We start from the raw sequence: 72,089 nt of genomic DNA, 5'->3' as shown, positions 1-72,089 counted from the left end.
GGGCCCCTTCAGTTGAGTGGGGGATGTGTGGGTTTGGAGGAAAGATCATGGCCTGAGCCACCAGCCGCAAATCTGGGTCTGCGTCTCTCATTCACTGGCCATCTCTGTCGGGGAGAGTCTCAGATTTTCATTGATTACAGTGATTTAAAAAATTTTTTTAATGTTTATTTTTGAGAGAGAGAGAGACAGATAGAGCACAAGCAGGGAGGGGCTCCTCCCCAGAGAGAGAAAGAAACAGAATCCGAAGCAGGCTCCAGGCTCCGAGCTGTCAGCACAGAGCCCCACACGGGGCTTGAACCCACGAACCGTGAGATCATGACCTGAGCCGAAGTCGGACACTTAACCGACTGAGCCACCCAGCCTCCCCAATTATAATGATTTGAAACATTAAAGGGAACTTGGACATAATTTAGTCTGCTCCTTCAATTTATGAATGAAGTGTTTGAGGCCCATCGGGTGGAGAGGCTGAGACGAGATCGCCGGCGAGCAGGCCTGGACGGGGTCCCCGGGTCTAGCTCCAGGTGCCTGCTGTCCTTCTTCCCTGCGTGGCTCAGCTCTACTGCCTTGTCTGTGAAAGGAGAATAGTACCACTGCCTGCCTTCCACACCGGTTGTTCGTGAAGTTAATAAGGTCATGTGCAGAAGCCTATCGAGAACTGGAATTTCTAGCCCCTGTGCAGGTGAAAGAGCAGAGGCCACGCTCCCGTCCTTCTATCCCTTTTGTGCCTTTTATCCCTCATTTATAATGGTAACTTACACGTTACGGTACGAATAGTGTCTCGGTTATTCAGAAGCTTTAGATTATGTACTTACTTCTTAAACAGCTGCTGGTGGCAAGTACTGTGCCTGGTACTTAGGACTCAAAGAAAGGGGTGGGGGCTAATACTTACTGAGTTTGTGTGTGTATTGCTTGTCACGTCCTCCCTGAAACCACCGGGGCTTAGGCGTTTTGATTGCTAACCCACTACTGAATAAGCTGAGAAGCTGCAGACAAAGCAATGTGACCCCACCTGTAGAGAGAGAAGTGGTCGGTGGCTGTGTGTGTGACCCGGTGACTCTGACTCCAGGGTCACGGCCCTTCCCGTGGTCGGCTGCCAACTCCTGCCCGCGAGCGGCTTCGTCCTGAAGTCCAGGGTCAAGCCGAGGTGCACGGTAGTAGGTAGCATTCACGGAGCGCTGGCTGCTGTGAGGTGCCCATCGAGGCCCCGGACAGACGTGCAGGTGCCACCGTGTCCCGTCCTCACCAGCATCCCAGTGAGGACCTACTGTGACCAAAATGGCTTCACAGATGAAGAACCATAGGTGTCGGGGTGGGTGGCCTGTCCAGCCTCACCTGGGGACGCGGAACTGGGCAGTTTGCAGAGGCCATGTTGTTCCTCCCACCGCGGCCACCCCGGGCTTCGTTCTGGCAAGAGAGAGGAATGTCTGTGGGTGTTCGTCACACAGTCAGAACTTATTTTTAATTTCCCGTCGCAGCCCAGTGTGTGTGCACTCATGCATGCATACACTTACACACCCATGCACATGCTCACACATGTACACACAGTGCAACCACACGCACACACATACACACACGTAACGACAGGACAAAAATTCGATGAGACGGTACTTGCCCTTATAGTGGTTCAGGGTTTCTCAGTCAGCGCTGTGGGCCTGAGGCTGGATCATTGTCCCATCGTGGGGCCGTCCTGTCGCTGTGACGTGTTTAGTGGCACCCAGGGCCTCCCTGTCTCCACACATCGCTAGCGCTCCCTGGAGGGAGGAAGACCCCTCTGGCGGAGAACTACTGATGTCGGTGACACGCTCTTATATTTTCCATACTATTCTGTTCTGTTTATTAAAGGAGAAAAGCTGGTTGCAAACTACGAAATTTATCTCCTGATTCACAAATAGGCCTTGGTTTGCCATTTGGAAATCGCTGCCATCGGACTGTGGGATTCGGGGGCGTTTTGTAAAGAGGGGGAGGTAGAAGACAGTGATTTCTAGAGGCAGTGTTGCGGGAATTCTGTAATTAACAAGATCGGTAGTAGACATTTGAAGATCCAAATATAGTATCCGGAAGGTCCTATTTAGGGGGACTGGGCCTTTCAGAATATGAAGACGGTAGGCTATTTGGGAGACACGGGAGATTGTTCGCAGATGACGTCTCCTCCGGAACGTCTGGGGAGGGATAAGACAGCCGGTAAGAATGTACTCAGTCCTCCCCAGGCCTCCCTGAAGAATCAGAACTCGGGTGCCGTCAGGATCTGGGAATGTAAAATGATAAAAGGGTTTTTTCCGTGAAGGATTTATTTGCAAATTCCACCCATAAACAAGACAAATGACTGTAAAGAAGTAAAACAAGTCAGTATAACCAGAAAAGCCTATGAACAGGAGGGTTTGGCTTCTACTTAAAGGGAGGGCAGAACTGTACACAATTTTATTACGGCTCCAAGTCCAAAAGCAAGCTCAGTGTCAGCAGTGAATTTGCGGGGCCTTCGTGAATGCTTCCGTGGTTTCGATGTCAGTGCGCGCTGAGCCCCGTCACGAGCATCCGAGGGTGGCAGGCGGGGAACTAGAATGATGGTTTGGAGTAATGCAGGTCTGAGTCGGAGCCCAGGTTCTATGCACTTGCTACAGGACCTCGGTCCAAATGCTTAGACCTCCAGTCTTCGTGTGTCTTGTCTTTAAAATAGGGATGCTAGTCTCTGTCTCAACTTTTAACTGGTGTGGGTATTGAAAGAAACAAGCCCTACTGTGCCTGACACAGAGTATATATTCAGTAAATGCCATACAGATAAAAATCACCATTATTTTCATGGGTCGCAGTGATGTTAAATACAATCCTGGGACGGTGGACCCTCTAGGTTGCTACAGGGAGAGGTGAGCTTCTGGAGGCCATGTTTTAAGTTGATGACCCCATGCGATTTGCCCAGAAACAGTAGCTGCTGAGCAGAACCCCTCTACACCTCCATGGCGAGAGGTGTCAGGCTTTCACGAAGCAGTCCCAGCGAAAGAACCTGGTGAATCACCACCGGGTCATGTTTGGGCAGCACCCTGTAGAGAAAGCACTTTTGTAAATGGGCTGTGAGTGCCTGCCGACTTAGCTACTCATCCACTTGAAGGGAAGTCGGGAGAGTTTGATTTTCGCATTGTTGGGTTAGTCATATATACTAGGTAGCCATTTGTATGAGGATGAATTCTGAATTTGCATCTTTTTTGGTGGTACCTGTGAAAAAGTCTGCCGTAAAAATTGGTGTCTGTCAAAACTAGCATCAAATTAGATGCATGTCCGGCGAAAGAAGCGTACTGGTGGAAGTCACAGTGGTAGCTGACCACTCGTGCATGCGTGCTCGCCCAACAAGGTTGCTTAGAAACACCATGTTATCAAAGGGAAACTCAGGTCAGGTTGGAGCAGTTCCCAGACAGCCGGTTAGTAAAGATAATTTGCAATGGGAAAAAGTCTAATATCTGTGCCAGTAATTTTTCTTTTCTCTTGCTATGACTTTTTCATACTTAAGGAGCTCATTTTGGATCAGGTAAGGTAGATGTGGTTGGTACTTCCTTCGATAAGATAAAAGGCTAGATGAGAGAATATCTATAGATACATTTTATAAGCTATAGAGCACTGTATAAATGTACAGTTTGTCAGAATGACTAAGTAGATATGGAAGGTCGGGGAGAAAATGGTAAAATTTGGTTATTAAAAAAATGATGCATTCTAGAAATTTCTGGCAAGCACAGGTAGGAAAGGGACCCCAAAGAGTGACAGTTGTGTCCTCCACCCCAGTGTTGACATAGGTCAGTGAGTTCCAAAATATTTTATTGCCACAGCAGTGGCTCTTCTGGATGCCAGCACTCAACACTAGTTTGGATTTTGCCTCTCAAGGGACATTGAGATGCTTTTGAAAATCCCATCCTTTGTGACGAATGGAGTCACAAGGCCCTCTTTTTTTGTTTTGTTTTGTTTTGTTTTGTTTTTTTGTTTTTAAGATGCATTAAGAAAGCCAAAAGAATATCTAGAGGAAACACTGAGAGAAGCCAGTAAGAGTGATTTAAGCTTAAAGGCTTACGAAGTCCCCTAGCCCGGTGGATGCCCAAACTCCCCCCACCCCCCAGTTTATTAGACCGTGAGACTTTTTTTGTGTGTGTGGTCCCCTGGAAAACTGTCGCGTAAAATAAGTAGGAGTATAGCTGCCGCAGGGGTGTTGGGGGCAGTGGACTCTCACACACGCTCCTTTCTCCCCAGGGTGCCTTTTGGCACCCAGTGCGACTCCCCGCCTTCACCCAGAGACCCCGGTGGGCAGGCCAGGTGCTCTGTGGAGGCCTGGGGCACCCTCGAGGGAGCTGAGGGGTGTCAGCCAGGGGCGTCCCAGTGCCCAAACAGCCCATTCTGTCCGAGACTGGTCTCATGGGAGTGAACATCCTGAAAGAGATGTTTTGTAGGATGCTTTCAGTGGAACTTGTGATCCACAAATATCCTCCTAGAATTTCCAGGCCACATTTTCAGCACATTTTTTTTTTTTTTCAAATCCAGTCCCTGGCCCATATGTGAAAATTTCCACATAATTATGAAACGCTCTGGTTGAATTCTAGTCAGCAGGAACTGAAGTCCTCTCCTCACCTATTGATTTACCTCGCTCTTCTTTTCTGGCACACGAGGTCAGCATCCCGCCCAGAATCCCGAGCTCTGCACTTCCATGTGAATATGTTCACAAGAAAAAGGGAAGCGCTATCAATAAAGATCCTTCGTGGGGTGCCTGGGTGGCATCCGACTTTGGCTCAGGTCATGATATCGAGGTCCGTGAGTTCGAGCCCCGCATCGGGCTCTGTGCTGACCGCTCAGAGCCTGGAGCCTGTTTCGGATTCTGTGTCTCCCTCCCTCTTAGCCCCTCTCCACTCACTCTCTCTCTCAAGAATAAATAAAACATACCGAGGAGGGCACCTGTCGGGATGAGCACTGGGTGTTGTATGGAAACCAATTTGACAATACATTTCATATTTAAAAACAAAAACAAAAACAAACAAAAAGAATAAATAAAACATGAAAAAAATTATTTGTGAGTTTAAGTGTACTGTGTGTATGTGCGTGTATATATATACACGTATATATATAGGTATATATGTATACCTATACGTGTATATATACAAGTATACACATATATACATATGTACATGTATAGGTATTCGTATATACATACATATATATATATATATATATATATAGACACACGTATATGTATATATGTATACATACATGATTTTTCTCTTTCACTACTGGCCACAGACAATTACAGTCTGGGGTCCCAACTGCTTTCAGAACTGATACTCAGGCTCTGTTGCAAATTCAAAAGGTTGTACAATATTTGGGAGTCCTGCATCTATCTGAATGAAGTTGCTCCTAGAAAGGCCAAGGCTCAGTGTCCTGATGTTTAGCTTCTGGAATAAAGTGGGGTTTCCCCCTTCATCAGCAAAGGAGTTTGACTCTCCAAAGGGCTAAGTGATTTCCACTTGCTCTCCACTCCTGCCTTCCTGTGTTCAACTTCTGAAGAGAGTAGACAGCTTTAGAAGACGCCAAAGGGAGGTGCTTCTTCCCGAACACACACAGGTATTTTCACGGCACCCTGCACACCTTTTAAAGTGATAGACTGTAATTGTTTAAAACCTGGCTGCCTCTCTTCCCTCAGTAAGAAGTCCAAGTCTGCCAATTTGAACTTTAATGGTCTCAGCTGTTTCGGAGTGGTGTAATCACACTGTTAGATTCATTTTGCAGCTGGACTGGTGAATTATATTCACTCAAATCCCGGCTTTACCTGGTTGACTCCGGGTTTTCGACATCTGCACCCACATGGGCATAGAGTTACCTCTGGCCTCTCCCCAGCCAAGGAAGTCTTTAATCCTGGAGGAAATTGTTATTGCTGTCATCCCAGTGTTCTGTTGCTGCCGCGCCTTCTCTCCGAGAGGGTCTCCAGCCAGACGGAGAGGGGGCTCAGACACAGGGAGAAAGTCATGTCTGTGCACTTCTTGGGGTTTCTATCTCTGGCAGATTTGTCAGGAGTTCTGACAACCAGCGAGGCCTGAAAACAGCTAGTCACGGTTACGGATCTCTCCTCAAGTTCACGGTCAGAACAGCTCCCCCCCCCCCCCCCCCCCCCCGGAAAGCCACGTCTGAGGGCTGCGCTGAATACAGTTTTCAGTCAGATAATGGCATTTCAGTCTGGGGCTCGGCAAATGTTGTGACATTCCCTCTGTCTAACCAGAGGTCTTTCCAGCTCTCAAATGCTGGCTGATTTGCCGAGCCGCCTTACGTATCCGTCTCTGATGGAGGATGCCTTCAACTTGCGTGTTGAAGTCTTTACAGCTGATCTGTGCAAAATGTTTTCGACCGGTACAAATACGGCCGCATATTAATGTATTTCTGAATTTCCCTGAATCAGGGATGGGCTCAGTCTTCTTTTGTCCTAGTCTACACATCCAAGTGAATTCACATAGGATGTGAGAAGCAGGAGCCCAGGGACGAGGAAGCGAACCCGCCACTGCTGAGCGGTGTTGGGAAAACCGAGGCCGGGGAGAACCTCTCGGTAGAACGGAAAGCCGGTCAGGCCTGCTGGAAGGGACCCTTGTGTGTAGCCCCTGGTTTGCCTGTCATCCCGGGTTCTGTGGGGGAGGCACAGTGGGGGGTATGCAGTAAATACTTCCTGGCTTCCTGGCACTTCTGCTCGTGTTGAGGGACAGCACGGACTCAGAGCCCCCGCCCCCAGCAGCTCATAGGCCCCGGGCACAGGCGGCCTCACTCCCGAGCCGGAACCTGGGAAGGCTCCAGGTGTGTATAACCTTCCAGCGGCACAGAGGGCAGTTTTTCCAGGGTTGGGGTGGAGACAGGAGGAGGTCGAGAAGTCCTGACAGACCGACAGAGGTTTGCAGGGGAGGGGAAGACGTTCTACCCGCGGGAACTCGGGGACAAAGGCCCAGAGACCTGGCACGCTGGGCCCAGGTGACTCAGGGAACTACATAGTTACTCTCTAAGCCTGGCTCATTGGTTTAGCCTTCTGGGCTTTGGTTTCCTCCTCTGTAGGTGGGAGATAACACCCATCTCTGGAAAAGTAGCTGAATCATAGACGTGGCATGAAAACATCCCGTTTTGCCTAAATCTTCTCAAAGGTATCTGGAGCAAAGATCTCACGAGGGAATTTGCTGGTTCCATGTCTCAACCCGGTTCCTTGCTGCCTTCTGTTCCAGGTTGGAAAGGAAATTATGGAAAAGCTACTCTTTTCCTTGTGGGGGCAAAGTGAACTAGATGTGATCTCATTCCATCCAGACCCCTCCTTTCAATAATTTGAAGACAAAAAGAATTGGGAGTCAGAAAATACAGGCCACAGACTTGCCACAGGCCGATAGAGAGGACACCATGAAACCGTGGGGACTTACAACCCAGATTTTGTTTTTCGTTAACATGAGTCTGGCCCCATGCCCTGGACCCGACTAGCAGCCCACAGCTGCTGCAAACTGATTTATCCTCCGATGATCGCTCGTGCCCACTGCCCATAACGTCAGAGAGATCCTGCTTTTCAGGCTGTTTTTGAAAGACACAATGAAATTTTCTTAGCTGTTTTCTGTTGTCTTTGTCATCTGGCGTTTGGGGGTGCTGTGCATGGTTAGCAACTATTGTTTTTTCAAGTAGCTTTTGTTTAGAGATGTTTGGAGATGTTTGGAGGAGTACCAGGCATGATACGTCACAGGATTACCATTAAACACCCCTGACACCTGCCACACTGGGTGCTCAGCTCGGTGTTTTCTTTGGAAAATGCCTTTTATGACTTCCTTTTTGTTGTTACTGTTCCTTACCCCTTCAACACGTGTTGAACTAGAACCGAGGAGAAATCTGCCCTGATTGAACTGATCTTCTTCCCTGCCCAGTTCAGAAACTGGTCAGCAGGTCTCAGAACTGAGCCAAGACGTGGAAACACCTCAAGCAGGGGGTCCCCACGGGAGGTCATCACGTGGCGCTCAGCCCGGTGCACAGCCTTGCAGGAAAGAACCCAGATGGGGCACAGGGGGAAGGACGGCACAGCCCGGTGGGAATAGTGCAGGCCTTGGGGTCCAGCAGACCTCGCTTGAACTCCCTTTTCATCATTTTCTAGCGCTTGAACGAGCCATTTCATGCTTTTGAATCACGGTACTTGGTTTACACAACAGGTACAGTATAAGCCACCTCCTAAGAGTTGCTGCGGGAATGAACTTAGATGGCATAACATCTACAAGACCTCCCCAACAGCGGCACATGGGAGATGCTCATGTGGCATCTATTACCGTGATTGTTTTTTTATCTGGGAGGGGACGTTGTTTATGTAAGAATCCTCTCTTCCGCTTGCCCCCTGCCCCTTGGGAGGGTGTTTCCCATCCCACGGATTTGCCAGCTCCATCTGCAATTCCGAGTTCGAGATTCCACTTGAAGGGGCTTCTAGAGCCTTCTGCTAAGGTTCACCCGGTCCGACTTTAGCTCTGAGAATGTTTACCTGCATGCCGCAGCTAAATTGCTCATGAGAGCAATTTGTCACATCACTGCCCAAGAGAGGTTACATCAGTAAAGAACGGGATAAAAGGGGACTGTCTGCAAGGGGTGGGATTCATGTAAATGTGAAAGTGTTATGTCTCCTGGGCCTGAGGGTTTGAGTGCTATGTAAGACCTGGTGCCCTGTGGCCCAGGAATCATCTCCGCGTGTACCTTGTATCGCATGGAACTACCCCTGCCTTCCAGCCCGGGTTAGAAAGTAGCACTAGCAATCCAGTCACCCATGTTGTGCATTGGCAACAGCACATTTCCATTTAAGAGCGTAAATTTGTGGGTGTGAATCATGCATGTTGTATAAATTCTGCTATGTGATGATTTATTTTCCTGACACTAAATAAATTACACTCAGTGAACTTGGCCTCCATTTACATCACCTTGTCTATGCATCCTGGGTTAACCTAAAGGGAATTGATGAGAATGACAACTAATTTAGTGGATGATGAGGACCCTACAATTTGGGCCCCATAGGCAAATTATTTGAAAGGAGTGAAGAGTCAAAATAGCTCTTATGAACCCAGGGTTTTATAATTCCTAGAGGTTTTTCCAGATTTAGAAGCTCACCTAACACGTGCAGTACAAAGTTGAGCCTCCCTGGTGGAAGCGAAGCCCCACGCCAGCCCACATTTGAAATCCTGGAAGAGGCACTGATTATACACAGCCCTCAGTGGCCTACTTACCAGGCCTACTTCTCCGCTGTCTGCACTAAGGAAGTACAGAGAAGGCAGATTTTAAAGCAGAATTCGATTTTGAAATTAACTTTGTTGTAATAACCTAAGCTACCACGGGCCCCTTTTTAGAACCACTGCTAATACCAATATCCCTTTAGGAAAAAGTCCTGTTGCGACCTGGAAACTTTGTACCGTGTTCCCGGGACCTGATGCCAGTTGCTGACAATTGACTTGCCTTCCCTTTCTTCCCGGAACAAGTCTTATTAGATTAGGTGTCTTGCAGTCACAGACCTGCAGGCAACCAAGGAGCCCCCCCCCCCCCCGCCACCCCCATGCTTCAACCTGAAACTGGACAAACCACGCCCACAGAGGGTTAGCGTTTTGTTCCGGGACACAGAGCACAACCGTGTATGGTTGCAACCACATGGAGCCCACAGACTCTCTGAAGACAGTATGGTTGGTTCTCTTCCCTTGCCCCCACCCATCACATCTCTGACCAGCTAGTCTAGGGACCAGCATCTTGACATCTTTCCAGAGTTGGTCATAAGTTCAAAATGTCAGGCTCCAGCCCAATTGGCTACCCCCTTGAAACTGGAAAAAAAAACCAAAACAGAACAGTGACACTAACTACTCATTTGTATCCTATTAAACTCTATGAAATGTTAGCCTTGATTATTTTTATCTCCACAGAATTAACTGAACCTACCCTCCCCCAACACACACACACACACACACACACACACACACACACACACTCCTGCTTCCATCTTGTCACACTTTTAATTGGCCACTAAATCACTAAATGCTTTGGGTGATGTTTTTAAATACCTCTGTGATGCCCCCTCTAATTGCTGCAATCTCCACCCCTAGCCCCCTGCCGCCAGGCTACCCCTCTTTGATGTCCCTCCCTGCTGACATCAGAGTGACTTTTATGAAACCCAGCCTAGTCATGTCCCTTCTCAAATTCCCCATGGATTCTTCTGGGGACTGAATTGTGTCCTATACTGAGGCCCTAACTCCCAATGTGATGGAATTTGGAGGTAGGGCCTTTGGGAGGTGAGAAGATTTAGCTGAGGTTATGAGAGTAGAGCCCCACGATAGGATAAGTACCCTTATGATACCAGAGAGCTTGCTCTCTCTCTCCACCTTGTGAGGACCAGTAAGAAGGTGGCTGTCTCCAAGCTAGGAAGAAGAATCTCACCAGAACCTGACCATACTGGCATCTTGATCTTGGACGTCTAGCCTCCAGAACTATGAGAAACAAAGGTCTGTGATTTAAGCCACCCAGGCTGCAGTGTTCTGTTATGGCAACCTGAACTAAGACAGGTTCCCTTTTGCCCAAAAGGGAAAGTGCCAACTCCTTGAGATGGCATGAGGATCAAACCCGATTTGGGTACCTTAGTGCTTAGTAGATGGTTTCTGACTGTGTGAATGAATTGAGCAGGGACATTTGTCTCAGAATTGATCTAAAGGTGGAAGTGGTGGGGGAGGAGGTAGAGCCTGTTCTGAGAGCCAAACTGGGGGTATTGGATTCCGTGCTGCTGCTTATCCCTGATGGTTAATTTTATGTCAGCTCGACTGGGCCCCAAGGTGCCCAGATATTTGGTCAAACATTATTTGGAGTGTGCCTGTGAGGGAGTTTCTGGATGAGATTAACAGCTGAATCAGTAGCCTGAGTACATCAGATGCCCTCCCTGTGTAGGGTGATCATCTGATTGGCTGAAGACTGTGCAGAAGCAGAAATCTAGCAGGAACTCCTGTCTGACTTCCCCACTGGGACCTTGGTCTTCTCTGACCTTTGCACTTGAACTGAAACACTGGTTCTTCTTGGGTTTTAAGTCTGCTGGCCTTCAGATGGGAATTACACCATCGGCTCTTCTGGTTCTCAGGCCAACAAACTTGGACTGGAGCTATGCCATCACTCTCCTGGGTCTCTAGCTTGGACTGGAGCTACACCATCACTCTCTTGGGTCTCCAGCTTGGACTGGAGCTACACCATCACTCTCCTGGGTCTCCAGCTTGGACTGGGGCTACACTATCACTCTCCTGGGTCTCCAGCTTGGACTGGGGCTATCCCATCACTCTCCTGGGTCTCCAGCTTGCCAGCTGCACATCTAGGGACTTCTTAGCCTCTGTAATCAGATGAGCCAGTTCCTTAGAATAAATCTGTCCTCTCTCTCTCTCTTTACGTATGCTTGTATACACCTGTGTATGTATGCACCACACACACACACACACACACACACACACACACACACACACAGTTCTGTTTCTCAGGAGAACCCTGATGAATGGTGTCTGTAAGACAGCAGAGCCATGGCAGTGGACTGCAGTCATGGGGACAGTCCTTCCTTCTCCTCCTCTTAGCCCAGCTTAGGAGAGTGCTTCAGCATCTGTGATCTCAGAAGAAAATCGAACATTCAAGATGGGAGTAGAACGTGGCCTCCCCCAGGGCAAGCTGGTGCTGTGTGAGGGGCATCTTTGTTCCTGCTCAGATGATAAGAGTGCTCAGATCATGTGTGTCATCGTCACCAGGTAGACCCTGAGGCCTGGCCATTGCCCTCCGCTACCGAGGCTCTCCAAGCTTCAGTGAGGCTGATGGGTGGAGGCAGGTAGCATATGGCCCAGGGCCCTGCATGCTTCCACTATAGAGGGGCAGCTGTAGAAAATTCCCGAGATTTTATTCCTTTACCTACTCTTGCTCAATCCAGATATTGGAGGTGAAAGCAGTAACCATCTAGAAAATGAGTTGCTGCAAAATCTGGACAGTAGTTAGTAACTCCTTGAACAATTTTACGTTCACCTGCAATAGTTTCTTTTCCATTTAGATTATAGTAAAATTGTGGTAAGTGGAATAATGGAGACCAGGGGAAGGTCCAGTTTTTGTGGCCTGAAGATTGTAGCAAAGGTGTTCGGTTCTTTTTAAGAAAAGGAATTGGGGCACCTGGGTGGCTCGGTCGGTTAAGTGTCTGACTTCAGCTCAGGTCATGATCTCATGGTTTGTGAATTCGAGCCCCTCATCGGGCTCTGTATTGACAGCTCAGAGCCTGTAGCCTGCTTCAGATTCTGTGTCTCCCTCTTTCTCTCTCCCTTCCTCGCTCTCTGTCTCTCTGTCTCTCTCTCTCAAAAATAAATAAACATTAAAAAATTAAAAGGAAAAGAATAAAAATGATAGACAAATACAAATGAAAGTGAACATTTATTTAGTATTCAAAAACAAATTTTAAGAAGCTGAAAAGTATCACAACTATCACAAAAATCTTGAAAAATAGCATAAGATTTTCACTAATTAACTACTTGACACTTCTCTAATACTTTTATTCCTACATCTTTGGCTGTACATCCTATGCATGCTTCTTCATTGGACAGCGGTTTATAATATTAGAGAAGAGTAACTCAGTCTTCTTAATATAGTTGTTTAACACTTATTTTAATTATTGATAGTTGGAATGCATAAAACATACAACTCCACACACAAATGGCCTTGCTGTTTATACTAAAGCTGCAGATTTGCATCTCACAAATAAGGGTATTGAGAAAGAGTATATTTCATTGGATTTTCAGCAGTAAATTCATGGTGCATTTTTAAGTGCATGGGCTGCATTATCGACTGAATTCTTCTAGGAGACAGTTTCCATTTCCAGTAGGTATTGACGAGAGCTGCCTCCTCAGTTTGCCACTCTACATGAATAATGGTTAGAAGAATTTTTCACACATTAGCTTCTGGTTCTAGACAGACCTTTCTACTCCAAGAACGTATTTCCAGTGCCAAATGTGGTATGATGCGTTTATAAGACTATATGATCTCTGGCCCTGGACTTTCATGTTGCTGTGCCGTAGGAGTTGCCACACTGGGCAGCTAGAATACTCCGGCAAAGTGTTCCTATACTGGGACAGACAACAAGAACTTTATTAAACATGAAAGGGACAGAATCATATAAATATACCCCAGGAAATCCAAGCTATGTGTATCTTCACTCAACTTCTAATCCAAAACACAAAAATGTATAAGCCATGCCAATAAAAATCTGAGAGAAATATGATGGGAGGAGTGGGAAGTACAAAGAGGTCTTAACTGATTGCAGTTAAAATGTCTTTGTTTGACAAGTTTTTCGAAACTATAAGTTTTTCAACCATATGGATGCATTGTAAGATCACCTCTCAAGAAACTCGTGGAAGACAACATTGCTACGACTTTAGCTTCTTGGTAAATCTACCTCTTACAGACACTTCAAAAATTACTGTACAGAAAAGTTAGGTTGGGTCTGTGTTTGTTCAGAAGTTTTCCTTAGGACAAAGGTAATATTGCAGGAAAATATATAAATTGCCTGGGCAAAACAAACTTTTAAGCTCTTTTAGGACTCCTGTTTGCATACCAAGAATTGCTATTCTAATTTCAACTTTTTCTCAGCCATTCTTTGGAGCAAGTCTCCCAAAGATTTCTTCATTTACCTAAAAATGAATGTGGACACATACCACAAAATGAAGGTTTATGTAAATAGAAACATAAAATGTTGCTATTGGGATGTCCCCTTTCATAGCTTTTTAACATTATACTATGAGGCCTGGTTAATTGAATAAAACAAGAAAAGTAAATAAAAGGTATACAGATTGGGAAGGAAGGTGTAAGACTATCTTTGTTCATAGATTTCATGGTTGTCTATGTAGAAAGTCTGAAAGGATCTACCAAAAAACTCCTGGAACTAATAAGCAATTATACCAAGGTTGCAGGATATGAGGTTAATATATAAAAGACATCATTTTCCTATATACCAATAATGAACATTAAATTTGAAATTAAAAACACAATATCATTTACATACCCTCAAAAATGAAATACTTAGGTACAAATCTAATGAAGTATGTACAAGATTTACATGAGGAAAACTAAAAAACTTCTGAGGTTGAGTGAAATCAAAGAAGAATGAAATAAATGGAGAGATAATCCATGTTCATGAATAGGGAGACTCAATATTGTCAAGATGTCAGTTTTTCCCAACTTGATCTATAGATTCAATGCAATCCTAATAAAAATATCAACAAGGTATCTTATTATATTACAGACTGAATCAAAGTTTATATGGAGAGGCAAAAAACTCAGAATATTCAACACAGTATTGAAGAAGAATAAAGTTGGAGGACTGATGCCCCCAACATCAAGACTTACTATAAATCTATAGTAATTGAGTAATCAAAGTGAGCAAGTAATATACTATAGATCAAGTATTCAAGTAATACCGTTATTGGTATTAGCAAAAGAATAGACAGGTAGATCAATGGAACAGAATAGAGAGCCCAGAAATAGACACATAAATAAATATAGTCAAGTGTTATTTCACAATGGAGCAAAGATAATCTCTTCAATAAATGGTGTTAGAACAACTGGGCATCTGCATGCAAAAAAGCAAAAATAATCTTAACACAAACCTTACATCCTTCACAAAAATTAACTCAAAGCAGATCATAGACCTGAATATTAAAAGCAAAAGTATAAAACTCCTGGGAGATCACATAGGCGAGAAACTAGATGATCTTGTGTATGGCTGCTTTTTTAAGTACAACACCAAGGGCACAATCCATGAGTGACTGATAAGCTGGATTGCACTAAACTTTAGAATTTCTGCTCTGCAAAAGACAACATCAAGAGAATTAGAAAACAAGCCACAGACTGGCTGTGTGGAGAAGATACTTGCAAAAGACACATCTGATAACTGTTATTCAAAGTATACAGAGAACACTTAAAAGTCAACAATAAGAAAACAAACATCATGTTTTAAAAATGGACCAAAGAGAGGCTCCTGGGTAGCTCAGTCGATTAAGTGTCCGTCTTCGACTCAGGTCATGATCTCATGGTTTGTGGGTTCAAGCCCTGCATCGGGTTTCTGCTGTCACTGTAGAGCCTGCTTCGAATCTTCTGTCTCCCTCTCTCTCTGCCCCTTCCCTGCTTGCATACGCTTGTGTTCTCTCTCTCTGAAAAACAATCATTAAAAAAAAAAAAAAATGGGCCAAAGACCTGAACAGGCACCTCACCAATGAAGACGTATGGATGGCAAATAAGCACATGGAAAGACGTTCCATATCTTGTGTCATCAAAGAAATTGGATGCAAATTAACATAACAATCAGATACCACTACACAATTCTGAGAGTGGCCGCAATCCAGATCACTGACAGCACCAAATGGTCGTGAGGATGTGGAGCAACAGGAACTCTCGTTCACCATTGGTGGGAATGCAAAATGGTGCAGCCACTCTGGAAGACGGTTGGGCAGATTCTTACAAAACTAAATATACTCTTATCCTATAATCCAGCCATCATACCCCTTGGTATTTAGCTCATGGAGTTGAAGACTTATGTCTACACAAAAACCTTTATATGGATGTTTGTAGGATGATTGCCTTGTAAAGAGCAGTTGTTTCATATCAGGATGTACTTAACATTTAGGAAAGTAGAAATGATACTTAAATTCACAAGAATAACAACTTTTTAATTTGGAAGAATCTCTCTAAGTTTTAGATCAGTCTTAGAGATGTAGGCTAAGAAGCCAAATCATGGTATCTCCCATAGCTTTATCTGTGTTAGATGATACAGAACTCACTAATCTGTGTTCTTATGTGGACATTACAGGAAGCTGAAATGCAACTCTGTGAAGTCACTGTTGGGGTTGGAGAGCAAAATCGGAGGAAAATCATGTCGTTATTTTAAGATGTAATCTGTGTTTTTCCATTTCTTTATATCTTCTTCAATTTCCTTCATAAGCTTTCTATAGTTTTCAGCATACAGCTCTTTTACATCTTTGGTTAGGTTTATTCCTAGGTATTTTATGCTTCTTGGTGCAATTGTGAATGGGATCAGTTTCTTTATTTGTCTTTCTGTTGCTTCATTATTAGTGTATAAGAATGCAACTTTCTGTTGCTTCATTATTAGTGTATAAGAATGCAACTGATTGCTTCATTATTAGTGTATAAGAATGCAACTGATTGAATGCAATTGATTTTGTATCCTGCGACTTTGCTGAATTCATGTATCAGTTCTAGCAGAGTCTATCGGGTTATAAAGAAATGGAAAAACATTCCGTGATCATGGATTGGAAGAATAAATATTGTTAAAATGTTAATACTACTCAAAGCTATCTACACATTCAATGCAATCCCAATCAAAATTGCACCAGCATTCTTCTCAAAGCTAGAACAAGTAATCCTAAAATTCGTATGGAACCACAAAAGGCCCCAAATAGCCAAAGTAATTTTGAAGAAGAAGACCAAAGCAGGAGGCATCACAATCCCAGACTTCAGCCTCTACTACAAAGCTGTAATTATCAAGACAGCATGGTATTGGCACAAAAACAGACACATAGACCAATGGAATAGAATAGAAACCCCAGAATTAGACCCACAAAAGTATGGCCAACTAATCTTTGACAAAGCAGGAAAGAATATCCAGTGGAAAAAAGACAGTCTATGTAGCAAATGGTGCTGGGAGAACTGAACAGCAACATGCAGAAGGATGAAACTAGACCATTTTCTTAAACCATTCACAAAAATAAACTCAAAATGGATAAAGCACATGAATGTGAGACAGGATATAATCAAAACCGTAGAGAAGAAAGCAGGAAAAAACCTCTCTGACCTCAGCTGCAGCAATTTCTTACTTGACACATCCTCAAAGGCAAGAGAATTAAAAGCAAAAATGAACTATTGGGACCTCATGAAGATAAAAAGCTTCTGCACTGTAAAGGAAACAATCAACAAAACTAAAAGGCAACCAACGGAATGGGAAAAGATATTTGCCAATGACATATCGGACAAAGGGCTAGTACCCAAAATCTATAAAGAGCTCACCAAATTCCACACCTGAAAAATAATCCAATGAAGAAATGGGCAGAAAACATGGATAGACACTTCTCTAAAGAAGACATCCAGATGGCCAACAGGCATATGAAAAAATGCTCAATGTCACTCCTCATCAAGGAAATACAAATGAAAACCACACTCAGGTACCACCTCACACCAGTCAGAGTGGCTAAAATGAACAAATCAGGAGACTATAGATGCTGGCGAGGATGTGGAGAAACGGGAACCCTCTTGCTCTGTTGATGGGAATGCAAACTGGTGTAGCAGCTCTGGAAAACAGTGTGGAGGTTCCTCAAAAAATTAAAAATAGATCTACCCTATGACCCAGCAATAGCACTCCTAGGAATTTACCCAAGGGATACAGGAGTGCTGGTTCATAGGGACACAAGTACCCCAATATTTATAGCAGCACTTTCAACAATAGCCAAGTGTTGGAAAGAGCCTAAGTGTCCATCAACTGATGAATGGATAAAGAAATTGTGGTTTATATACACAATGGAATACTACATGGCAATGAGAAAGAATGAAATCTGGCCTTTTGTAGCAACGTGGATGGAACTGGAGAGTGTGACGCTAAGTGAAATAAGTCCTACAGAGAAAGACAGATACCATATGTTTTCACTCTTATGTGGATCCTGAGAAACTTAACAGAAGACCATGGGGGAGGGGAAGGAGAAAAAAAAAAAGGTTAGAGAGGGAGGGAGCCAAAACATAAGAGACTCTTAAAAACTGAGAACAAACTGAGGGTTGCTGGGGGGTGGGAGGGAGGGGAGGGTGGGTGATGGGTATTGAGGAGGGCACCTGTTGGGATGAGCACTGGGTGTTGTATGGAAACCAATTTGACAATACATTTCATATAAAAAATGTAAACTGTGCAAGAAATAAATTATTTCTGACCAAGTTCTCTTAAGGAGCTTAAACTTGATTAATTCTCAGTCTGGATAAACTTTTACCTCTGGCAATTACATGCCACTATTACAGTGATTATTTTATAAAAGCAAACAAACACTATCTGGAGTTAATATTTGCTCGTGGGGAAAGTATGCCAAGAGCTTAGAATACGTTTACTGGAGATTTTGCTTGCTAGGTTTGTGTACAAAGTTTGAAACACCAAAATACTTTTAGCATCATTAAAAAAAACCAAAATGGCACACAAAGAGTTGTACCCAGTAAAGCTGAATGAAATCCGATACAGAAATAGGCAAAACGTTAGGAATTTTGGATAATTAGCCAAATACTGTCCATCCCTAATGAATTCCAGTCCAACTAACTTTGCTGTTGAGTTAGTCTCTGAAATGACCTCCGCTGAAATCTATACTATGTGCCCTTGTGTATGTCAGAGAGTCATAAGTAATGGCTGAAGTCTTGCTAATTTGAAGGTTAGGTTAATATTATGCTAAACAGACTGTGGTCTTTTGGTTTAACCTACCCACACAAGAGTTAACAATGGGATGTTGGCTAATATTCTCAACAGGGAAGAAAAAGAAACTTATTTCTGACTTTTGTATCTGCTTAGGTGTCAAGATTAATAATTTGTTTTAACAGAGTTTTCTTTGACTTAAATTCCTGGTGGGCATATGTGACTACGTTTGAATTTCAGAAAATGTGTTAGATATCTACACATCCTCTTAATTAAGCCAGGGATCCGAGAGAAACTAATATTTTATGCTGGTATCAAATCCAGATATAATATCCTTCTTAAATTCACATATGATTAACCTTTATATCAAAAAAAGAAACATAACCATGATCCATGACCCTAGGTTTGCTACCATAATTCTCTCTATTAACCTATAGGCTGCAGGCTCAGTCAATGAAAAACGACTGGTGAGTGAGGGCAGAGGAGCCAAGTGGGCCACCATCTGGTCTTTGAATGACTGACTTTCTTCAAACTTTATTGACTCCTGAATGTCTTGGGCCTCCTTGTTTATTGAGAACCTTAGGTAAGATTTCCTGTTGGCAGTGAGTAGGAAGTTAGATCTAAAATTTCTTTTCCACTTCTATACCTTGGTGTGTGCCTAAAACATTTTTCTTAGGCTGAAAGACAATAAAAATATGTCTTATGTGCTAAGCTTTATGTATGTATCTGTTCTGAGGAGCTATCAAGGGGATGCTTTGTCATTTACTACAGTGTGTGTGTGTTTCTTCTCTGGAGTTTAGGAACTCCTCTTCAGAGGCTGGGTTTAATTTATTTGTTTCTAAAGAAGGACAGGTATTTTAGTTGTTATAGAGCCTTGTTTAGGGGAGAGTTTAAGATAGGAAGTAAGAAGCTCTTTCATAGGTAAGTCACTTATTTTTACTCCAACTCTGTTTTCTCATTACCAGAACGGGTCACAGGGAGGATTAAATGAGTAAATGCATGAAAGTGCTTAGAGCTGTGCCAAGCGGCCCCCACCAAGGACAGAGGCCACACTGAGTGACCACCAAGGACAGAGGCCACACTGAGTGGCTGGAGGGGAGGGCACTGACAATCTTAGATTTCCAGCTCAGGGAGACTAGGGAGGGCATGGTGCTGAGAACCACAGGAAAGTATAGACACTAATGGTGATTGACACTTTAAATGAATTATTTGTCTGCTTTTCACGATATAAATGAAAGTCTTTTAATGATGACATTGCTACCTCAAAGAAAAATAACAAAAATGGAGAAATCCAGGAGTATAATGTGAGGAGATTTCTATCTGCTTAGGGCTTTGAAACTAAGAACCGTGCATACTCTGTACTAGAGGAGCCACCACCAAAAAATCGTTAATGACCAATCATTATTCTTTCCAACTAAGAAAGCGTTTCTCTAAATGTCTCGGAGTACAGGCTTGGGGAAATAGATGAGCAGCTACGATGTATGCATATGTGTATGTGCAAAGTTAGTGCAGAGTACATCACCTTTGCCGTTTGCAGCTGGACTGTGCCTTTGGTAAGCTCACAGATAAGACTTACATATACGTACAGTGAAACTTAATTCAGCAATTAAAAACTTCAGAAGGAAGTCACTGGATTTGAAAATGACATATTTAAAAAGTAAATGAATAAGAACTTAAAAATTATTAGTATTTGTATTTTATTTCTATTACACTATACCCTTGTTTACTTATTAAATAAACTTTCATTATGTACCATGTACGTGGCACTATGAATATATATAGAGATATATGGGATAATGAGTTAAACATATTCCCATTTTTATGGAACTCACAATCTAGTGGGAAAGATAAAGATTAAGCCATTATTAAAGCACTATTGTTAGTTAATTGGATTTTATCTTACTGGAAATTATTATTACTTGATTGGTAGAACTTACAAAGGAGTACACGGTGGGGAGAGAGAGGATAGCAAGTGAATCAGAAGTTTGGTATGCAAAGGGCAGATCAGGAAAGGCTTTTTAAAAAATGTTTTATTTGAAATAAATTCTGAAGGATAAAATAAAGAGCATGACACAAAGGAAACATTTATGTGCAAATGACTAGAGGTGGAAAAAAGCATATAGATTTTAATGAACTGGAAAAAAAAAAAAAGGCCAGTGTGAAGAATCACAAAAAGCAAGAGAGAGCTGTCATATTCGTGAACTATAGAAGCTTCTGGCATTTTATCCCCAAATTTTAATGCTTAATAAGCTATCGAATAAAGAGAGAAAAACCAATACTAGAAACTGACACATACAAAGAAAGAAAATAATAAAATAATACTGACTATCATCACCTTATTTAACATAGAATTAGAGGTGGTGACCAGTGCTGTTAGTTAAGAAAAATAAGAGATACAAGGAAAAGTAAAACTCATTACTTGTAGTTGATATTATTATAAACCTAGAAAAAACAAAGAAAAAGAGAATCAAGAAACCATTAAAATTAATAAGAGAGTTTGCAAGGCATCTGGATACAAAATCAGTGAAATCAGTACTACTTGTATTCAGCAATTACCACCTGGAAAAGTTAATAAATGATAGTAGCTGTATTCACAATAGTAAACCTAATGGTGATTAATTTAAACAAGAATATTTAATAAGGGCATGAAATATTATCTCAATAAATGGAAAGGCATTCTATGTCATTGATGGGATTTACCTACTTACTTACTTACTTACTGGGCTTTGAAGGGCCATGTGGAGATTTGAAAGCCTATTTTCTCCTTGTCAGACAAGCAACCATACTGTTCTTTACAAAAGCAGACTGGGACATAAGGATGTGACTTGTGCTGGCCTTCTGGTATTTCTAAAAGGTAGTCACTGGAATCCATTCAGGAAGCTACTGAAACATTGTTAAGGGTATATAGGTTAAAGACTTCTTATTTCTTTAAGGCTCAAATATCACTTCATTGGTGAAGCCTCTCCAAAATGTGAGGCTCCCATTTTTGTGTTCACAGCACTGTAAAAATCTATCTAATCACCCTTAGCACATCATGTTTACATTATGTGTGCATGTATTTCCTCCCTTTTTTAACTAAGAAATTTTTATTTGAGTATCGTTGATACACAATTTTATGTTAGTTTCAGGCATACACTATAGTGATTCAACATCTCTATAGGTTATGCTGTGCTCACCACAAGTGTAGATATCATCTGTCCGCATACAATGCAATTACAATATCATTGACCATATTTCCTGTGCTGTACCTTTATTCCCATGAGTTATTCATTCCATAACTGGAAGCTTATGTCTCTCCCACTCCCTTTCACCCATTTTGCCCATCTACCAGCTTCCTTCCCTCTAGCAACCATAAGTTTGTTCTCTGTATTTATAGGCTTGATTCTGTTTTTTGTTTGATAATTCATTTGTTTTGCTTTGTTTTTAGATTCCACATATGAGTGAAATACCATGACTAATCATCAGGGAAATGCAAGTCAAAACCACAATGAGATATCACTTTATACCTATAATAATGGCAAAAATAAAAAAGACAATAAATAACAAGTGTTGGTGAGGATGTGGAGAAAAAAGAACCCTCTTGCACTGTTGGTGGGAATGCAAATTGGAGCAGCACTGTGGAAAACAGCACAGAGGTTCCTCAAAAAATTAAAAATAGAAATACCAGGGGTGCCTGGGTGGCTCAGTCGTTTAAGTGTATGATTTCAGCTCAGGTTTGGCTCATGATCTTGCAGTTCTTGGGTTCAAACCCCATGTCAGTCTCTGTCTTGACAGCTCAGAGACTAGAGCCTGCTTCAGATTCTCTGTGTCTCTTTCTCTCTACCCCTCCCCTGCTCACGCTCTGTCTCTCTCCCTCTCTCTCTCAAAAATAATAAACATTAAAAAAGTTTTAAAAATAGAAATACCATATAATCCAATAATTCTGTTACTAGGTATGTACCCAAAGAAAACAAAAACATTAATTCAAAAAGATATACGCACTCTGATGTATAGTGCAGCATTATTTACGATAACCAAGATATGGAAGCAATCTAAGTACCCACTGATAGATGAATAAATAAAGTAATTGTGATGCACACTTGTGCTTGTGTACATGCACGTGCACACGTGCACACACGCACAGACACACACACCCACAGACACACACACACACAGACACATGAAGGAATATTATGTAGCCACAAAAAAGGATGAGATCTTGTCATTTGTGAAAATATGGATGGAACTAAAGGATATTATACTAAGTGAAATAAGTCAGACTATATGTTTTTTATACTAGACTCTGAGTCTTTTAAAGGCAAATACCACGTCTTCATTCAGTTTTGTATCTCTTTTTCCGAGCAGAAAATCTGTGAAAAAGCAGGTGATAAACAGTTGTTTAATTCATAGAAAAAGCACGATTTTCTCTTAGTTTTTCTTGCTTGGCTATAGATTTCTATGATTTTTGGATAGAAATCTAGCACTTTGTTTAAAAATGTTACATGAAGAGCCCATGAATTCTGGTTATAACGTCAAAGCCATTGTGTATAACAGTTCCAGAGGTACTAGGGACTTAGAAGTCCTTAAGTCAGAAACGTGGCTGTTGTTAGAGCCTGTGACTCTCTTGAGCATATCTCAGCTGCATAGATGTTTACACTGAGATGGGAGCAGTGCACTCTGGGAAGAGTTCTTTGCTGGAGTCGTCTTAGATGTCCTTAGGATTATTGGCTTCTAAGCCTGAATATCCTAGTCATAGATCCATTGGTATCACATCACTTCGGGTACCTCAGATCTCCATGTTGGTAAAAAAAATCTCAGGCGAGAAGCAGCGTAGGTCTTTGTTGTGATCAAAACATAAGCTGGGCATGGACATAGGCTCATGTCTGCTTTTTGTGTCAGCGTTGTACAGGGGTGCTGGCCAGCCCTCAGAGCCAGAGTTCCCACCTTGAAGGAGGCGTTGAGGTGTTTCATGAGTGGCACGAGGGCGTTGTTTACGTCCCTGGTGACAGAGAATCATGGGAGAATAGGAATCGGAGGGTTTAATGTCTGGCATATGATATTCCTAGCTATGGTCTGAGTTACTGGAAGGCACCGCGGTACAGGAAACACACAGGTAAGTGGCAAGCTGTGAGGTAGAATGCCAGCTCACCCCCTGATCACCGTGTGACCAGGACCATCTTGCTGGACTGTGACATGCTCATTAACGAGCAGCTGCACGTAGTGGCTGGGAGGAGCAAATGAGACGGTAGTTAGGAAAATGGGTGTTTTGCAACTTCAGTTGCCGTGAATGGATGTTTTTATTAATCCATATAAGCAACAATAGGGGAGAAGTTCAGGATGTTGCCTGGGGTCCGGGAGGAGACAGACGAGAGTTGGCAAATGGGTTCCGGTTCCTGCCTATCTTCCTGTGTCATTGGGCAGACAGACGGAAAGAAAACCTGCTCATTCTTCATGTATGCTGTCTATCAAAAATTCGCTAAATAGAAGATGCAACATAGGTGAGGAGGAGCTAATGAAGGGCGGGCATAGCGCACCCATGCTTCAGAGCTTTGGTCTGTTCCCCCTTGGGCACAAAGCGCAGGACAGGTGGGGAGTTTAGCGCCATGGATAAATGTTTTTCCTGAACGGAGATGAAGAAACGGCCCCAGAGATGAGAGACACTTGCAGGAGGGTCCTGGTGAAAGGAAGCCTCTAGATGGAAATCTCCTCTTGGAAATGATGAAGTGTGGACCAGTTAGTTAGTTGACCTCTGTCCCAGCCTGCCCTGGAGCACAGCAGAGCTGGAGCACAGATGCGGGAGAGACCAGAGGCACACGTGAATTCTTCGCATACAGACGTGGCAGGCGCTCATTTCGGAAGTCCTGGCTCAGGCTGAGAGCGAGTAGGGGTGGGAAGGTAGAGACCTGGACCTAGTGCTGACTCTGCTACTGCCAGGCTGGCCTTGGTGTCTTCCTCTAGGAAATATGAGGGTTGATGGAGCTGTTCTCTACCCTAAAATTCTGGGAAAGATAGAAAGATCATCTCTTTGTCTTCAGATGGTTTTATCAGTTTTACACGTTTCTCTTTTTTTTTATTAATTTTTGTTAACATGTATTCATCTTTGAGAGACAGAGAGAGAGACAGAGCATGAGCAGGGAAAGGGTAGGGAGAGGGAGACACAGAATCCGAAGCAGGCTCCGGGCTCCGAGCTGTCAGCACAGAGCCCTACACAGGGCTCGAACTCATGAACCGCGAGATCATGACCTGAGCTGAAGTCAGACGCTCAACCAACTGAGCCACGCAGGTGCCCCTAGTTTTACAAATATTTATTAATCCAGGAGACTTCAATGTCGGGATGGGCAGAGATGTATTTTCTTGTTACAGAGATTTTACTCTGAGAATGTAATTTCTGATGTGGTTTAATATGTGTGTTCTCCAGGGACATTATTATTATTTCCCAGGTAATTTATATTTTCTTCTAAATACTTGAATTTCAAACACATTTTTAAGCTCCAAAGTTTAAAATTTTTTCTGGTGCCCTGTATTATTTTCCAGTGGGAACTCTTGCCCAATTTCTTAGAACTTAAGATTAAACTCTCAGAAAAGTTATTTAGACCCTTCGTTTTAGAATCACATCTCTCCTATAGTTTCTCTTCTAAATTAGAAAAAAATTAGAAAGTTGCAATTTGAGAAATATCTTATTGAATTTCTCCTTGCCTGTAGTTTTCTGATTATCTTTTTTGTAACAGTTTTGTTGAGGTAGAATTCACATACCATACGATTAGCCCATGCACATTTAAATGGTTTTCAGTATATTCACAGAGTTATGCGACCGTTGCCAAAACCAATATTAGGACATTTTTATTAGCCCAGAAAGAAGTACCTTCCCTTTAGCTAACATTCCCCAAGACATTCCATTCCGGCCCCCAGCTCTAGGCAGCCATTAATCTACCTTCTATCTCTTTTGTCCGTTCGGAAAATTTCATATACATGGAATCATATAATAATGTGTTTTCTTGTGCCTGGCTTCTTTTACTTAGTATGTTTTCGGGGTTTGCCTGTGCTGTAGCACACATCAGTACTCCATTCCTTTTAATGGCCAAATAATATTTCATTGTGTGGCCATGCCACGTTTTGTTTATCCATTCATCAGTTGAGTTGATAGTTGGGTTGTTTTTATTTTTTGGCCATTATAAGTAATGCTGCCGTGAACATTTGTGTACATGTGTTTTTGTGGGCATATTTTCACTTCTCTTGGGTATATACCTAGGAGAGGAATTATTGGGTCACATGGTAACTATGTACAATCTTTTGAGGAGCTGCCAGGTTCTTAGCTAAAGTGAGTCACACCGTCTTATATTCCCACCAGTCACGGATGAGGGTTCTGATTTCTCCACTTCCTTACCAATACCTGTTGTAGTCTCTCTTTTTTATTACAGCCATCCTCCCGGGGTGTGAAGTGGTACGTAATCGAGGTTTTGATTTGTGTTATCTTAGTGACTATGAGGTTGAATATCTTTTCATGTGCTCATTGGCCCTTAGTATATCTTCGGCGGAGAAATTTGTCTTTGCGGCTTCTTCTGTTGGGACACACGTCACAGTGCCACTTGCCTTCTGTCCTCTGGCTGCAGGATGGGGCATTTGGCAGATAACTTCAAGTCTGCAGATTTTGGGAGCTGTAATACAGTAGGTTTAATGGCAAATAGTTTTTATTGCTCCCTGACTCCATTTTAAGGAAGAGTAATATATAACTACTTTTATGAGAAGCATTATTTGTTATCATGCATATGCAGTGTAGCACGATCCAGTCCAGCTTTCAACTTTAATGTCTTCATTTTATATACTTGATGAGGGTAATTTTCGTTTTCATAATATTGTCTTTGTGTATAATGAAATACTACTGGTTCAGGACAAATCAGCCTTAAGTATAAAAAGATCCTTAGTTTATCTTAGAAATACTAGCAATCAAATCGGAGAATTAAAGTAAAACAAATGATCGAGATTATGTTTCTGCTGCTTCAGGGGCCACTACAGGATTCTTAGGAACAACATTTCTATTCTTTCTCTTTGGATCTCTTACCAAGAGTTCACTGCCAATTTCCCATGTGGTTTTCATATGGAGAGAGTTCATGGCAGTGCACCAGACTGAGTTCCCATCTCTTTAGACTGATGTCTTCTAAAAGGATGTCATCAATCATGCCTTAAAAGCCTCTTCTAAGAGTAAAGCTTCTAGTTTGGGTCCCATTCCTGACTTAGTTCACACCTGGGAGGTGTCAGTAAATTAGTAATGGGTCCTAGACTCCTTTCCTCTCTGTCTGTCTTCTCTCTCTCTCTCTCTCTCCCCTCCCCGCTCCTGCATTTCTGAAGAATCTGTTTGTTGTTGGGGATATAAAAATCAGTAAGAGCTGGTCATCGCTCAGGGAGTGAAGCAGGGATGTGCACAAGGGGCTAGTACACCAGTGAGGTTGCTGTGATGGAGAAGTACTGGGGAGCTTGAGGGAGCACAGAGGATAGTGCCTGGATGGCAGAGACGTTGAACTGCAGGAGACGTTCGGGCCAAGATTCGCGGGGGAGGAGACAATAATGAAGAGGTGCATTCTGGGAGACAAATGCGACAGAACGATGCAGGGCTGGAGGAGGGACACAGTGATTATCCGTGAGTCTGGGGGGGCGGGGGGCATATGCCAGTGGGCCCCATGTTGGAGGTGAGCCGGCAAGAATAACAGACAAATACCATTCTTAGTGGTATTCTCTCTCGTGTTATTTCTTCCCATGACCTCAGTCTCACTCCCTAGAAAAACAAAGAGCAAACGAACTATTCCTTCATCGGAGCTTGTCACAGATTTGACACTTGCTGTGATACCCATCGCAGGTCTTCCATCGTCCATGGGAGTAACCCCCCATGCCTTCGCCGTTTCCTCATATGGAATGGTTTTGGGGACCATCACCATCTCAGTGTTCTCTGTTGGAAATACTCCAGGTTGCAAATTTCCCTATAAATATGGCTCTTGATGCAGAATCTGGCACTCCAGATGTGGTTTTCAAAGTGTGACGTCTCAGGGCTACTCTTTTCCCTTTGCCACGAGCACCGAACTTTCGCATCCAGTCACACCCGCCCAGGTGAGCTCATTTCAAACCTCTGAGCCTTGTTTACCTGCTAAACCAGGCTCTTTCATCTTGGGGGCATATTATTCTTGACTCAAATTACAGGCCTGGTTATTTATACATATTTATTTTCATCTGGTTAGCTTTGACTTATTTTTTTTCCCCAGGAATGCCAGAACCTTTTAAAATCCTCGTCCAACCATCTAATAACGTCTTGGCGATCTCTCCCCACCTAGTGTCGTCTGGAAATTTCAGAGTCATGAAATCTTCTGGTTTATTTCCATCCAGCAGTTTGGTGAAGATACCGATAGCAGCTGGGTTGAGCCCTTATTAAGAGCCCGTGTTAGTGCTTCGGCATTTAAATGACCCATGTGTGAAACTGGCAGTCGTGTAAAAAGTATTGTTCACTGATTGATAAGCAGACATCCCAGCACAGGGTCTTGGAGTTAAGACTGTGCATTTCCTCCGTCTCAATAAACTGAGATGCTATTAAAATGCGAACCCCTGGGTCTCACTTGAGGCCTCTGCCAGCAGGCACAGCTGGATCTGCATCTTAACAGGTAACTTCCTGAGCACTGGGGCCCGAATGAGTCAAGTAGTTAGGCTGTTCTTAGCCCGGGCCTGGAGCGGTGGTCTAGGACAGGCAGGCTACGTCTGGCTTGGTGTCACAGCTGTGGGACAGAGCATGAGTAAAAATATCTTTTTAATGTTTATTTATTTCTGAGACCGAGACAGAGCATGAGTGGGGGAGGAGCAGAGAGAGAGGGAGACACAGAATCGGAAGCAGGCTCCGGGCTCCGAGCTGTCGGCACAGAGCCCAACGCGGGGCTTGAACCCACAGACCGCAAGATAGTGACCTGAGCCGAAGTCGGTCGCTCAACTGTCTGAGGCACCCAGGCGCCCCGATGGGTAAATACGCTTAAAGTGATATGCTGGTGAAGTTATGCCAGAGAGGTTTTTGGTGCTCTTAGGAAAAATCCGCATTAACTCATGAGATCCTTCTTACGATGCAGCCTTCAGTCTGGGCCAGGGAGCGTCTTTGCCCTCCACGAGGTGCCTGCATGATGTCCGCATTACTGTGGCTTTAGTCACTGCTAGCTTGGGAGCATAGCTGTCCTGCATTGCTTGCATGAAGTGGCCGCTCTCATTCTCCAGCGCAGCACCTCTGGCCCCGCCAGACTCTGGAGCCGTGAGCCTCGGGGCTCCATTGTTCGTGAACTGCTTCCAGCTCTCACTTACCCCCAGGGCAGACAGCACAGGTTTGGGTGGGTGCTGGGCAAGAGTCTCCTGAAGCACACGGTCACCGAACCGCAGCTCTCGAGGTCCTCACTCTGTATTTACTTGTGTGACGGGGCTGCCAAGGTTCCACCTGTTCTCATGTGATCCTGACACCACTGGGGATTTCAAGATCACTATTTTTAAAGCTAGTCATGAACACCACACCTTCCCTCTCCTTAGAAGATTCTCATTATCTGTTTGTTAGACAGCCCTCTGTTTTCTGCAACGTGATTCAACCCCACAGGCTCTGTCTTTATTTTAGGAGGCAGTGCAAGTTGTTGTTCAGGACTTCTGTCGGGAAGTTTTACCTGCTAGATTCTTCCCTCTCTTGGCAACCAAGCGTCCAGAGATCATTCCAGATCTTTCCAGCATCTGACCACTCCTCCACGATGACTTTGCCACTTAACTTTCTTTTGGCAGTGTCTCCTCTTAAATATGCCTAAAAGTCTTTCTGTTGTTTTTTGTCTATATAACTAGTATCTCTAAATTCCTACCATTCTTTTTTGAGTCTAACATCACGAATGAAAAGCTCATTCAAAAATACATTTTTATTCTGATTGTAAAAGACAAGCATGATTTTTGGTGAAAATGTATTACTTAGAAATGTAGAAAAAAATGATTATAATTATACCACCCAAACACACTACATTTTGATTTATTTAATTGACTCTTCCTCAGTGCACACGTATTTTCACAGTTGTCACTGCTCTTTATCTACAATTTAGTTTCCTCCTTTTTTCACTTAGCAAGTTGTCTGCTTCAGGCCATTATATGACCATCAAAATACAAATTACTATGTGGTTATACACTATTGTTGGTCATCCATGGTGCCTCTTATAAATAGCATCATGATGAATATCTTTTATCTCAACGTTTTTCTCAGTGTCTCTCTCTCTCGGGTAACTTGCGCAGGGTAAAGTCAAAGAAGCCCTAGTATTATAGCAAGGGACATTTTTAAGGTTCTTGATACATAGTTCCAGATTGCTTTCCAAAAGAATCAAATCCATGGATGCAACTATTGGCAATATGTGGGAATATTTATTGGCACGATTTGTCCTAAGAATTCCATAGTTATACATTCTAAAGGGACAAAGTAGCATTCTATATTAGAAAGGTGAAAACATTTTTATAGTTGAAGCAGATCTTTTTTTTTAAGTTTATTTATTTATTTATTTTGAGAGAGAGAGAGTGAGAGAGCAAGGGAGGGCAGAGATAGAGGGAGAGAGAGACTCTCAAGCAGGCTCCACACTTTCAGCACAAAGCCTGATGCGGGGCTCAAACTCACAAACCATGAGATCATGACCTGAGCCGAAATCAAGAGGCAGACACTTGAAAGCCTGAGCCAACCTCACGACCCTATAGTTGAAGCAGACCTTAAGCCAGGTCCCGTGAGCACATGGTGAAGGATGCTCAGCAAATCCTTTGTCCGTGGGGTTTGATGCGGTGAGCATCGTCAAGAGAGTGACGGGCACCTGAAGTAAATAATGATGCTAGTAGGTAGACCTCTGGCTTTTCTTGTGACTTTTTCATCATTGTAAGAGCAAGAGTGTCCAACGTGATGCAGCTTCTTAATGCCTCATATGTGTGACCTGGGCACCAATTCATGCAGGCACAGCTCTGAAAATTCCAAAGAGCGATGGGATAGTCCATGAGGTTGGCTCTTTAGTGTAAATTGTTGCACTTTTGTAGTATGACAGATGGTCTAATGGTGGGCTTTCCCCGAACTCTGATAGTTTTCACTAATCAGCAAAGTACATATGAAATTCAGATAGGAAAAAGTGGAAATAATAGAGAACTAGGCACTTAAAATTGGTCATCAAAGGTTGACAGGTCAACTCCTCCTGTCCCCCTGCACGAGATCGGCATAGTCCAGATTGCGCCTGTTGGGCTAGGGGAATGAACAGTTCTGTGGTCAAACAAATTGGGATGAAAATCCTAGCCCTGTTAACTTTTGCAGGCTCCTGGGAAACTTCCTTGGCTTCCCCAAGATTCATTTTCCTTATCTGGCAAAATGGGAACATTTTCTCATAAATAACATTTCTTTTTAATCCAGCGGATTACGTGAGACAGCATGGATAATTGATATGAGTTGTAGCCTTCACATAGACATTGTTCAACCAACATCTATTTCTTTACTCATCCTTCTCTGCATAGCCCCCAAGTGTGCGACACATACAAGTCCTGTCTCGCCTTGCGGTCTTCAAAATGTACTTTCCCTATCCTACAATATGCTTCAGTGCAAATTGATCTCTTTTTCCTGTAATGTGCTAACCGTTAGGGCTCAGGCTACTCATCCTTTGCTTTTTCTTTGAATTTTCAAGCACCAAGTCATCCTCAGAGATCCCTGGAAGAATGTTTTGTGTCATAGCAATGGTTTATTATAGGTCTCTGTGTGTTCCCAACCAGACTCTACCACTCCAAAGGGCAGAAAATACATCTTTGGATCCCCCTAGGATCACAGCTCTGTTTCTGAGAGGTACAGACCATTGGCAAGTAACCTATTGGTTTGACATTCATTCAGTATCCTACACATGTTTTTTTAAACTCATTTTCCTGAGTCCTAGAAATACAATCATCGATGAGGTTGATAAAATACCTGCTTTCCTGGAGCACAAGTGCACCTCTATCATGTACATATCAGAAGAGCTCAGAAACAGAAGAAAGCAGGATGGATGAAACATGAGGTATGGGAGACTCGTCTTAAGCCTGAATGTGCGTTGCAGTGACTGAGGAATGGCCAGTTACCCGAAAGCGACTCTCGCGGACATTATGAGGTTGCTAATGCTCCATTATGAACTCTTGCCCCCCTCCATCTCCCCTCCAGTGGCTCCCAGAGTGGTAGGGAAGGCAGACCTATTAATTAGCAGGAAACTATGGTTATGTGGTGAGTGCTTGTGGTACAGCCAGTGCAGGGTCCTATAGAAGCACACAGGAGAGCCCTAACCCAGAGGACCAGGGAGGCTCTCATAGGAGACAGCATGTCACCTGAGCTAGGAGGTATGCGGGCTGTGCGGGAAGAATGAGGGTAGGTCTTTCACAATGAAAGAGCCCGATGTGAATAAGCCTGGGGCCTCAGAGCCATATCTTAGGAGGGCTGAAAGTGGTTTAACATGATTAGACACTGCAAGGAGTAGGAAGCAGTAATTTACTGGGTCTAATGCTAAGTGGGTTAGAGACCAGGAAGGGCATTCTCATTTTTTAAGAGTCTGGACTTTATCCTGAGGGCATGAGAGGAAACCCGAAGGATAGTAATCATGGGGTGGTGTTACTGTGATAGAGCACCCTGGCTGACATGCAGAGAATAGATTTGAGGAGAACAAAATGTAGGTAGGGAGCCCTGGAGACTGTTGAAACGACCCAAGAGAGCCTCCACTGCCTCCTGGGTCGGAGCAGGGCCAGTGTGGGTGGCGGGAGTCGGCACATTTCGAGCCAGTGCTATGACAGAAGTACCAGGGCGTGACTGGTCATGGTCATGTGGAAGTTAGAGGGAGTAAGGACCACTCTGGGGTTTCTGATTTGGGTGATCAACAAGGAAGTGATTCTTCTCACTGAGCAAGGGAGCACAAATAATTGAATTGCAGCAGAAAAGTCATGAGTTGGAAACATGGGGAACTTTAGGTGTTCATGGGATAGGAGAAAGGAGACATACAACGAAGAAATCATGCATTTGAGTCCGAGACTCAGGGGATGACTCTGACCTGGAAATGGGGATACTGGAGGCATGCACACATAGGAGAAGATTCGACCAAGGGCATAGATGAAACTTCCTAGCCAGAGGAAATCTAGGCAGTGAAAAGAAGCACACAATTATGGCGTGTTTATGCAACAGATAATCGACTGCAGACAGACCTGCTTCAAAAGGTTATGCTACATTGTCACTCATTTTCTACTTATTCCTTTGCTCTGTCATTTATTTATTCATTCAAGTATTCATTCTTTTCTTTCTGGCACCCAAGAGATCCAACAGGGATGAGTCAAGAGATACAGGAGGATCCTGCCTTTTTCTCCATGGAATGCTAAAGAAACTTTAGGGACCACCGTCTGTACTGGTGGGGACTCTGCTTCATACCAGACCCAGACCTGGCTGTACAGATAGCCTTCCTAACTGGGGGACCGGTGACCCACGAGACCTCAGTCCAGAGTAATGTTTGTGATTAGGGGGCCTGTCACCGAACAACTGCCCATATTTCATCTTCGAGATGTTTTCTGACCCAGGGTCAGTGGCTCCGCCATCACCTGGGAGAACCTGCCTCTATGTTGCATGTCTGGTTTTTATTTCTCGCAAGAACAGGGAGGTTAGGCAGAGTGTAAGGGAAGTGCTCGATGCTCACTCCAAAGCTGTAGCAATACGTGGGCCACTGTAGGCTGCCACAGAGACACGGATGCTGTTGGCCAACGACGTCATAGCCCCTCTGTTGTAAGTTGTGTGATTGCTCAGAAATGTTTCTAGCTTAATGCTCTGGCTTGATAAGTGATAGCCCCACAGTTTTAACGACTCATTAAGATAGTCTTCTTTGGCGAATTACTGAGGTTTTCCTTTGGGATCAGTTCTCCACTCCTCTCGCTATGCACACTCACTTGGACGGTGGTGTCCTCTTAAATCTCGGTGTGATGCTCCTTCCTCCAGCCTCAGTATTCCAGAATCCCCCCAGGTAGACCACCTCTCCAGAACAAATCAGGCTAGTCTAGATGGAGGGAATGATGCTAAAAGCTCTGACATCCCCTTTGTAGGGGGTGCGTTTGACTCTTTGACATAACATTGGAAAAGGACAACAGCAGCAGCCGGGGTTGGCACACGCTCTTCGCTCTGGAGACGTTGGCTGGAATGTTGGTGTCTGGGTCCTGGGCAAAGTGGTCCTAGACAGGCTTTTTCGTGGAAGACCTCCTCACCAGGGGAAGTTTTCAGAACCCGCCCCCCCCCCCCAAAAAAAAGTGGGAGGAGAGCTACAGCAGGGAGTCATTTCTCTTGCCTCGGGGCCTAAGTCATTGCACTGGGGCAGCCCAGCTACCTGCAAGATTTAGCCGTGCTTCTCAGCAAGAGCTGGGATGTCACAACTGCCATTGTGGGAGTGTGCACAGAGTTCTGAAAAGTCTTACATTTATTTTCCACCACAGAGATGAGTCTTGTGGCCAGTCTCAAGCTTGATGGGCATGAACAATGCCCGCTGTGAGCCTTGCATCTTCTTTTTTTTTTTCAATATATGAAATTTATTGTCAAATTGGTTTCCATACAGCACCCAGTGCTCATCCCAAAAGGTGCCCTCCTCAATACCCATCACCCACCCTCCCTTCCCTCCCACCCCCCCATCAACCCTCAGTTTGTTCTCAGTTTTTAAGAGTCTCTTATGCTTTGGCTCTCTTCCACTCATAAACATAAGCAACCTTATTGATAAGAATGTGGTAATTGCAGGGGACTTTAACACTCCACTTACAGAAATGGATAGATCATCTAGACACATGGTCAATAAAGAAACAAGGGCCCTGAAGGATGCATTGGATCAGATGGACTTGACAGATATATTTAGAACTCTGCATCCCAAAGCAACAGAATATACTTTCTTCTCGAATGCACATGGAGCATTCTTCAAGATAGATCATATACTGGGTCACAAAACAGCCCTTCATAAGTATACAAGAATTGAAATTATACCATGCATACTTTCAGACCACAATGCTATGAAGCTTGAAATCAACCACAGGAAAAAGTCTGGAAAGCCTCCAAAAGCATGGAGGTTAAAGAACACCCTACTAAAGAATGAGTGGGTCAACCAGGCAATTAGAAAAGAAATTAAAAAATATATGGAAACAAACGAAAATGAAAATACGACACTCCAAACGCTTTGGGATGCAGCGAAGGCAGTCCTGAGAGGAAAATACATTGCAATCCAGGCCTATCTCAAGAAACAAGAAAAATCCCAAATACAAAATCTAACAGCACACCTAAAGGAAATAGAAGCAGAACAGCAAAGGCAGCCTCAACCCAGCAGAAGAAGAGAAATAATAAAGATCAGAGCAGAAATAAACAATGTAGAATCTAAAAAAACTGTGGAGCAGATCAACGAAACCAAGAGTTGGTTTTTTGAAAAAATAAACAAAATTGACAAACCTCTAGCCAGGCTTCTCAAAAAGAAAAGGGAGATGGCCCAAATAGATAAAATCATGAATGAAAATGAATTATTACAACCAATCCCTCAGAGATACAAACAATTATCGGGGAATACTATGAAAAATTATATGCCAACAAATTGGACAACCTGGAAGAAATGGACAAATTCCTAAACACCCACACTCTTCCAAAACTCAATCAGGAGGAAATAGAAAGCTTGAACAGACCCATAAGCAGCAAAGAAATTGAATCGGTTATCAAAAATCTCCCAACAAATACGAGTCCAGGACCAGATGGCTTCCCAGGGGAGTTCTACCAGACGTTTAAAGGAAATCCAGGCTTTTTCCTGGCTAGTCTTTCGGTACTGTGTTTGCTTGCTTACCTGCTGCCAGGTATTCCTGCTGTCAGTGGGTGGGAAGATGTTGGCAGGGGGTAGAGAATGATGGTCTCATGAAAACTTCACTGATATTTAGATTCTTACCCTACCCAGCACCATGAGTCACAATGAGTTGTATACCAACAAAATAACATTTCTTTGTAGTAATTTGAGAGATGTTGTATTTTTCTTTTTTGGGATATATATAGATATATCTGTTGAGAAAACAATAAAAAAACTGAATCAGATATAGTTTCTTAACCTAAACATAGTTCCATGCAAAAAGACATTTTATATGCATGACAAGATAATAAAATAGTGTGTGTGTGTGTGTGTGTGTGTGTGTGTGTGTGTGTGTGTGTGTGGCATTTCAGGACATAGCCAGTGCCCACTGCTGCTACTTTCTCCTCCCTAAGGGCTATCCCCCATCCATTCCTTAACCACACCAGGTACCTGGAGGCTCACCATTTCTTGCACTGGGCACCGCCTTGCTCTAGGATCCAGCTTATGTTTTCACTTTTTCTGAGTATTGTCCTGCTGTCTGTCATATCTGGGGCCAGATGGTATTTCCATTCTTCAAATAGTAATGGGTTAGAACTTCCAGGACCCAAGAGACAAAGGCCATTTAAAAAGTTTTACTAATATGTCAACATAATAAAGGTCATATAGGAAAAACTCACAGCTAACATCATACTCAATGATGAAAAAACTGAGAGCACTTCCTCTAATGTCCACTGTCACCACTCTTATATAACGTAGTACCAGAAGTCCTAGCCACAGAAGACAAGAAAAAGAAATTAAAGGCATCCAAATTGGTAAGGAAGAAGTAAATTTTTCACTATTTGCAGATGACTCAATACTATATATAGAAACTCCTAAAGATTCCCCCCAAAAGTACTAGAATTGATAAATGAACTCAATGCAGTCACAAGATACAAAACTAATATACAGAAGTCTGTTGTAATTCATTACACTAGTAATGAAGTAGCAGATACATAAGTTAAGAAACAATCCCATTTACAATTGCACCAAAAAATAATTAAATGCCTAGGAAAAACACTGAACCAAAGAGGTGAAAGACCTGTACTCTGAAACTTATAAAACATTGATGAAAGAATTGGAAGGGGACACAAACAAAGGTAAAGTTATTCCATGCTCATGTATTGGAAAGATCAATGCTGTTCAAATGTCCATACTACTCAAAGCAATCTAGATTTAATACAGTCCCTATCAGAACAGCAATAATATTTTTCATAGAACTAGAACAAATAATACTAATATTTGTATGGAACTACAAAAGACCCCAAAAAGCCAAAGCAATCTTGAGAAAAAAGAACAAAGCTGGAGATAACGCAATCCCAAATTTCAAGATCTACTACAAAGTTGCAGTAATAAAAACAAAAATAGACACTGTATCAATAGAACAGAATAGAGAGCACAGAAATAAACCCACGCTTATAGGGACAATTGATTTATGACAAAGGAGGTAAGAATATACTATGGGGAAAAGATAGTCTCTTTAATAAATGGTGTTGGGAAAACTGGACAGCTATATGCAAAAGAAGGAAACTGGACCACTTTCTTACACCAACACAGAAATAAACTCAAAATGAATTAAAGACCTAAATGTGAGACCTGACACTATATACTCCTAGAAGAACACACAGGCAGTAATTTCTCTGACATTGGTTATAGATGCATTTTTCTGGATATGTTTCTTGAGGCAAGTGAAACATAAGCAAAAATAAACTATTGACACTACATCAAAATTAAAAGCTTTTGCACAGCAAAGGAAACTATCAACAAAATGACAAGGCAAGCCACTGAATGGGAGAAGATATTTGCAAACAATATATCTGATAAAGGATTAATATCCAAAGTATATAAAGAACTTCTACAACTCAGCACCAAAACACTAATACAATTAAAAAATGGGCAGAAGACATTTCTTCAAAGAAGACATAGAGATGGCCAACAGATACATGAAAAAATGTTCAGCATCATTAATTATTAAGGAAATGGAAGTCACAACCACAAAGATAATCACTTTATGAGAATGGCTAGAATCCAAAAGACAAGAAATAACAAGTGTTGGTGAGGAGGTGGAGAAAAAGGAACCCTTGTGCACTGTTAGTGGGGATGCACATTGGTGCAGCCACTGTGGAAAACAGTACGGAGGTTCCTCAAAAAAATGTTAAAATAGAGGGGTGCCTGGATGTCTCAGTCGGTTAAGTGTCTGAGTCTTGATTTCGGCTCAGGTCATGATCTCACAGTTCATGAGATCAAGCCCTGCATCGGGCTCTATGCTGACAGCATGGAACCTGCTTGAGATCCTCTCTCTCCCTCTCTCTCTCTCTCTCTCTCTCTCTCTCTCTGCTCCTCTCCTGTGTGTGCGCATACTGTCTCTCTCTCTCAAAATAAATAAACTTAAAAAAAAATTAAAATGGAATTACCATATGGTCCTGTGATTCCACTGCTGAGTATTTACCCAAAGAACATGAAAACATTAATTTGGAAAGATATATATACCCCTATGTTTATCGCAGCATTATTTATACTAACCGAACTCTAGAGGCAACCCAAGTGTCCATTGTTGGATGAATGGACAAAGAAGATTTGGGATATATATATATATATATATATATATATATATACACACACACACACACACACACACACACACACACACACGCACACATATATACATATATGGGAGGTGGAAGGGATTAAGAGAACACTTACTGTGGTGAACACTGAGCAGTGTTTAGAATCGCTGAATCACTGTAGTTTACGCCTGAAACTCATATGGCACCGTATGCTAATTACACCTCAAGTAAATAAATAAATAAATAAACAAACAAATAAATAAATAAAAAATAGAAAGGTTTGCTACGTCTCGTCTTCTCTCCTAGAATGCACTGACCCATAACATGCGACATCACCTACACCGTGTCAGCTGAGTTGACTCATGTGATGACACTGAAAGACCGAGCCCCTTTTCAGGGCATCCTAAGCTTTAGAGCCCCCAGACAAATGTTCTTCTGCTTCTCCGCTTGGGAAAATACATCATTCTTCAAAGCTCAGCTCGAAAGTCATTTCTGGGGGGAGCCGCCTCTCACCGTGTCCTCTCCACGCCGCCTGGAGTATGCTTGATTCTGCTCTCCAGAATCCCTGCATTCTGGAGTCAGGCATTTAGGTAACGTGTGTTCAGATGTTACTGCAGTAACTCGGGTGCACGTCTCTCTTGTTCACAGGACTGTGCGGTTTTGAAGGGAGGGTCTGAGCTCTGTTGGTCTCTGAATCTCCATTGGGAAGCGCAGCTCTGTAGGCACGGATGTAAGATGATGCCCCAGTGAACGAATGAGCCCTTCCTGACTGGGAGGCTAGGGGAGAAGGAGGAATCAGCATATCTGGAAATTCTGTCAGTGTAAATGAGCAGAAGTTTCACGTAAAGCTGTGAAAAATAAAGCATGGAGAGTTAAGGAGATGGCTGTCACTCTGTAGAAAGGCTGTGATCAGAGACGTCTTCAGTTTCCCTGTCCCTGCGAGTAATGAGGAGCGAAGTGAGAGAGATTCTGACATCCATGTTAGACCTTCCAGAGTCACATAAAACACAGAAGATGGCATTTTGTTCAGCTGGCTGGTGTGTGTGTGTGTGTGTGTGTGTGTGTGTGTGTGTGCGCGCGCACGCGCGTGCGTATGGTGGGGAGTGGGTGGGAGAAGGGGGTCCTGTTACACGTGCTGTCAGTTACATGCTCTCTCTGGCCCTCTGGTTCTTCAGCAGCAGAATAGAGATGGCAAGACACAGCCCCTGGGCTTGTTGTGGTTGTCAACCAGCTGGGTCAGGAGAGCCCCCAGCACAGAGTTGGTATTTAATGTTTGTTCTCGCCCGCAGTTACACATTTGAGCTTGGGAAAACAACCTTTTGACTGCCAACGTTGCCACAGTGCTATTCTTGAGCGAGGGCAAAACAGTTTCAGTTTATCAAGCAGCGATGTATTCCAGGCACTCGACTAGTTCATTGTATGCCTCGTCTCCAGTTACTTCCAGCGACCTGACGAGAGCAGTCGTACTGATTCTGTCTTGCCGGTGTAAAAACCGAAATTCACAGATGTTAACAGACTTGCACAAGGATAGTCTGAGCCTAAACCTGCCTTCCGCACGCTGTGGCAGTTCTTTTCCGCGTCACACACTATGAGCTGCCTCTCTGTTCTCCTCTTCTGCTTGGGGATGCGAGAAGGCTCAGCAGCTGGAGTCGTGGACGAGAGCTGTCCTCGAGCATCAGAAGTACATGTGTCAGATTTGGGAAGTGCCAGCAGCCTCCGCTCTTCTGGATCTTAACTATGGAGGAGCCACGCATTCATCGGAGGCTGGCTCTCTCACGCACATTCCTCTGGTCTGTTCAAGGATTTTGTAAGCACCTAGTTTCTTACGTTCAATCTTTTTTGTGTTACAAATACGTGGATTCATTTCCGTTTCCTGCGCTGGATCCTGACGCATAACAATCACAGAGCAGAGATAGACTGGAAATCCTGAGTAATGAGCTCTGAGAAGATGACTATGCACATAATCATAGCATCATTTGCATACAGTCACCCTCTTTTACATCGCCCTGCCTCCTCTTTTTACCCTTAACGTAATAGAATTTTAAAAACAGATAATAGATGATGTCTTTTCTTTCCCCGTCTGAAATGTGTCATTTGAAACGTACAAGTAAATACAGCATCCCACTGTGATCTCGAGGAATATTCTCGCCCAGATGAAGGGTCTTGTTCTGTTGTGTGTGAACGTACATTGCAGGTGGATGCCAGCTGTGGGTTGTATGTTGGGCCTTGACCATAACCATAGCTCCTTGAATTGAGCCTTCTATATTATGAAATGAATCAAGCAATCTAGTGATGGTGAATGACAGAAGACAAAGCATGACAGCCTGCGTTACGTGACTCGTCTCAGGCTAGGAAAAGAGTGATGGAAAAAGGAGTATTTAAAGACATTGCAGTTAGGTTTGTAGAATAGTTTATGTTTATAAATGTGGTCTATCCCTAGACAGAATATGAATGCATGATAATGTTACAAAACAACAATGTGTATTGATGTGTTGGCATGCAACGCTTTGCGCCTCCCTTCCCCAGTTCTGACCACAACAGGGAATCATGGGATTATCGTCCTCACTTTTTCCTCCTTGGTCAAATTTAAAAGGCAGAAGATGCAATGAATGGGAACATTCTCCAGAGAAGCAGCCAGCCAGGCAGAATGAAAACAAAACACTCAAGGTCTGCCCCTTGAGTGGTCTGGGAAAACAGAGGGATAAGGGCAGAGAGAAAGGTGTGATTCAAGACTGCGTTATAGATGGAGAAATGGAAGAGGTAGTCAAGAGTTCAAGACAATCCGTGTCCAGTTGGTTTCCCACTCGAGTGAGAAAGCAGGAGTAGGCTTGCCGGGGCAGATAGGTTAGGGTCAAGTGGACTCAAGCAGCGGGTTAGGAATTTTTACTTTATTTGCTAGGCAATGAAGAGGTTTAAGCACTGCTTTGATTTTGAGAGTTAGCACCACTGATGTTTTGGAGAGGAGTCTGGGAGTGCTGTACAGGCTGTGAGGAGAAGAGAGAGACTGTGGGTAGGGTCCTGGCGTGGGGACACAGGGTGGTGGCCATGGGGTTGGAAAAGATGAGCATGGTCATTTACTTTAGACAGTGTGCTGTGTGTGTGCATGCGTTTATGTGCATATGCTTGTGTGTGTGTGTGTGTGTGTGTGCATAGCTAAACACACACAAACTTGCAGATTTTAAACAATACTCAAAGGGGCACTTAATTCACATTTCATATACACTAAGTGAGGATATGTGTTAAGCAAAGGTCCATACTACTGAGGAAGCTGACAAAAGCCCTGCTGCTATAGTTTACTGCCGTTATATTCAATATTTGTTAAATAACAAAGAATATTATTAGAAGGTAGGGTTTTTTTATTGGTGAAGTGAATGGTGTTTAAGATATGTATATAGACTCATGTCAAGAATGCATAAAAGACTCTTTAAACTCATTAAGAACTTACCAAGTAGAAAAAGTCAAAAGAAAAACGTACTCCTTCTAGCCAATAAATATTTGATTATTTCGTGATCATGGTAATGCAAATCAAGACCATGCTGACATCCATTCAGTTGGCAATAATTTTATATCATTTTATACCATTCAGTTGACAAAAGTTAAAAATTGGACAACATTGGGGCCCCTGGGTGGCTCAGTCAGTCGAGCGTCCGACTTCAGCTCAGGTCATGATCTCGTGGTTTGTGGGTTCGAGTCCCACATCAGGCTCTGTGCTGACAGCTCAGAGCCTGGAGCCTGCTTTGGATTCTGTGTCTCCCTCTCTCTCTCTCTGCCACTCCCCTGCTCACACTCTGTCTCTCTCTATCTTTCAAAATAAATGTTAAAAAAATGTTTCAAATTGGACAATATCAAATGCTGGAGAGATGCATATCATAGAAGAGCTCTTTTACACTGCTGGTAGGAAAGTCCACTTCTGAGACCGTGGTGGGGGACAGTTGGCATTTTCTTCCAAACACTCACCTACTCTATTGACCTAGTAGTTCCAAAACTCAGTTTATACTCAAGATAAATTTTTGTATATGTATAACAAGAGGTTTGTTCAAGGATGGTTGTAGCAGTGTTGTCCAAAAGAGAGAGAAAAAAACAAAAACAAAAGCGGGAAATAACCTAAGTGGCCACCACCTAGAATGTGGATGGGTAAAGCAATGCCATTAAATAGTCAAAGCAAACTATCACCACGTGGTGATGGTACATTAGCAAGTTACTGTAGGTGGGAAACTCGGAAAGACCACACCCGACATAATCTCCTTTGGTTAAAAATAATTACAATAAAACTGTGTGTCTACACTTATTTTTAGGAACACATATAGATGCAATAGAAGTATGTACACAGGAGAGCAAGAAATGGTGGGTGTGGATTTTGGTTACGCCTGGTGAAGGTGAAGTTTAGAATGGAAGCACCATAAAAACCATAGATGTAGCTTATCGTCAAGGTCTCAGCCTGTGTTATGATTTTTTAGCTGCTGGGTCCACTGGTGCTTAATACATAATTAAAACTACTAATTAAATAAAACTGATGAAGAAACACATATGGACTGCTTAGATAAATTACACAGTCAATTCTGCCCTTGTGTGAACAAGCTAGAAAAACCCAGTGGGCCTAATTGCCAACATCCTTTGGAATAGGGCCCCAGGCTAAGGATTCCAAGCCCTTCTGTGTTCAGCTGACACAGGGAAGATTTCTGTCACATGACTTGAACTAGAAGATTGGCTGAATGATGCTGCTAGAATATTGTCACATCAGTACCGATGGGACATTTCATGCGAAATACTCAGCATTGGAAAGTATAGAGGGCTGGACTTCTCCAGTCCAACAGAACAGGTTGTTGGATGTGTGTTTGCCTCCTTATAGGTGAATGTGTGTGTCAGAATTCAGCGGAGACTTACTTTCATTAAGGTGTACCATCTGATGTTTCAGGGAAAAACCCAGAGTCCTTACCTGACTCCAGCTGTCGGTGGCTTCAGATATTTACCAAAAAGTGTCTCGTAATTGTAATTGTGACCCACTTGGCTTTGGGTGGGTTGCAGCAATGGGTTTGTTATGAGACTTGATGTGTGGAGAGAAAAGGATTGATTGGATGGGTAAGATGACAGTGTGAAGGGTTTCAGAAATTATACTGAGGTGTGGGTTCCTATGATAGGACATTCTGTTGACCATAAAGAGAAGGCTGTAGAAAGAGCCAATTTAAAGACAGCAGTGACGAGTAGGATCTTGTACTTGTTGAATTTAAGTTGCTGGAGGAGCTAAAAGTCAAAGCACATTTGTATGTGGAAATTCAGGTTTGAAGGGGTGAAGAGGAAGGCCATAGAAATGCAAGTTTCTTTTTTAGCCATTGACATTGAGGCGATGGATGAAGCTTTAGGAGTCATGCGAACTTCAACCAAGAAGAGACAGAAAGAGGAGGCCGGTGTAGAAATGTGGGGGCTCTGCCCCGTTGGGATGCCGGGCAAAGGGAAAGGGAAAGCACGCAGAGCAGCCCTGGTTTTGGAATAAGAGATCTGTGATGCTATGATTTCAGGAGAGCAGACAATAACACAATAGCACCCCGAAAGCTTTGAGGGGCCTGGCGGGCTGTGTGTATCTTGGAGGCCCACAGAAGAACCCAAGAAAGGGGCTGCCCTGTGCAGAAACACAAGTAGATTACTGGGCACATCTGGCTGTACAGTTTTCAGAGCCCAGTGATAAATGAAAACAGGGTTCCTTGTTCTGAAGTTGTTAAGAATATCGACGCAGTGACCGCGGAGTGTTAAATGGAATTCAGAGCTCTACCAAGTGTGAGGCTGGGTGTGGCTGCAGAGATCGTACAGCCGTGAAGCTGGCCCTGCTCATGTGTGATGCTCAGCCGTGACACGGATGAATGACAGGACCCCGGGGGAAGGATTTTAATAAATGGGGTTATGAAAGGAGGGAGCCAGGATGGTAAGGCAGAGAGGAGTCTGGGAGAGTAAAAGGTCTTCCTTTTTTGAGATGAGGCTATTTGGGGATTTTTTTTCTCCCCCTCAGGGAAGAATGCAGGTGGCAGTGACTTGAAAATGCTGGAGAAAGAGCCATATTACCCAAATCTAGAACATGGCACACGAACCTAGGTACTTGCACTTTGGGACATTGTAGAGGTTCCAGAGGTCAGATGGACCGATGTGGCCCGATGGCTGTGGACAAGCCAGCCGACCTTTGACCTGGAAGTTCTGGAAATGTGTTCCAGGTCCACAGCGTTTTGACGGGTGGTGAACTTGAATATTAATCAATTTATCAAACCCTGGACAACATTCAGAAAACATCTCTTCAAACGACAAGCGAGTGTCATAAAACTGAAAGGGAACAGCTCTTCATACGTGCCTACAGAGCTCAAGGAGGGACTCACCCAGGGGCCAGGTCAATCTGATGTCAAGTAACATTAATTAATCTGCTCCTCGGAACTGCTTTGGTATCATTTTGTTTTTATTTTGTTCCTGCTCATTGTTACGTTTAATTTTGCACGTGATCAAAGCTGTCTGTGGAAGCAGGTGAAGGAGATAGAGTGGATTCGGCAGATGGGTGGGTGACTCACACCCACTGGGTTGAAATGGGCCTAGGAACTAGATTCCAATTTTTGAGGTTCACATCAGAGTCCCCCTCTAGTGGGTTTGTGGAGTCTAATGTCAGAGAACTTTGAATGGCATGGGTGAGGACTTGATTCAGTCAGAGACACATGAGAAATTTGAATTTCTACTTTACCCCTTCCTTGCCAGGTGACTTGGGGCAAAATCCCTGGGGCTTTGATGGCTCACCTTTGAAATGAGGTCAGAATAACCGCTTCTCATGGACAGTGTGAAGTGAAAAGTTTTCACCGAATTGAAAACCACCTGGCATCTTGCCCAAACTCCATAGATGTCGGTTCTTCCTCCTTATGAGTTGTGAAGAGAGAGGTAGGTGTGGGGGCCATAGGATATGAAGAGGCTTGGAGGAAAATTAGGGGCAAAGAGAAACACACGTGCACACAGAACAAGAGAGAAGCCCAGGGAAACGAGTGAGAAAATGTGCTAAAATGGTACAACTTGCAGACCCAGAGCCCATGGCCTTTTCAAGCAGCGGTCTCACTTTTCTTCGCTTCAGGAACCAGTGTGGCTGTGTTGGGGACACACGCACAAACCCTCAGTGTCGACAGAATGCCTGTTCTAAGAGACCGGGCAGGCCATGGGCCCCGAGACACCGCGACATTCAATACATAAGTGGAAAGTGTTTGCCAGCTCCAGTCAACGAGGCAAGCCTTCTAAAGCAAAGCTAAACAGTTCCAACTCTTATCAGTACTGTGCACGGTGAGGTTGCCCATAGTTTCTTAAATAGCCTTTACTGAACCTGAGATTAGTAAAAGGTTATTATTTGAAATTTTGAAAATTCACTTTGTCTAAAAGAATGAGGGGCGCCTGCGTGGCTCGGTTGGTTCAGCTTCCGACTTTGGTTCGGGTCATGGTCTCATTGTTCCTGACTTGGAGTTGTGCCCTGGGCTCTGTGCTGTCAGCTTCGGATCCTCTGTCCCCCTGTCTCTGCCCCTCCCTCGCTTGCACTCTGTCTCTCGAAAATAAGTAAACATTTAAAAAGAGAATGAAATAAAATGCACTTATAACCCGTCTCTCAGCTAACCGCTGTTAGCATCTTGATATGTTTCATTCTGTTTTGTTTTTTTTTTTTTTTTGGTTTTTTTGTGCTTCTATCTTTACGTAGTTGAGATTATATCCCGTAATTTACTGTGTTTTTGTTCCTTAACATTATAGAGTAAACCTTCCTCCAAATCATTATAAGGTTTTAGAAAACTAATTTATTAAGGCTAGAAGACATTTCATTGAATGCATGTTCTATAAATAAGCTTTAAATTCCCCTGCAATTGGACATTTGAGAACATTTCCTTTTTTACAACAATAGTAAATAATATGATAAACATCGTGTTCTATAAAAGCTATTTTATTAATGCTTCTTGGGCTTCTTTGTATTTCATGTATATTCATTCATTTGAAATTACCAGGTCAATGGGGTGCCTGGGTGGTTCAGACATAGTCAGTTAAATGACTTCGGCTCAGGTCATGATCCCGGTCTGTGGGTTGGAGCTCCGAGTCAGGCTCTGTGCTGAAAGCTCAGAGCCTGGAGCCTGCTTCGGGTTCTGTGTTTCCATCTGTCTCTGCCCCTCCCCTACTTGTACTCTCTCTTGATAATAAATAAACATAAAAAAAAAAAAAAAGAAATTACCAGGTCAAAGGACATGGCTATTTTAAGACAGTGTGTGTGTGTGTGTGTGTGTGTGTGTGTGTGTGTGTGTGTACATGCATGCCCTTGTCAGATCATTTTTCTAAAACATTACACCATTTTACACTCTCAAGAACAATGCATGAGCTGGATATATAACTTTTAGGACCATAGCATCATGTGATATATATGGATCTATGAATCTTTCTATACCAAAGCTGAATCTTAGCAAACAATGGCCATTTTCTTTTTTTAAAGTTTATTTATTTATTTAGAGAAAGAAAACACACGAGCATACGAGCGAGGGAGGGGCAGAAGGAAAGAGAGAGTCCCAAGCAGGCTCCGTGCTGACAGCGTGGAGCCTGGCCCAGGGCTCACGTTCAATGGCCCCATGAGATCATGACCTGAGCCCAAACCAAGAGTCAGATGCTTAACCGACCAAGCCACCCAGGCACCCCAACAATGGCTGTTTTCTATTCAAAATCTTTGGGATTGTATAGTTTCTGGATGGCCCAGAAAGTTTACAAATGGCAAAACAAACACTTTCATCAAAGGACAACTTCAAAGCATAGTGTTGGGACTCACAGACTAAAGAGTTACCAAAATGCACACAAGCAAAGATTGGTCCTCCTGGGAAACCGAGTGCTTTAGTCAGGTTTTAACTAGAACACAAGAAATTTCTTTTATGCTGTGATTAGTATTTTACGTTTCTTTTTGTCTGGCAGCTACTTCCATGGTATCTTCACATAATATCTACTATCTACTAATTTAATCTGTCACACTCTGTGCCTCCATACATTGCTGCTTATATTTAGAATCAGTTCTCTCTCTCTCTCCAAGAACCAGGCAGGTTTCAGATCCTGCTAAGCCAGAGGATATATGTGTGTGTGTGTGTGTGTGTGTGTGTGTGTGTGTGTGTGTGTTTTGTAACCCTGTTGTTATATAAAACACACACATGCACACACATTTTAAGAACCCACCCTGAAAAATATGGCCTTTGCTTAAAAAAAAAAAATAGGAGAAGACAGTTTACACTGCTGTGTAGCAAAGACCATATTTTCTTGTATTTAGGAACAAAGACATGTCAGGCTTTATTGAGCACATCACTAACTATATAACTAGCGTTAAACACTCTATTTGCAACTGTTGCTGTGTATTTTGTGTGTGATTATCACCCCTAGATCTGCATCCTATAAAAAGATATTTCTGTTTGCTTAATTATAAAGCTCTTTATGAACAGGCTCATCTGTAAATAGCTTGGTGCAGCTGAAATAGAAATATAATTATAATGAAGGCAGATGTTTGTGAGATACTGGCTCATGAAACTTGTTCAGAATCTACAAAGGAGAAGCGTGGTGAGCGTGTGTGTACTGGTGGGCCAAAGCTGGGAGCTCGGTGCATTCACCTCTACACTTACTTTACAGTCATCTTTTTTTTTTTTTTTCTGCTCAACCTTTGCTTCTCTAGATCTCTGTAATTTGGAAAAGGAGAGGCTTTACCTCATGTTATTCCTGAGTTTCAGGGGAAAATAATTGGTTGATAGAAGAGTCTGAGGCACAGCCAAAAAGAATAAAATCACTATGTTGAGTTTAGGGGAAAGAGGCGGTGTTTACGGCTCTGGTTCCATCATTTATGCAACTTGGGTTGGGTTTTAGTGGCTTGAGATTGGAGATCAAAGATCTCAGTGTGGTTCAGATGTCAGAGATGAAAAGATCCTTTTTGTCACTGCAGATTTTCTAGAAAGACCCCATGGGTAGAGAGAAGGTTAAAAACATGCTGATGTAAGAAGCTTTAACTAGTCTCCACTCTGGAAAGTGGATGTGCTGATAAGCGATTCTAGTGAACTGATGCATAGAGGCTCGGGCAGACACAGGAGTTCGTGTGAGGTTTAAAAGAAAAAAAAATGTATACACACACACACACACACACACACACACACACACATCCAATCAAGTAATTATTTCCAGGTAGACAATTGCTTTGTTTAAGCTTTTTGCTTCAAACTAAATTCTTTCTGAATTGTTTTGTAAACGGACACGGTCTTAAAATTACCGCATTTGCTTTGTCCAGGTTTTCTGAGCGCATTACCGTACGCACTTTGAAAGTGTTAGCGCTTAGTTTAGTTGTTAAGTAACTGACTGAATTAAGACACAGATTAATCTCCTGAGGTAATCTTTCTGTGGGCACTTTCTCTGCGGTCATGCTTTGAAGCCGTTTATAGCTATGTATTGGTATTTCAGAATGGTGTTGAGAGAGCCATAGGCATTAATAATTATGATTTTCAAATGTAAATCAAGATGAAGTATTCCCCACATGTGTCCCATGTGATGAAATATATGTGCCCCTGACATACTAACTATAGATTGTACTTTTAAAAGTCCAGTTAATTACATTTTAGTTTCAGTAGGACGTTAGGATTTTCATGGTGGATCTGCCCCTTCCATCAATTCTCCCATGATGGGAAGAATTTCTCTCATTTCTCTATTATCCATGTATTTATATATCTGTTATGGATACGAATATAAATCTAACTGTCTATCATCTCCTGTATTTTTTGCACTTGAACACCTGCCAGCCACCAAAGTTACCGCATGTACTGGCAACTGGAAACCAAGCATTATGAATGTAAATCAACATTGTTACAAATGATATTCCTCGCTAATCTCCCATCTCAAGGGAATAGTCTCAATGAGTGAGCTTTTGGTGCACCGTCCCTTTTCGTCGTGTAAAATTTTCAAAGTTGTCACTGTTTATCTGGCTGGCAATCGGTCTGATGGCCTCCCTGGGAGCTGTGAGCACCCCATCGGACCAGGTGGTGCTTGGGGGGAAGCTCGACATGAATCGGCAGTGAGAAGCTGCTGTCAGAATCTTGTCGGAACAACAAAAGATGGTAACAACAATTACGTATCAAATGCCCGCTATGTGCCAGGCCTCCTTAGAAGCACATACATAATTTACATACAAAGCGAATTATTACTCCAGCTCTCGACTTGAAGCATTGAGGCTCAGAGATATTTAGTACTGTCTCAGTTTACAATACAAATAAAATCGCTCTGGAGAGCAGTCCTACACATAAAACCTAGAATCTCTGTCTGATTTGGATTGTTTCTTTCGGTTCTAGGTCCTACACATAAAACTTAGAAAGAATCTCTATTTGATTAGGATTGTTTCTTTCAGTTCTAGGTCTTTTAAAAAATTCTCGATCTATATTTCCAGACTTTTCCACTGAAGGCAAATCTACGTATACACTTGCACCATATGCACCATGCAGCATTGAAAAGTGTCATTTACGAATCCTTAGTACATTGATGGGTAAGACAGGGTATCTCATTTTGCCAGTTGGTGAGGGTGAACCCATTTTCAAATGTGTTAGCCATTTGTATTGATTGTGTAAAACTTACGTTCAGTCATTTTCATATTTAAAGAAAATTTTAAATATTCGGAGGTTTTATTGTTGATGAGTAAGTGCTCTTTACATATTAAGAACATTGGCTTTTTATCATACCTATTGTAACTATATTTCCAGTTTCTTTACCTTACTTGCTTTATAATGTGGCTATTATGATATTTAAGACATCATTCAGACTTACCAGTGGTGTGTTTGTTTTGTTTTGCATTGTTTAAATGCTTAGGGAGTCCTTTTCTATAAAGATCAGTTAGATTTACATGTATTTCCCTTTCCGTGCTTTCTTTTTAAATTTTCTTTCAACTCTAATATAGATAGAATTTATTTTTGGTAGAAGGTAAAGTTCTAACTTGATTTTAGTTAACGTTAACTTTTTTAGAAACAGTGGTCACATTGAATAAGCCATCCTTTCTCTCTGGTTTGTGATATTTCCATAGATTTCTGTAGCAGAGACCCCTGTACATTTCTCTGTGTTGGGGGGGGGGGGTGTTGTCTTCTGTTGCTATTTTCTCTCATTTGTTTATTTCTGTCAATTCTTACACAAATACGAAAATGCCTTTTTTTTTTGTGAGAGAGAGAGAGAGGGAGAGAGCATGCTTGGGGGGTGGGTCAGAGGAAGAGGGAGAGAGGATTTTAAGCGGGGTCCACACCTAGCTTGAAGCCTAACTGGGGGGCTCAATCTCACAGTGCTGAGATCATGACCTGAGCCGAAATCAAGAGTTGGACGCTTAACTGACTGAGCCATCCAGGTGCCCCATAAGATGACTTCTTCTTGGTTTAGTTTTTTTTTTTTTTATTTTTTCAATGTTTATTTTTGAGGGAGAGAGAGATGGAGAGAGACAGAGGGAGACAGAGAGTGCTTGCGCATGGGGGAGGCTCAGAGAGAGGGAGACAGAGGATCCAAAGCTCCATGCTGACAGCAGAGACCCTGACGCGGGGCTTGAACTCACGAACCAGGCGATCATGACCTGAGCCGAAGTCAGACGCTTAACCGACTGAACCACCCAGGCGCCCCTCTTGATTTGGTTTTAAAATAAGTTTTACAATTTAGTTAGGTAAAATATCCTCCCGCTAGTCACTTGTGTTTAAAAATATTTAAAGTTATTTTTATATATTCTTCAGAACGAGTTATAGAATTATTTGTTCTGATATAAAAGATGGTAGCTGGGATTTTGATGAGAATTTCATAATCAATTACAAAAATAGTTTTTATGACACTTTCAGTGCAAGTTTACTGAAGGGAACCAATCTGTAAGAGGCCCGAAGGCAGTTAGGGGGAGTTGGATATAGTTTGTACTAATTGGTGACAAATGAGCTCCGTTTCAGAATAAAATGGTGACCGCGCCCTCCTGCCTACTCTCCCTGCAAGCATGGTGCACGAACTTCCCACGAGCCATTTTCATCATACTTGGAGGCTTTTTTTTTTTTTAACTTCCTTCCTTCCTAATTTAGGCTCATTTGAAATAGCTGGGGTAGATGGATATCTGGATCTTAATTACGAGTGCAGCGCTCTGGTACAGGCATCCAGTTACACTCTTCTGGTGAGGATCAGCATCGTCTCCAGCTTTCAGAAGAAGGCAGGCTTACATACTTCTCATTCTCTGCTTCTGTCTTCTTCCCATTAGGTGCTCCTCAGCCTTCCTTTCTATTTTCCTAATAACAGCTTTCACTGCAGCCCGTTCGGAGTGTTGGGCCCGCAGTGGGGTGGCTGTTCGGATGCTCTGTACGCTGTCACTCCTTGGGATCGCAGGGCTCTGGGGGTTCTGTATCCAACTGAAGACAAAAGCCCGCTCCTCGGCTCCTCGGGAGTATATGCCGCTTGGGGTCCAGGCTTGTCTGCTGGCACACACATCCTGCCACATCTCTCCAGAGCTGCTGGCTGGTCTTCAACTTGCCGGTCTAGAATCTTCTCTCATTCTTAAGTATTACCGAGGACTCTGTAGAGCTTTTGTGTACTTGGGTCATATCTGCTTTTATTTACTGTATTAGAAATTAAAATGGGGGGGCGCGCATGGGCGGCTCAGTTGATTAAGTGTCCGACTTCCGCTCAGGTCACGATCTCACGGTTCGTGGGTTCGAGCCCCGCATCGGGCTCTGTGCTGACGGCTCGGAGCCTGGAGCCCGCTTCGGATTCTGTGTCTCCCTGTCTCTCTGCCCCACCCTGACTCGTGCGTGTGCACTCTCTCTCAAAAAATAAATAAACTTAAAAAAATTTGAAACAGGGACGTGTCTAAAGCAGAAGGATGTACAGTTGCCCCTTCCACACATCCTGTCAGGGCTTGTCTTGCAGCTTGAGGAAGGAAGCTGCCAGGTTGGGAGAGGCCTAAGAGAGGGACCATGTGACGGGAGCTGATGGGAGCTGACAGCGGCCTCAGCCGAAGGCCAGTGGCCGAAGGAGGTGTGTTCTTCCAGCAGCTGAGGGGGCTCAGAGGCCTCTCTTTCCCTCCACGAGCCTCTGACGAGACCACAGCGTGGAGCACGCCTCCCTGCAGCCTCGTCACGCCTTGTGCAGAGCAGAGGACCTTTCTAAGCCGTACCCGGGCTCCCAAGCACAGAGACAGTAAGATAAAACATGTGTGTTCTTTCGCTTCACTAGTTCAGTGGTAGTTACCCAGCGTAGAAAGTGAATACACACGTGCTGGCCAGATAGCTGAGCGGTATTTCTGTGAGGCCAACAAAAACAATGGATTCCTTCCTAGATATAAAATAATGTCTATTATAAAAATCTGCCTCATTTGAAGGAAGCCAATCAGGAGAACTTAGAAACAAACTGATCTCTCATGATCCTTCCATAAATTGGGATGGTTGCCACGGAAGCCCTCCAGGGCAAGACACCAGGAAGATGGGAAGGGGCCATCATGGAGGAAGAAGCCACTTGGTAAGCAGCATTCCACACCTGTGGCTCGGTTGGCCAGCCACGAACCCAGGGAGCACGGAGCTGTGACTGGACAGGCGGCAGTCTTCGAACCACGTGCAGCAACCTCAGAACGTGACTGACCTGACTGCAGAACCGACATGGAAAGTTCAGGATCCGTGAGATCCATTGAGCCTGAATCCTGTACTGTCTCTAGACTTCCATTTGTACAACACAGCGTCTCTGTAATTTGAATACTATTAGTGCTGATGATATGTCATTTCTTGCTGCACTTCACATTTGTCATTTCACTTAACCCTTAAAACTGGGATTAGAGGAAGGATGGTTAACCTCACTTTAGAGGCAGAGAGATGGTCACATGGCCAATAAGCAGAGGGAGGAACTCCTACCCAGTTCTGTCTGATTAAGGCCAGTACTTTTCCCACCATACCTCGTGCATGTTCTCTGTGTATACTTAATACATTGGTGATTTCAGAGTCAAAATGAAATGTGAACGATATCCAGTCGAATCTGCCAATTACACAAAAATAAATTGAGGCCTTGATGGATTAGGGATGGATGGCAACTATTTCTATTTTGGGAGAATGAGGAAGTGAGATGCACAGATATGGTGTACAAGATGATGAATTACCACAGCTATTCTTTCAATTTGAAAATTTGAGGTGGCACAAAAACAGACGCTCAGATCAGTGGAACAGAATAGAGAACCCAGAAATGGACCCACAAACGTATGGCCAACTAATCTTTGACAAAGCAGGAAAGAATATCCCATGGAATAAAGACAGTCTCTTCAGCAAGTGGTGCTGGGAAAACTGGATGGCGACATGCAGAAGAATGAACCTGGACCACTTTCTTACACAATACACAAAAATAAACTCAAAATGGATGAAAGACCTCAATGTAAGACAGGAAGCCATCAAAATCCTCGAGGAGAAAGCAGGCAAAAACCTCTTTGATCTTGGCCGCAGCAACTTCTTACTCGACACATCTCCGGAGGCAAGGGAAACAAAAGCAAAAATGAATATTGGGGCCTCATCAAAATAAAAAGCTTCTGCACAGTGAAGGAAACAATCAGCAAAACTAAAAGGCAACCTATGGAACGAGGGAAGATTATTTGCAAATGACACATCAGATAAAGGGTTAGTATCCAAAATCTATAAAGAATTTACCTAGCTCAACACCCAAAAAACAAATAATCCAGTGAAGAAATGGGCAAAAGACATGAATAGACACTTCTTCAAAGAAGACATCCAGATGGCCAACCTACATATGAAAAAATGCTCCACATCACTCATCATCAGGGAAATACAAATCAAAACCACAATGAGATACCACCTCACACCTGTCAGAATGGCTCACATGAACACCTCAGGCAGATGTTGGCGAGGATACAGAGAGAGAGGATCTCTTTTGCATTGTTGGTGGGAATGCAAGCTGGTGCAGCCACTCTGGAAAACAGTATGGAGGTTCCTCAAAAAACTAAAAATAGAACCACCCTACGACCCAGTAATTGCACTACTAGGCATTTATCCACGGGATACAGGTGTGCTGTTTCGAAGGGACACATGCACCCCCGTGTTTATAGCAGCACGATCAACACTAGCCAAAGTATGGAAAGAGCCCAAATGTCCCTCGATGGATGAATGGATAAAGAAGATGTGGTGTATATATATACAGTGGAGTATTACTCAGCAATCAAAAAGAATGAAATCTTGCCATTTGCAACTACATGGATGGAACTGGAGGGTATTATGCTAAGTGAAATTAGCCAGGCAGAGAAAGACAAAAATCATATGATTTCACTTCTATGAGGACTTTAAGAGACAAAACAGATGCACCTAAGGGAAGGGAAACAAAAAGAATATAAAAACAGGGAGGGGGACAAAACAGAAGAGACTTATAGATATGGAGGACAAACTGAGGGTTACTGGAGGGGTTGTGGGAGGGGGGATGGGCTAAATGCATAAGGGGCATTAAGGAATCTACTCCTGAAATCATTGTTGCATGATATGCTAACTAATTTGGATGTAAATTAAATAATAAAATAAAAAATATATACATATATATATATATAGAGAGAGAGAGAGAGAGAGAGAGAGAGGGAGAAAGTTTGAGGTTACATTACATAAAATTCTTTTTTTTTTTTACAAACTGGTGTTGTACCTGTTTAGTATATATATTCTTAATGTAGGAAATCTTCTAAGAGAGACCTTGCCTTGCATTTATTAGAAAACTTGATAAAGGATGGGGAAAAGGCATGTTTTGCTTATTTTTAAAAACACAATGAATAATAAACCATCAACAAAGTGAAAGGCAACCAATAGAATGGAAGAAAATATTTGCAAATTGTATATCTGATAAGGGGTTAATATCAAAAACATACAAAGAACTATGCAACTCAATAGCAAAAACCCCAAGCAATCTGATATTTCAAATGGGCCGACGAAGTGAATAGACATTTTTCTAAAGAAGACATACAAATGGCAAACAGGTGTATGATACAGGCTCAGCATCACTAATCATTAAAGAAATGCAAATCAAAACCACAACGAGATGTCACCTCACACCTGTTAGAGTGGCTAGTCTCCAAAAGATGCGTGATACAAGTATTGACAAGGATGTGGAGGAAAGGAATCCCCCGTTCCTTGTTGGTGGGAATGCATGCTGGTGTGCAGGTATGGAGGGTCCTCAAAAAAATTGACAATAGAACTACCATATGATCCAGCAAGCCCACTTCTGGGTATGTGCCCAAAGGATGCAAAATCACTGTCTCAGAGAGATGTCTGCACATCCATGTTCATTGCGGCATTATTTACAATAGCCAAGCCTTGGGAACAACCTAATTGTCCATCAACAGATGACATAAAGAAAACGCGATGTGTACATACAATAAAATATTATTCAGCCATTAAAAGAAGGAAGTCCTTCCACAGATGAATCCTGAGGTACCTAGGTGAAATAAGACAGAGAAAGACAGATACTATATGATCTCACTTGTATGTGGAATCTAAAAACAAACAAAAACAAAAACAAACCACAAACACACGCATAGAAACAAGATAGGTGGTTGCTAGAAGCAGAGCAGGGAGGAGGTGAGGGAGATATGGATGAAGGTGGTCCAAAAGTACAAAACTTACACTTAGAAGACAAGTAAGTTCTGAGGATGTAATGCACAGCATGGTGACAATAGTTGACTATACCGTGTTGTATATTGGAAAGTTGTCAAGAGAGTAGACCTTAACCGTTCTGATCCCAGGGAAAAGATTATAACTAGGTATGGTGACAGCTGTTAACTAGAATTATTGTGGTAATCATTTTGCAATACATACATATATCAAATCTTACGTTGTACACCTTAAACTAACACAGTGTTATATGTCAATTGTATCTCAATTAGGGGAAAACCCCCACAAATAGAAATTCAGCAACCCCTGAATTTTTTAGATTGTTTTAAATACCAGATGTGTGTGTGTGTGTGTGTGTGTGTGTGTGTGTGTGTGTGTGTGTTGTCTGTCTGTCTAGCAAAACCCATTTCCAAACATAAGGAAACACTCATCTGTGTTCCATGTTCTGCCTGTGTCATGAACAGAATCAGTTAATGTGTCTAAATGCCTTTATGTACGGAAATGTAACCTATTCGTTATTATGTACACATCATTCAAATTGGTAATCTCACAATTATTTTTGATTTTCGTCCTTTTAGTCTCTGGCTGCTTTGGTAAAAGAAAACGATTAAATGCCCTCACATTTCCCCAAACATGACTAAATTGATAGTTTTTGCAGTGTAAAATCATGGGTTGAAAGTGTGTATCCTGTAGGATGTTGAAAGGATTTTGGACTTTCTCATACCTCTGCCCCTCCCCTTTCTTTAAAGAGGGTTGTTAACAAGACCTTAGAAGTTGTGATCTAAAAACCAGACATAAACACAGGGTGCCTACGTGGCTCAGTCAGTTGAGTGTCTGACTTTGACTCAGGTCATGATCTCGTGTTCATGTATTAGAGCCACACATCGGGCTCTGTGCTGACAGCTCAGAGCCTGGAGCCTGCTTCAGATTTTCTGTCTCCCTCTCTCTATGCTCCTCCCCTGCTCATACTGTGTGTGTGTGTGTGTGTGTGTGTGTGTGTGTGTGTGTGTGTGTGTCTCAGAAATAAATAAACAATAGATAGATGATAGATAGATAGATAGATAGATAGATAGATAAAAACCGGACATAAACATAAGGTAGATACAGATTCAACTCTGAAATTATTTGAATGTCCATGCATGTCCAGCTGGCCCCTACAGACAGGAAGAATAAAAAAAGGGGAATCAAGCAGTAAATAGACTATCTTGTATGACTCTTTGTGTAGGATTTTTGCAGGGGCTCTGGTGTTCCAGTTCCATCTGGAACCTGTTGTCCAGGCATCCCACCTAGCTTAGCAGTGCTGTAGAGTCTCAGGTTGGAAATTTCATACCCCAAGGCATTGAGCCATCACTCTCCCCTCTTGTATTTACAACGTGGGACCTTGCACAGTGGCCCTGTCCCCATGGTTCTCACAATTGTCAGTCTAGGCGACAGAGGTGCTTCTATCCTTACGCTCAATTAAACACATCTTTATCTTGGAATCCATCTTCCTAGTGGATGAGCAGATCTTGCTGAATGGACACAGAGGTGTAAGAACATAGTGGCCCCTCAGTTGGCCTCATGTGTCCAGAAGCCATTGGCTCATCTGGTCCCACTGGGAGCTGACTCCAGGGTTTGGTTGTCCCTCAGAGCACACAGCTTCCTCCCCATGCTGTGACAGGAAGTGGATGGTGTAGAAAAGGAAATAGATCTGATCAATCAGTGCTCAGTAAAACCTGAGCTTCCTGTAGTCATCAACAGGGTTTACAAACATCCATTTCTCTCCCACTACAACTAGATTCAAGCCCTAAGCCATTTCCAGACTTACCCTGGACCAAGTTACAGCACCGCTCTTGAAATCTCTCTTTAATCATTTGAACTTAAAACCACCTAAATAAATAGTGGTGTAATTATAAATGTATGTGTGCTGTGGGTAGAAGGCAGAGATAGAAGGAAAGAAGTGTGCAAGGAATTGAGGGTTTATAGTGGGAGCTCATCTATTCTTTAATGACTAACAGCATTGGGTGGGTTGTATTTTCAGAAACCAAAATGGACTTTCTAGTTCACACTGAAAAGCACGTTTCTGTTCTTGGCTTCAATTGTCTACATGTTTTAGGATTCTTATTTCTTTAAGCCCTAGAATTCTAAGCTATCTAGGTTAGTTGGAGATTTGTATTGAGGCAGACAGAAAAATGAACTTTGCCTTTTGATGACAGATGCCAGGCAAACATTCCACATGTCATAGCTGGAAATAAATGTGAGCCACAGATAGTTCTATTCCCTAATGTTTACAAATTGATTTTATTCTTTGGAGTCTCCTCCTCTTTGGTCCTGGTTTGATCTTAATTATCCATGCTTCATCAAGCCTTAGTTTCCTCTGTCTTTTGATATTGTCCAGAGTTTCCAATCGGCAGGACGTGTTGGGTGTGGTAAATCTCACTCATAACTTGGGTTTCCATTTCCAGTCGGTGATCATTTAGAGTGTTGAATTGCAGGGATCTGCTGGCGAGTTTTCCTGTGTGTGTGTGTGTGTGTGTGTGTGTGTGTGTGCATGTGTGTTGCTTCTGTTAAACATTAAGTATCAGAAATCGGCTTCACCTGTAGAGGGGGTCTATCTTTATTGCTTTTTTTGCTCCTAACTTTTATCAACAAAGAAAGAGGACAGTTCTAAAGTTGGAATTAACTGGGGAGCCCATCTCAGGGAGAGCTGAAGCTCTTTAAAGGAGTATCATTGTGGAGCATAGTAGTTACCCTTTGGGACTCATCCTCTCCTCCCCAGATGCAGGTGCCCCCTCCCAATCTTCTTTTTCCTGGCATAGTAGACACTCAGAAAGTGTTTGTGAAATGGACACATAGATGATGGAATAAATGTGTGCTGTCTGTGAGACTCACTGACATCCAAAGTTACAATTCTCTTCTGTAACATCATTGGGTCTTCGTTTTCACAATCTGGATTCCTTGAATGCAGTAAGTTAAAGAGAGACATCAAGAGATTGGCAGATTGAGGAAGATTGCCATTGTCACTTTCGTGTGGGTTGAGCTGGTGGTAGTTGAAAACAATTCCTGTGGTTCTGTTATGTGCATAATATGACACTGAATCTATGTGTCACATCTGTACTCTCCCATATGATAGCCACTAGCTACAAGTAGCTATTGAAATTAAAACAAAGTACAATCAGAAAACAGTTCCTCAGTCACACCAACCACATTTCAAGCACCCAAGAGCCAGTTGTGACTTGTGGCTGCCATTTTGGATAGCACAAAGGTAGAACATTACCCTTGCCACAGAAAGTTCTATTACCACTACTTTATGTATACAATATGTTTTTATATTCAGTTTATCAAAGGTCAGGCTGATTCTCAGTAATTAAAGAAACTGACCTGTGGTTATATAGTTAACAAACACCTGCTTGTCTTGGATTCACTTGAATGTCAGTTTTTCTAGGTATTAGGCTATAAGTGAAATCAAGGAGACTAATTGGAAACCAACTGACAGACTGACAGGAGTGGTTTCTGTTGCCAAACTCCTTCATATGACATTTAATGGGTTCTGAGATGTGCTGGAATTTAAGCCCCTACAACATTTGACGCAAGGTTCCCTCGGGTATGTCAACTGAAAAGGTGATACACCAGTGCCTTAGGAAACCCGTCTAGAGCATCCGAGAAAGGTCCTAGATCTTCTAGTACAGCTTCCCCCCATGGAGGACCCCCTGCTTTTTTTTTTTTTTTTTTTTTTTTTAAATTTTTTTTTTCAATGTTTATTTATTTTTGGGACAGAGAGAGACAGAGCATGAACGGGGGAGGGGCAGAGAGAGAGGGAGACACAGAATCGGAAGCAGGCTCCAGGCTCTGAGCCATCAGCCCAGAGCCTGACGCGGGGCTCGAACTCACGGACCGCGAGATCGTGACCTGGCTGAAGTCGGACGCTTAACCGACTGCGCCACCCAGGCGCCCCAAGGACCCCCTGCTTTAAGTTCATGCCGAGGTGGATCAGAGAATTCCAAACATCCACACCTGAACTGACCTAGAGGTCAAGTAGAATGATGCCCTTATGTCACAGATGAGGAAACTGAGGCCAGGCGGGAAGTGACTCACCTGCAATCACACAGAAAATACCAAAGATGCAGGACTTGAAGCCACAACTGTTCATTCCCAATCCATTGCTACTCCTGATGGGCCTGCTGATTGATTTCAATGAATGAAATCTGGTTCATGGTGTGGCATCATTCATTTCACCATTTAGGCACATTTGTATTAGGCATCCGCCATGTGCTGGACCCTGTGAATAGTGAACAAATTGACATAGCCTTGCCCTTATGAAACTTTGGTCTAGAAGGAGAGATAGCCCATAAGTAAATAACAAGCAATGGTTATGGACTCGGGACCATAAAAGCATCATGAGAAAGGAGTATGGAACTTTTGGAGGGCCTCTAATCATCGACTTGCCAACGCAGCCCCCTTTGTGAAATCGCTTTAGAGCTGGGATGTGAAGGGTGAGAAGGGGTTAAATTAACCAGGTGAAGAGAAAGAAGAACACACAGGAGAAATGTCCTGGGGGTGTGAGCAGGCTGTGAGAGATCCGCACGGCTCTGGGGGCTGGAAGAATAGTGTGTTTGCAGTGGGGAGAACAGGGGTGGTCTATGGTGAGGTGAGACCAGACAGGTAGGGGGCCAGACCATCCAGAGCCTTTAAACATGTTGTCCTCACTGTGAGAAGAGTGGGCAGGGAGGGTGGGACCGCAGGCAGGGATCGCGGTGGGGGCGGACTTACCGGATGCCTGTTACTCGCATCCACACCACAGGTGACGGTGGCCGGGCCAGGGTTGGGCACGGAGGTGGGTGGTGGTGGGTGGTTTTGAGAGACCTTTATGAGGTAACATCAGGAGGATTCTGTGAGACATTGACTATGGAGATTGAGTTGAGGGAAGCTGTGTGGTCACTTCTAGGTTCCTGCCTTATGCCAGAGGATGGATGATGATGTTTCAGCAAGGTGGGGACAGTGGAAGACCGCCATTATGGGGATTATAGGGAGAATAGCACAAATCTGAGGTACTTTTCAAACATCCAACTAGATTTCTGAGGTAGGCATTTGGCTATCTGATTTCAGGGGAGAGATCTGAGTTGGAGCCCTGATGCTCTGAGTCCTTTGATTATACCTAGTACTTAAAGCCAGAGGTATGAGTGAGATCACAGGACAGAGATGTGAAGGTGAGAAGGTGAGCCCTGAGCTCCGGCATCGGGGGCCCTCGCGGGAGAGGGCGCCCTGTAACAGAGGAGGAGACTGCGTGTTCCGGGACAGCCAAGGGAATGGGCTTGTTCTAACGTGGAGGGAGTGGTGGTCAGTTTGAAAAGCTGCTGAGAGATACAGTTCGATGGGGACTGTTTCCACTGGATTGAGCGACACAGGGAGCTGGCTTGGTGTGGAGATGGGGGCCGAGGCCAGGCTGAAGGAAACTAGCATGGAAACCTTCATGAAGCTCAGAGATCATCTCGACTGTCCATCTCTCTTTTCAGGTGGGGAAACTGAGGTCCAGGTACGGGGAGAGATGCATTCAGGGTGAGGAACACCCAGGAGAACCATTCCTTCATGAGGCAGGGACCCCCTGATGGTGTCCACCTGTTTTCAGGGCCCCAGAAATACCAGATTTGCTGGAGGGGGGGTGTGGGTATTCAAAGGGACCCCAGATGGTGCTGCTCTCTGGGCACCTTCTGGATATGCAGGGCTCCTGGTTGGCTGAGCAGAGGGCTTTGCAGAGGTGGGGCTGACTGCGGCTCTCCATTCAGAGAGGTGGTAGAGGGGGGAAGGGCAGGAGGAGCCCATCGTCGAGAGCAGGGACCTGTACTCTTGGTCAGCTGCCCAGGCTGCTCCTCCACCGTCTTTCCCCGAGGGTGGGAAGCTGTTTGTCTGCTGAAGTGGCAAGAAAGTTGGGAGAGCCCCCAGTCTGCAGTCAGGACTCTGGGGACAGAGGGAGGGGAGCCAGCGTTAAAGAGATGGACGTATGGAGCTGAGGCACAGAAACCGGGAGGGACCTCTGGAAGACTCTCCGGGCCAAGAAGGGGCTCCCTGTGAAGAAAGCCAATGGTGGGGCAGGGGAGGGGAGGGGGGGGGGAGTTGTGCCAGGCTCACAGCCCCAGCCTGAGACATGGCCCTGCCCGCTCCCGTCCCAGGTAGCTCTAAGCCCTGGGTACTTGCAGGTCTGGGTCCTGAGCTTAGGGGCAGAGGGGATGACACTAGAGGACCTCGTTCTGAGTCGGCCTAGAACAGCGTGCCTTCACCCTGAATCCACTAAATACAGCCCATTGTGCACGACTGTGCGAGAGGCCTCATACCAGGGGCATCCTTACTCGTTCTCTGTGGCACAAAGCTGGGAGCTGTTTCCCTGTGAGAGGATCCATCTCGGGGACTAAGCTGGAAAGCCTTGTTTCACTGCTCTTCCTGCCCTGACTCCCTGCACCTGATGCGGGACCCTCACAGGCCTGGATCCCGCCCTTCTTGTCTCCCCTGGCCCTCTTCCCGGTGGTGGTGGTGCCCAGCGATCCTGCTCTGGGAGGCGGGCCGGATTCTCCCCAGAACGTTGGAGAAGGCCATGGCACTGGGCCCTCACCCTGCTGCGTCGCCCGAGGGCAAAAGTCCAATCAGCAGCCTCCCTGTGGATCCAGCTCTGTCATCCTCAGAGCCCCCGCCAGCCTCCACAGGTGGCCTGGGGCTAGGGCCACACTAGCCGATGCCCCACGGCCCTCACGTCTGGCCTAATCTGTCCCTGAATGGCATCGAAGCCGCGGCCGAATGGCTCAGTTGCCTGTGTCCTCGGCAAGCGCCCCCCGAGGGGAGGGCACGAGTTCTTGATGTGCACACAGATCAGTGACCAGCCCCTTGGTCGCTCAGCCTCACAGTGCGTGGGTGAGCTGGCAGTGGTTCCCTGGGTATGGTCTGTGGTTCTCAGAGTCGGCTGCCCGTTGGAACCACTGGAGGTGCTTCTAGAAGTCTCCAGTGTCCGGGCCACACCAAAGACCAAGCGAACGGGAGCCACCGAGAGTGGCCCCCAGGCATCAGTCAGTTGTAAAGGCCTCAGCGTATTCTGCCAGCCGCCAACCTTGAGAACCCCCTGGTTTAAGGGAAACGTAGACTCCTGTCAAACAAACCATGTGTGCAGTTTCTTTTTCTCTTTCCCTGCATTCTCTCTCCTCACCTCTCAGTCTCTTTCCCTCCCTCCCTCCCTCCCTCCTTCCCTCCCTCCCTTCCTCTCTCTTTCTTTGTCTTTCCTCTTTCTCTCTGTCTTTCTCTCTCTCCCCCCCCCCCTTTTTCTCTATCTCCCCCTGCCCTCTCTCTCTCTTTCTTTCTTTTTTTTTTTAATTTTTTTTAACGTTTATTTATTTTTGAGACAGAGAGAGTCAGAGCATGAACGGGGGAGGGTCAGAGAGAGGGAGACACAGAATCGGAAGCAGGCTCCAGGCTCTGAGCCGTCAGCCCAGAGCCCGACGCGGGGCTCGAACTCACGGACCGCGAGATCGTGACCTGGCTGAAGTCGGACGCTTAACCGACTGCGCCACCCAGGCGCCCCTCTCTTTCTCTCTTTCTTTCCCACTTTCCCTTATTTCTTTTCTTTTGTGAGTTTCATTGATTTGGAAACTCTTCCCTTTTGGCTACTCGTTTCATAAATGTATTACAAAGATTTTCTTAACTGCCTATTGTGTGTTAGGCATTGTGTGTTCAGTGATTTAAAAACAATGTGACAACAGCAACAACAAGAAACCGGTAGGAAAAGAAAAAGAAAAAGAAAAAGAAAAAGAAAAAGAAAAAGAAAAAGAAAAAGACAGGCTCCTTGACCCCACAGAGTTTATGGTCTATAAGAAAGACACTCCTCAGGTGAACACAAAACAAATATCTTATTTTAAATTGTGACGCAGACTGTGAACCCAAGCGTAGAATGCTGACATCCTAATTTTCGGTGTGATGGGATTCGGAGGTGGGACCTGGGGGCAGTGATTAGGTCTTGAGAGTGGGATCCTCATGAAGGGCATTAGTGCTCTTACAAAGGACACCCTGGAGAGCTCCCTTCCCCCGCAGGAAGGTACAGCATGAAGACACGGTCTGTGACCCAGGAAGCAGGTTCTCACCAGATGCTGGGTCTGCCGGCACTTTGATCTCAGACTTCCAACCTCCAGAACTGTGACAGTAATTGCGTGGAAAAAGGCTATTATGTCAATATGAGAATGTGTCATAACTAGACATAAAAAGCTGAAAGATAGTTCCTTCAGTTAAGGCATATGACTGGACCCTCTTACTATTAAACATGGCTTTTAGAAATGCAGGGTCCACTAATTTCATTTTCTGTCAGTATTTAGTGGCTTATCAGTGCTTTCCTCCCCTCTAATAATGAATTTTAAATAACAAAAGAAATGGCCAGCAGCTTTAATTTAAAAATGAAACTAGATATTGGAATCAATTTGATACTTAAAAATTTTTTTTAAAGTTTTATTTATTTTTAAGAGAGAGAGAGAGAGAGAGAGAGAGAGAGCAGAGGAGGGTCAGAGAGGGGGAGACACAGAATCCGAAGTGGGCTCCAGGCTCTGAGCTGTCAGCACAGATCCTGATGTGGGGCTTGAAGCCACAAAACCTGAGATCATGACTGAGCTGAAGTCAGACAGTCAACCTACTGAGCCTCCCAGGCACCCCCAATCTGATACTTTTTTTATTTAAAAGAGAGTCTTGTCTAAGCCATTTGGCCCATGGGATTGTTCCCTAGCAGCCTGACCCCTCTTGAGGAGGGTAGCATTTAAACCATGACCAGAGAGGTGAAAAAGGAACCAGTCAGAGAAGAATGAGAATAAGAACATCCCAAAGATAAGAGCACATGGGAAGGGTGGGGTTGGACAGACATGAGGACATCTGGGGACCCCCAGGACAGTGAGTGGTCTCAGCAAGGATCGGAGGGACCAGGCTGGACGAGGAGTGAGGGTCAGCCATGCAGAATTAGAAGCAGGAGGCCGGCCATCATGAGCCTGTGTTGTTAAAATATCATCACGGAGAATTAATTCGTGGAATTAATTAATTATAAATATTCCACTTCCAAAAATGAAGATTTACTCAGAATAAAACCCTAAAACGAATTGGGAGTATGTTGCAGGAATCATCCTAAAAATGTAGGCTTATTATTGAACACCTCACATTTGGCAACTGTCGTGTTAGCAGAATGCCTTTTCTTTTGCTAGGCCTCCAGCAAACGGATGCGAGTCAATTTAGCAGGGAATTTGTGAGAGCGGGATTTGTTGCTGCTGTCTTTGTCCTTGGTGCCTCAGGTCACAGGATTCCAGCTCCTCTAGCGTGACCTTGGGCTTCATTTGCTTGGTGCCTTTTCTCTGCTGTTTCACCATTAGCCTTAAGCTTTTCCTTCGTGCTCCTGCCTTGGAGAGGCTCTCCCTGTACACCCTCACCCCCACCCAGTGACAATCTTCTGTTGTCCTGCTTCAGCCTGCATCTCGGGCAGATCCCGTGCCTCTAGTTCCCAGGGTGGCCCTCTCAGGGAACAACTGTGTCCTCCCACCCGCAGGGGATGTCTAATTTTCCCAGCCCAGGACAGTCTCTGATATGCCCTCTCTGGGGGTAGAATATGTTTTCTCCTCTTCCTTTGCCAAAGTTGCAGTGGGTTTCACCTGGGGCCTTGGAGCAATCAGGTTTGCTGTCTTTCTTTCCTCTAGGGTCTTAAGGCTCGTATTCCCTAAAGTAGATGGAGCGGTGGGGGCAAGGTCTGAGTGGAGCTTTATGGCCTCCTGCTGCTGCCATCCCCTCACTCCCCTCCCCCCCCCCCCCCCCCCCCGCCCACACACACACCTGCCCAGGGGGCCTCCTCACGTTCCTGCCCTTCCACAGTGGTGTTTGGTTGTTGTTGTTATTTTAAGTTTTTATTTAAATTCTAGTTAGTTAACCTATAGTCTGGTAGTGGCTTCAGAAGTAGAACCTAGTGATTCATCACTTAGGCATAACACCCAGCACTCATCACAAGTGTCCTCCTTAATGCCCATCACTCATTTAGTCCACCCCCCACCTACCTCCCCTCCAGCAACCTTCAGTTTGTTCTCTGTATTTAAGAGTCTCTTCTGGTTTGCCTCCCTCTCTTTTTTTTCTCCCCCCTTCCCCTCCGCAGTGCTCTTGTAAGCACCTACTGAGGTCCACAGAGAGGAAGTGGAACTCAGTGTGAACCCCCTGAGGTTGGGACACCCAGGGATTCCATAGCCTCTGGTAGTGCACCCTCAGTTACATCCACTCCAAGAAGCCATTGCTCACATCCACCTCCCTTCCAGTTCCCATCTTTGCCTGTGTTTTGAATTTCTTAGTTGTACCGAGACCTCTGGTCTCTTATGGGTTCAGGAAATATTGTGATCTTACAGGTTACTGTCTTTTCTTTTTCTTTATTTTTTTTTAATGTTTATTTACTTTTTAGAGAGACTGAGAGTACGAGTCAGAGGAGGGGCAGAGAGAGGAGGAGACACAAAATTCAAGGCAGGCTCCAGGCTCTGAGCTGTCAGCACAGAGCCCATCGCGGGGTTCGAACTCACAAACTGCCAAATCATGACCTGAGCCAAAATCAGACACTTCACTGACTGAGCCACCCAGGCACCCCTGTTTTTCTTGAATTAAGGATAGGAACAACATTTTTTTCCCCACATCCTTGGTCTCCTCATCTTTTCAATATATTATTTTTTTAAGTTTATTATTTTTTTTAAATACTTTCCACACCTGGAGCGCCTGGGTGGCTCAGTCGGTTGGGCATCCGACTTTGGCTCAGGTCATGATCTCATGGTCCGTGAGTTTGAGCCCCGCGTCAGGCTCTGTGCTGACAGCTCAGAGCCTGGGGCCTGCTGTGTCTTCCTCTCTCTCTGCCTCTCCCCCGCTTGCGCTCGCTCTCTCTCTCTCTCTCTCTCTCTCTCTCTCTTTCTCTTAAAAAAAAGTCAATAAACATTAAAAAAAAATACTTTACACACCCAACATGGAGCTCAAACCCACAACCCTGAGATCAAGAGTCAAATGATTTTCTGACTGAGCCAGCCAGGTGCCCCTTTAACCCATTATTAAAAGAAGATATTTGGGCTTAGCTTTTTGGTTTTATTTTATTTTTAATCCAATCTGACAATCTCCATCTTTAATTAGCAGGTTTAGGCCATTTACATTTAATGTAATTACTTATGTGATTGGTTATACATTGAGGAATTACAGCTATGATAGAACCATAGGTTGTTTTGAGAAGAGCATGTGGTTTGAGGTCCAAGGTTCTAGGCCAGTTATTTAATTAGAGACTTCTTAGTTTTGGGTCTTGGCTTCATTTTTTGAACCTCAATTTATTTACTCTTAGAAGGGTGTTATGACACCAGACATAAAGAATTACTTTAGGGATTGTGAAAATTGATGTAGCTAATACTGTATTAAAGCTATGTTCTGCTATACAAATATTTTATGGTTTTATGATCAAGGAGGAAACTGTGGTCAAATGGTTCCATGACAACTTAATAGGTTTGTAGTTTTGTTCTGCAGTGATGATGATATAAATGGTGCCTGTAAAACATTTAGCTTCTTTTATGTAATTCTTTCACAATACTTGTCACATCCCTTGTACTTACTTGCTTATGTTTTTCTTGTCAGACTAGGTCCTCATTAAGAGCAGGAAATACAGTTTATTTATGTCTATATTTTTGTGTCTTGCAGAGTGCCTGGCACAATATATGCTCAATATGGGTTTGTAGCATTGAAACACATTTTAAAAATATAGCACTGAAGCTCTCTGCACCAGTCTGAAAATACAGCATTCCCTAGATGAAGCGTAGCTAAGCATTTCAGAATTTGACCAACCTCTGAGGATCTTACTTCAGAGCCTCGATTGCCATCCACATTGCCCGAACCCTTTGACACCCAAGACAGCCTTGGCTAGTCGGCTGGCGTCATGGGTGGTGAAAATTCTTTCCGAAGCTTGTGGGAAATTTGGCTGTCAGGTCACCGTCAGCTACACACAAATGTATTGCCAGGTTTTGCGACTTTGTATGACTAGTCTCCAAGCTGTAGTAATTGTTGCATTTGTGTGCGACTTCTCAACATTCCTGTGACATTACCACCGTGTTGCCACAGCTGTAAAAGGGTGAGAATTAAGTGGGGATTTGCAAACTTTTAGAGAAGCGTGGTTTTTGTATCCACGTGAACGCTCCCTTCTGCCGAGGTGGAACTAAAAGGTTCCTCTCTGGAACTTCCGTGGAGTTTCTGTGGTTTCGCAGCGCGTGCCCAGGTCTGGGTCAGCTAGCTCTGTCTTTTCATCTGCCTCCGAGTGCAGAGGCCCACATAGGGGCTCAGAGGGGCTTTCTGAGTAGGAATACATGCGCACCACATTCCAAAGGCGATCCTCCCTACCTCGGCCATCTCTAGCCACTCCCAGCTTGCCCTAACTCAGCCGCCCTTAGCGGGGGCCACACAACTGAGGGCCACATGTATCCTCACCTGAATTGTTTGTTCTCTTGTAACTTGTTTTTGTGTTGTTCTCATGGATTGCAGTTTCCTCTGTCCAGCAGTCCTGTCTTAAATGTTTATTTTTTGTCTTGGAAGGCCAGGTGTAGAGTAGCGTAAAAGTTGGCTTCTTTCAAGGGCGCCTGTGGCTCAGTGCGTTGAACGTCCCGACTCTTGATTTCACCTCAGGTCATGATCTCATAGTTCATAAGATGGAGTCCACATTGGGCTCTGTGCTGACAGCACAGAGCATACTCGGGATTCGCTCTCCCTCTCTTGCTGCCCCCTACGCCCGCTTGCCCTCTCTCTGTCCCTCCCCCACTCATGCATGCTCTCTCTCTCAAAATAAATAAGCATTAAAAAGAAAAGTGGCTTCTTTCTGAACATTTGCTAACTCTACATCTAACTCCATCCTTAGAGCTTGGAAGGATTTCACATGAGGATTATGCAGGAGTTAAGTAAACAGAGAGTTGAGATTCAACCGTTCCACATACCTATTTTGGGGAAACAAATTCAAGTTCTTCTTTGTAATAAAACACTACCCGATGCCTAGCGTATACCAAAGGTTGAACGGGGAAAGGCTCTTAGAAGTAGTTTCAGACCCCAGTGAAAACAATTTTGACCTGCTACTAAGGACAGGTTTGTACTGATACACAGCGGTCTAGGCTGGGTCCCCTTTGGTGCCGTGAGCCTAATAATTTATGCTGTTTTACCCTCTTCTTAGCTGCCTGGTGGTGGCAAAACTCTGAGACGTTTTCGTTGGCTAATTGGTAGCCGGCTAGCACTGGCCTCTCTGGAGACCCAGATTTCTTTATTGGGGAGACCCTTTTCTTTTCAGGAGAGTTTGGATAAGCGCCCCTACCCTACTTCAGTTGTCACTAGGACTAGGAAGGGAAGTGTGGATTTAGGAGAAGGTGCTAAGGAAAAACCAGTGAGGCCTGCTGACCGTGGCAGCTTTAAGCTCTCAGAAGACAATGTTGTGTCTTACACTCTCTCCTCCTGGCGTAGTCAGCCGTCAGACAATATTTAATGAATACATGATGAATGACTGGATTAAAGGTGTGTGTGTGTGTGTGTGTGTGTGTGTGTGTGTGTGTGTGTGAGATTTCGCTGTCAATGAAAGGTTCAATATGCACAGAAATTTAGTCGTGGAGGCTAGAGCTCTGGATATCTGCCTAACCATGATATGCCATGATTTACTTGGTAATGGACACAGCTTAGCAAAATGTGTTTTATCCCCATACCTCACTCATCGTTCAAAGATGCAGGCCAGGTGTCAGTGCAGCCTGGGCCAGGGAGAGCAGTTGGCCCATTAGTTATGATCTGTCATGCCTGTAGACTCTAGGGACCAGGACATTTACCCTCAACATCACAAAGAGAATTAGCACAGTAATGCCTTTGTTCCTAACCACCAAGGCCATTCATCCTGTCCCAGCCTGGCTTCAAGGTCTCTGGAAGCCCTGCCAGCCCTCCCACCTGCCCACCACCTCGTTCTAAGATTCCTCCTGAATGGCGTCTTGCATTTGCTACTTCTAGGTGGCTTTGTGGTTGAGCAGAACTCTGTGGCATGCTTCTGCCTTCCCGGAATACAAGGCAGCATTGGGTAGAATGATGGCGTTCATCTTCCTGTTCCGTTTTTGCTGCATAGTTTTAAATAAAATGAGAACGTGGTTTCAGTTTAATTCAAGAAGTGTTTGGCTAGTGCTTCTAGTGCACTGTGATGGGAGATAGAGAGTGATTCTTCATTCATGGTAACTAGCAGCACGAGGAATGCTTGTCTTCCCCTGCATGCTAGGCTGGGTTGAGGAAGAGAGAGTGGATTTTCCCTCAGATCTATCCTTCCTCAGTATTTTTCATGTTTGGTCATGAACTACATTTGGTCATGAGCCGCCGCCCTCACTGGCGTTCCCTTAGCCTCTTCACTATCCCCTTATGAAGAGAGGCATTATCATTTCCACTTTACAGATGAAGAAACTCAAATTCAGGGTCAGGGAGACTGTGTAACATACCCAAAGCAACCTGTACGGAGGAGAAGTAAATTTTTCAGGAACACAGAGCCAGTAAGTGGTGGAGATGGGACCTAAAGACAGGCCTCTGGGACTCCTCAGTCCTAGCTACTAATCTTCCTAAACTGCTTTATAAAATGAACGAATGGATGATCTGTGCCATGGCTTGGATGACTTTGAAGTAAATTTGTAGAGCTGTGATGGACTTTAAAAACACACAGGATAGAGTAACATGTAATTAAGTACTAAAGTAAATCAGAGATCATTGATTTTATGCTCTAAGAAACCTTTTCGATCCAGTCAAGTCCCATTATCTTCATATAATCAATGAAGAGTCTGAAGATTATTGACATGTAAGATCTTGTCCAAAGCCACAGAACCGATACCAAAAAGCCGAGTCAGCACATGATGGTAAGTTACCTTGACATTAATCCATTATTCATTTTGATACATACTCCTGCCTTGATGATTTCCTAGAAGCAAATGTTATTAGAGTTTTGGCCTTTATGCCAAAGTATTAGTGTTGGCCAAGTAGCGTATGGCTGTGCGTTCCAACCTAGGCGAACAGAGCTGGTTCCTCACCCTAAGTATGCAACAATACCTGGGTGAGTCTACAAGCCTCAAGGTCTTACCAGAAAATGTGTAGTGTCAGTCTGAACTGGTATTTACAGATAAAGAGATGTTATTAGTGGGGTAATTTGGTTAAATGAATATTGTGCCAAATTATCTCAAATTTATAAGATAACACTTATCACAATTTTATGGAAAATTGCATCCAAAATTATACCCTTATAAAGTGCACACATTAATAACACACCACAAGGACACGTAAATTATATGAGTCATATCTTTTTTGCAGTTGTGTACATTGAATAATGTGATGTTTTTGCAAGAGCCGAAGGTATACTATGCTCTTAAAACATACTGGCATTTTAAAGTGCTACATTAACATCACTGTAGACAATCTGAAGATACAGAAATACTAAAGACAGAGTGTTTTGAGCAAGATGTGATTTGTTCCCTCTCTAAATGGAAAAATTAAAAAACAAAAACAAAAGCCAGACTACACATATAGAGAGAATGGGATGAGCTCCAAATAAATGTTAGAAAGGGATGATATAACCTGTAGTCATTTTATGAAGTGTGTTACACTGAAATAAAGACATAAATATGACCTTCAGAATTATGAAGTTTCCAACAAGATGGAAACGCACTTTTCCCATTGATTCCTGGGAACTGGGGCTGCTTTGCCAGTGTGAAGAATGAGTACCAGCCCTACATCTAGAAGTGGTGAGTCAACACCCCCTCGTGCAGGTAGTTAGCCACATAGAATGGCACGCAGGACAATCGATGCACCATGCTGTTTTGTGCACGTTCCCACACCATGCCTTTGTTAATGCCGTTAGTGCTTCGAATGTCTTTCCTTCTTGCTCCATATTCTCTTGTCCTTGAGATCCTTGGGTGAACACCATCTTCTCTTTCAAGATCTGGTTTGAGAGTCGTAATCTTTTTGAAGACTTTTCTGACTCCTCTTATGGAATTAGTTGGTTCATTTGGCCACCCCTGGAATCCACTTTATTGCACTTGTTGGTATCCATGTTTGTCTCCCTACTAGACTGTAAAATAGTCTTAACTCTTTGAACCTAAATGCCATCACTGGTACTAACTCAGAATGGTGCACTTTTTTTGGACAATTGGATGAATGCAGGAATGAATGGATGGATGGATGGAAAGTAAAGGAAAAGCTAAATGAGACCTTGAGGGGCATAAAAGGTATAGCTGTCAACATCAGTGCCACCAACTGTTAATTCTATAGGACACTTGGGCTGATCATAACATTTGTACATTTGTGACCTACCTTTTTTGGTTTCTGGCACCTTCTTACTTTTACAGAACTTAGGGCACTTTGTCGATAGGCTTCGATTTTGTATCAGCTGTCTTCAGTTTTTAGGGTAGAGCTGGTAACTGCCACAACTGGGTTTTCATTGTTACAGGAATTTGATAGGAAGACCACAACTCAAGTCACACCAGTTAAGCAGCTACCTTCTATATCTATGTCTGAATCATCTGGCTCAGTTCTAGAAAAAAACACCTCTCTCTCTCTCTCTCTCTCTCTCTCTCTCTCTCTCTCTCTCTCT

At 43.6% G+C, this 72,089-nt stretch overlaps 1 long non-coding RNA gene across 4 annotated transcripts; it reads right to left on the bottom strand.

Annotated features, from left to right (window-relative positions):
• Positions 1 to 12,547: 12,547 nt before the first annotated feature.
• On the bottom strand, positions 12,548 to 60,311 carry LOC125158316 (uncharacterized). Of its 4 annotated transcripts, none has more exons than XR_007149338.1 (3): positions 60,230 to 60,311; positions 59,555 to 59,738; positions 12,548 to 13,106 (listed from the first exon to the last, which is right to left on the bottom strand). It is a non-coding gene; the product is annotated as an uncharacterized LOC125158316 (long non-coding RNA). The 4 variants fall into 4 exon arrangements; XR_007149339.1 differs by lacking the exon at positions 12,548 to 13,106 and adding an exon at positions 44,664 to 44,740; XR_007149337.1 differs by lacking the exon at positions 12,548 to 13,106 and adding an exon at positions 56,684 to 57,131.
• Positions 60,312 to 72,089: the final 11,778 nt, after the last annotated feature.

This window comes from Prionailurus viverrinus, unplaced genomic scaffold (genome assembly GCF_022837055.1).
Source record: "Prionailurus viverrinus isolate Anna unplaced genomic scaffold, UM_Priviv_1.0 scaffold_33, whole genome shotgun sequence".
In the NCBI taxonomy this organism is placed as follows: domain Eukaryota; kingdom Metazoa; phylum Chordata; class Mammalia; order Carnivora; family Felidae; genus Prionailurus; species Prionailurus viverrinus.
This window is presented reverse-complemented; position numbering and strand designations above follow the sequence as displayed.